This window comes from Micrasema longulum, unplaced genomic scaffold, assembly GCF_059751315.1.
Source record: "Micrasema longulum isolate JH-2025_06_02 unplaced genomic scaffold, ASM5975131v1 h1tg001512l, whole genome shotgun sequence".
Classification (NCBI taxonomy): domain Eukaryota; kingdom Metazoa; phylum Arthropoda; class Insecta; order Trichoptera; family Brachycentridae; genus Micrasema; species Micrasema longulum.
The window spans coordinates 13,166-85,254 of record NW_028278696.1 but is presented as its reverse complement, the minus strand read 5'-3'; the positions used below and the strand labels follow the sequence as shown (position 1 = coordinate 85,254).

The window sequence follows — 72,089 nt, the reverse complement described above, 5'->3', positions numbered from 1 at the left end:
CCCATTTATTTCTTTTTATTGGATTTTTGGTAACACTAAAATAATATTAAATTCAATACATTTTTAAAAATCGTATTCCTATATAAGTACACCCCTTTGTTGGTGAGACGACCGGAGTTTGACGTTTGCAAAAAGAATGCCATATTTGAAAAAATATTTATTTTATGTTTTAGAATTCAACCATAAACAATTGCCTACTTAAATTCAATATTTGAATATGAAAAATTTTTTAATTTTGGAATTTCATCACAAACAAGCACCAAGGCGAGCCGACGCGACGTTCGGGCTAGAGATAATGTAGAACTTGGTTCGGGCAGGACAACGTCCACAACGTCTGTCGGGTCAGCTAGTCTATCTATCTATCTATATCTATCTATCTTATATATATATATATATATATATATATATATATAAATGAATCGCCGTGTTGTGTCATAAACCTACTTAAATGAAATATTTTAATATTAACAATTTTTAGTTTTAGAGTTAAATCACCAAAAAGTACCTAGGTACCTATTAGGTCTTTTTCTAAGTTAATAGCAGGCAAACCACCGTTCGGGCAGGACAACGTCTGTCGGGTCCGCTAGTATAGGTATATAAATAAGAAGACGAAGGCATTGCTTTACATATTTTCTAATATAAAACAATATCAAATGATTTTCAGGACCCGTATTATATATAATGGGAAGTTAAATAAATTATCTTCAATTGTCTATAAAATTGAAATCAATTTTCAATGCGAAAAATTTAATATTTATCTAAAAATTTGTTCAATAAATTACAGGTACCAATGAAATTTTTATAAATACGTATTTTCGTGTAGAAAATTCAATTTTATCTTATTGAGTGTATTTTATTTAATTGAGAATATATCAAATTAATACTAGTCTGTTAACCCTTTGCGGGAGCCAAGGATAGAGGTAAAAATGTGTCCAGGGTACGTGTTCTGATGGGAAGTAAAGATTTATCTTCAATTTTATCGACAGTAGTATCGAAGTGAAATTAAGTTGTTTGTATGAAAAATAGAATGTGTTTACATTTTTTTTCTAAACCTGTTTAATTACCGGTTACTGAGGAAGATATTCAGAATTTTCTTACAAATATACACACTTTCATACATAAATATCGATATGAGTTTATATCGTCTCCGTATTTACCGATAAAGATGGCTGTTCATAATCGCGGCCCCGGTGTGAAATAACTCACATATCAATCTGTTATATGAAAAGGCATTTGATGTAAATGATCACTGTTGGTGAATATTTGGACGTTTTTTCGTAGTTTCAGCCATGTTGAAGTTATCAGCTATGAGGATCAGTTTTGCGTAGAGTTGTCACCCGTTTGGCTGTGTAAAATTATAACTCCTTTACAAACTTCAATAGTATAATTATGATAGCAAGTAAGTTCTTTTTTTCAAATGTTTTTGTGGTTTGATTAAAATGCGGATTGTTCGTTTATTTTTATAAAAACATATTATATTGTATTGAAAAATAACAACTTTTTATATTGCTATTTCGCCAATTTCCCCGATGGAGATGGTAGAAATTTGTACCACTATTTTTTTTTTAAATACAAAAAAGTTTTTCAAGCTGTAAATAAGATAATTCAAAAAGAAAAGGTTCAAACACTACTAAATCTTTGTTCAAAAAACAAAGGATTTTCCTTCAGGACCTTGGTAATTTAAATACAAGAATATGTATTATATTTAAGATGTATAAATATTTTCATTCCTTATCAAATTGAAATAAATAATATTAATTATATTTACATGGTAAATAAGTAAGATGGTGTACACAGTACCTAAACATTATTTAAAATCTATTATTTTTAACGGTTTTCATAAAAGTATTGATAAAATTAATACGTTTAAAGTTTTTAGATTTTTTTTCTCTCTTTTGGGCAATGGGCAATTTCAGAATCTTATTGCGGTTGTTTGAATTTATTTTATGAATTAAATAAAAAAAATTAAACAAGGACAACTTTAAAATTAGGGATAAAGTAAATGGGTTATGTGCGGCATCGTTTTAGTTTTAAGTGAAGGAGGAAGTTGGATTTTTCTTTTCTGATGAATGAAGTGAATTACTTTTATTAAGTCATACGTTTCGGCTTTCTAAATTCTGCGGGATGTACAAAGGTACTCTGGTATTAAGCAATTACAACAAAATAATCTGAAAGGCTTCACGTCGTCCCCCAACAAAAGCCATTGTTGACGTCACTGAAATCTGCGCACAAAGAATCCGCTGGAGGTTTTCTTGACAAGGTAGAATCTACCTAACGGGTAGTAAAAATGTCCATTGCGTTGTAACAAAATTCCTTTGTTATGCACTGTTACTTTCATTATATTTTCCCATGGAAAACCAATATAAAAATACCCAGTAACTAAAAAACAAAAAAAGGATGTTTTGTAACAATGGCCGTTTTTTTTTATTTTTATTCATAAAATAAAATAAATAAATAAAAGCAGAGTGAAAGAAGGCTATACTCTCTAAACTTTCTTTCAGTAACACGAAAGATGTCGATATCCGAAGAGATACGGTTGAGTAAAGATATTGCCCTTCCTACTGGCATTACCATTGGCAGGTTGGTTCTGTAAGCAGGAAGATAAAACAGCTTAAGTTGCCTATACTGCCTATGTCAAAGGTAGTTATTAGGAACATAAAGAAAAATACTCTCAATTAAAAATAAAATATGTAGTATGATATCTATAAACGTAAGATTTATGTATAAATTATATTGTGTATATTCAGTTTCAGTGCTGCAGAGCAGCGTTTATTTTGTAATTAAAAGAATACATACAAAAATTTGTTACCCACTAAGTCTAAAGACTTTTCGGTGGGACACATTTTTTTTATGACAGGTTTATATTACATTTATTTTATTTATATTTTACAAATTTATTTATAAACAAGCACTATAAAGTATCCAAAAGATATTTCTTCAGTTCTTTTTTTTTCATTTGAAGATCTTTCATGTTAATGATGGTTTATGGGAGATCATTGAACAATCTTGGAACAACGCAATTTAATGTTCGCTCTCCGAAGTAATTTGTAATTCAGGGAACAAATAGGGAGCCCTTAGTTTTTAATCTAGTGTTGTGAGTGTGGGAAACTCTTTTTATATATTCCGGATCAGCAAAGTGACCCACAATCAATTTGTAGTCACAAAGTTGTTTTATATAATATATGTGTGTGAATATATATATATGTGTGTGTGTATGTATGTATGTGCATGTGTGTTTGTGAATGAATTTCAAGTGTCAAACTCAAAATTATTTTTTTAGTGAGTCCGGGCAGGTTTACAGGCATGGGTCGTTCTCGGTTGTGTCACTTTCAACGGTGTCTCTGTAGTTATGCATTTATAATTTTTTTAATAAATAAAAAAATGTACATAAAAAAGTAATTTGTTCGGTTTATCTGATCATTTTTATTATTTAGTCAGCACATTGAAAAACAAATCCATATTCATATTTGTTTCAAAATTCGACAAAAATACAGAATTTATTCTATTTATTTATTTATCATAGAGCACAATTATGTTTTTTTTGTGTCCCGACTTGTTAGAAAATTACGTGTTAAGTCGAGACTCTTCTATAGGTATATTCAAAAGATGCTTCAAAATTCCTCATTATTATTTCTATTTAAACACACATGTGAAATATAGCGGTTAGGTCTACAGCCCGATTCAAAATTAATTAAATTCTGCATTTGGGTACGGCATAACCCCGCTGTCAGCCAGTGTCCCTAAATTGGACACATCCTTTTAATATTGTGGGATCACCTTATCCCCGGTCATCCTAACGAACGCTCACAGCCCACGCATTCTTCAAATATTTCTTATTATGATTACGTACAACGCTTTTACAACCTTGTATTCATTTTGTATGTAAATTACGAATGTCACAACTCACAACTGACTGTTAGATTTTTATCGCTCTAATCCTAAACATTCCATAAACTAAATTTACCGATCATTCTAGTGTCATTCATTAGCCACACAAAAGAAAATCGTTACTAGTAACTACACACTGTTTACTATTTCATACATTATGTCTATAAATAAAATACAAGTTACCACTTATTAAAATATTTATTACGATTCAAGCTATTATATCAACATGGAAATCCACCCATTAGAAGTTTTATGTACGCAAATGAGCAACAAATCTCCAATTCCACCGTTAAAATCTCCGGTTGCTGTAATCCGATACGTTTATCATCTGAAGCAATTATTATATTGAAAGTACTATATTGGTGAATTAAAATGAATAACTCTCGAGCTCGAGTTTCTCATAGGAAACTGTTGATTCTTTCAAATAATTTAATAAATATCTAGCTAATTAATTTCAAAAGCTTTTAAATATTTGAAAAATAAACATAGAAATGAAGAGATTTGGTGAAGTATCCAAAATAAAATACTATCATTGGATTTTGTTCTACTCATAAATAAAAATTATATATTCGTATAATGTAAGTGCTAAACTGAAAAATGTAGGTACTTAGTAAATCCTAATTATTTTTTTATTATATTACTTTTCTTAGTCGATATAAAAATCCGTAATACTAACATGTTAAAACAATTAATACAATTATGCACCTATATCATTAAACAGCAATCATTGTTAGTATATAAGGAAATTTTGTAAATCTTTATGTTAGTTTAATAATATCCTAACAAGGCAAAACGCTTCACATGTATTAAAAAAAAATAAAGTAGAATTAAATCTAATTAAAGTGTTTTATTTTGCTGGCCTTACCAAATTTTAATATAAAATTCTACCAATAATTATCAACATACACAATAAAAAATGAAAAGAGTGCCAGAAATCATGAACTCACAGAGTAAAAACATGATTTTGGATTCATATTCCATGTCAAATATGTCGGGAACTCAACCCTAGTGTTCGTGCGGCCTCCGTGGTGTAGTGGTCAAGACGCTTGACTCACGCACGGACGGTTCCGGGTTCGATTGCCGGTGAGAACACTAAAAAAATAATTGTGAGATTTCTCGAGCCTGGGTATTCTGTGTTGTAATTCACCACTGCAATTGGGCCTCCTGGCCTGTTGTGGTACTAAAAAAAAAATATATAACAGACAAACGCGCTAACTATTGGAGCAACAGGGGTGGTAGTTTGAACATTATAGTGCGCTCGGAGAACACTTTTTTTACTCCGTATTTACATATTTAATCCAGACAAAAAAAGGAAGATCCCCGCCTTACGACATGGCCAGCAAATTTGTTTACAATAAAGGCGCTTAGTAAAACTTAACTAAAAATATTGTTGAAAAAAAATATTATAACATTTTACATACTCAAAAATTTCTATGTAAATAGTATGTTGAATTCAATTTTATTTGATAATAATAATTATAATTCAATTTAATTTATTAATGTTGCAAACATTTAAACAATGTTTTATTTTATATGCTTGTTTTCATATTGGTTTTATAAAAATTGTAATAGTATTTGTAGATGAAATAGAAAAGGCTCTTAGGCAAATAAATAACAAAACTGAATACCCATGGAAAGATACTATCAATAGGGAAGATAATATTATTTCCGAAATAAAATCAAAATAAACTAGAAATCGCTTTAGGAAAATCTCGGCTCTTCTGTTTAACAAATAGTTGGAAGAGGGACATGTACCTTTGACTGGAGCAACGCAACAATTATTCTTCTCCACAAGAAAGGTGACACCACAAAATTAGAAAACTATCGCCGATCGACCAATAAGTATTTTTCTCATCTGCCTAAGCTTTGCACATGGTTAACAGGATCACGGCAGAGCTGGATTTTTATTAACCACGGAAAAAAACTGAGTTTGTCCGAAATACAGTACGAATGATCATCTCCAGGCCCTTTAAATCGTGGTTGAAAGATACAACGAATACAAAAACCAGCTATATTTGGTTCACAAAATCACTGCTGGCAAGGATAATCAAACCAGTAAATTCAAAAAAAGGATAGTCTCGTTTGGGTGGCATTTAGTTAGTTAAATTCCACATTTAGAAGCTCAATTTCAAACTTCCTAAAGGCTAAAGTATTCGACCAATGTGTCTTACCAGTATGTTGATGACGCGCGCGCGCACCGGAAGAGTGTCGAGCGGCCACTTGGCAAACTAATAATCTCCGGTCCGATTACTACTCCAGTTCTTGGCCTCAGGTCGTAAATCCGAGACCGAAACGATACGTGGCAAGTGACAACGATACCCCGTGGTTCACGATGAGACGAATACAAGGACCATATACCTGGCTGCGAACCCTTCCCTCCGTTGGTTTGCCCCCTAGAGGGAGTTACTCCCGTTGTCAGTGAAAAGTTTCAACCAGAAGCTGCCACCGCACACGCTACGTTGCTTTTGAAGACCGATCGCCCCATATCCTGCTTCAGCTCGGAGACCTGCGATGCACAGCCTCTTCGCTTAGCTCGTAAAATAATTACGTCGAGAGCCTGGTTTATACAGCAGTTTGCAATCGGGAGGAACCTTCGGCCAGATTCTAGACGTAATTAAGATCGGGGTTGCAGGTTGGAGCGCTTGACGATCCTCAGAGCCTGAAGAGGAGTGAAGTTCGGTAGAGTAGAGGTAATGTCTTGACGAATGAAAAGACTTATGATTGAACGCAGTGAATTTTTATGAAGACTATGGAGACGTTACGATCAGGGATGATCGCAGTAAAATCTAATCTCCGAGGCACTCGCGGTCGATTTTTTAGGATCTTGCATATTGGATTCAAAAGCTCGCGCTTTCTCATCTGGTTTGCAGATTTCTCAAAACACGATATTAAATCACCCGAAGGGTGGATCTCTCTGTGAAGGCTATCAGTTTTCATAGATTTGATCTGTCTCTCTGTTTTATAATGACTTTAAATGCTCTTCTTAATGCTTGGCAATCGCGATGGGAATCTTCCTCTTCAGGGAGGGTTACCTTTCTTTTTTTTCCTTCGATCCGTCAGCGCCTAGAATCGTCTTGGGTTATCCCCGATCACTGGACTACGCAGTTTTTATCAGGTCATGGTAAATTTAATCAAAAATTATTTGTTTTTAATATTGTTGACTCTCCTTCGTGCTGCTGCGGATATCCTAACCAATCTTCTGAACACATCCTGTGGTCTTGTCCCTTTCCCCTTCTCTATGATTACCGAATGGAGCTTCTCGCTACTATCCGTGGCCCTGTTATAGGTCCTGTCGGATATACAGATCTGGTGGCTTCTAAAAAGAATTTCAAGGCTTTTAAAAAGTTTTGTAATCATTTCGGCGAATTGATCATGTCCAATCAATTTAATCCCAGTCAGTGAAGAATTCACTTCCCTCTCTTCTCAATCCAATGAAGTACATATTATGTACTTCTGGATTACAATCTTTCAGCACCAAGATGCTAAGGCTACCAGATTTCAGAGAGCTCCTTCGGGCAGCTTTTCTCGTTTGACAACGAGCAAATTTTCCGTGTATGTGGGCACCGCCAAGGAGACTTATGTCCTCAGATGCGGTGTGCGGTATGTGGTGGGTAAGCTGTAAGCTGTCTCTCTGTTTTAACCTAAAATGTATTATAAATAAATTAAATAAAAATACGTAAATATATTGGTTGATTGATTTCCAGCGCGATTTGATTCGTGCAGGAAGATATAAAAAAATGACTTATTAGTCAAAAAATTAAAATTGCTCTGAAAATTCTCAATTAAATTAATTTTAAAAAAAAGAATGATTCTGAATTATATACATATATTAGGAGTGGAGTGCACCGGAGTTTCAAAATTCAAAAACATATTAATATTTAAAAATTACGTACTCACGTTTATTTGTCCATGTATCGCTCTCTCGGTTCCACAACGTTACTTTTCTATCATCACAGCTCACCAACTCATCCCACGTGGATGCTTGAAGGAAATAAACCCCACTGCAATATTTACCAAAGCTCACCAATTGGTCATGCACCCGCCAACTCTCTATCAAACTACGACGTAAACTCACGAAGCCGGTATATTTGACCTAAGGAAGTTCATCTTAGAGAATAACCTCCTGCTACAGATTCGCCACCTCAATCAATGAAAGATTTTGATAAGACAAAAGAAAAAAGAGTCATCGTGACCCGGTACTCTAAGAGACGTCCGTTCAAAGTCAAAGTCAAAAGGTGGCAGAGTTATTTATCTCAGCTCCCATACCGCTTCCTCATTTGGAACAGACGTGGTTTGATATGTTTTCTTTTAATCCTGGAGTTCACCTCCTCAGCTTCCAGACCGCATATATGCACTTTGGAACAGTCCTGGTACTGGGAGACGACTTTCAGCCAAAAGGTTTTCCCGTGGAGGTTTGTCTGAACTGCAAGCAGCAGCTTCCATGCATACTTCGGAACAACTCATGCATTTAGCCAGTCTTCATGAGATTACTATTGGCGGTCTTCTAGTAATGAGTTGCATAAAACTCACTAAGCAATCAATTCGGATGCACGCCCTTTTTCTGGGCTCTTACGTATAAACCTGCTGGGTAGATTTATCAACCGCCACTGTGAATGAAGTGCTAAAGCGTATCTTGACACCACATGTTTCTCCCTTTCCCAAGTTTAGTGTACGGGCATAGATCTTATCAGACAGTGTTAATGGGATCCCGGTGATTCTCAACCCGTGAATTCTGCGAGACTTGAACTGCCCTTATAATTATTTTTTGATTAATTAGCTCATCGCTGTTTTTGCCAAATTTCTAAATTTGAACTTGTGTATAAATATACGTAAAAAACAATTGTGTGTGATCCATATACTCAGTTCAATACAATTTTAATTTGCTGTTCGAAAACAATGAATCTCTTTTTAAAAAATCATGTTTAATCATCATTGAAAATAACGTATATTTTGCCGCAATTGCATACTTTGAAAGAAGAAATATATACTATATGTAAGCTCTTAGTGGTTTTTCAAGTATTAATATTACCAATATGATTTCCTTGAAATAAATTTTAAATAAACGTGATACATATTTTATATAAAGATAATCATCACCATCATTCTATATCCGCTCCCGAGTTGATGCACATGGTGTCCACGAGAGCCTCCATACATATTTATCGGCTGCTAGCTTCTGTTCTTCCTCTCAAGTCAGGTTCGCGTCCCATTGTTCCCACATAAACTGCCGGCAAACTGTCAGCAGTGGACGTTAAAGACGTCGAGAACCTGAAGAAATGAATATTGCAAAAACCCATATAGGCACTGTGTAGCACTCTGTGCCTTGATGCTCAAATTCTTCAAACTGTCAAACTAAATCATCGAAAGGGCCGAGAGTTTCAAATCATGGGAGTATACGTTACAAAAAAGAACTAGAATGCAGCTAGGAGTAGCAGCCGCCACATTTCACAGTACGGAGGCTGTCTGGAGATCGGATATTTACTCAGTGAAAAACAAATGCACAAATATAACGCCTGCATAACACCTATTCTACTCTACGGATGCGAATTGTGGCACCTCACTGGGGTCCAAAACAGCAAATTACCGAGTTTTGTGAATAGGTGTCTCTAAATAGAATCTTGGGTGTGCGGTAGTTTGACTCTGTGAGGAACGCAGTAAAAAGAAAACGGATGAAGCAAATTCCGGTGACAACTGTCATCAAGCGTAGGCTTAACGATTGGCTGGGCCATATACTGCGGATGCCTCCGGAGAGTCTTAACCACGCTTGCCTACTTTATAAGGGATCAGGTTCTCGACATCCTGGACGTTCGCTGCTGACTGTTTATTGGCAGCTTATGTCAGAACTACGAAATGTGAACCTGACTTGGGAGGACGCACAAGAGCTGGCAGCCGATAGAGATGTGCTCTCTATGGACACCATATGCTCCACTTAGGGAGCTGATATCGAACGTGCGTATAAATGATTAAAATAAAATATGCATAAATAACAATTGTGTGTGCTCCATATACTTTGTTTAATTCAATATTAATATGCAGTTCAAAAACACAATAATAATAATAAAAACAACAAAATAACAATTACTTTAGCTACTACAATGAATCTTATTTTAAAACTTCAAAGCTTTTTTTCTCAATTGGTCTGGGTGTTGTAGGGTATTTTTCGTTACCTGCTTCCATATTCCCTCTATCCAACCTGCTAACAAGCCTCAATATAGAGGCTTAGCGGGTTATTCCTTTAATAAAAAAAATAGTAAAAAATAATAAAAAAATCATGTTTAATCATCATTGAAAATTACGTATATTTTGCCGCAATTGCGTACTTTGAAAAAAGTATAATTTATTATATTTTACAGGACCTCGACTCACATGTTTTATACGTGTATGATTCATATCATTAATTGTAGTGCTTTCACACTTATAGATTACGCAGACAGGGTATAGTCTAAGCTTATAACCGAGTTACACAGTTTAAACCCGCGCTGTGCCAGCGGGTACCCTGCAAGACATCGGACCCTCCCTTTGTAAGCTCTTCGTGATTTAGAATTAATATAAACAATATGATTTTCTTAAAATAAATTAGAACTTTCGATCATCTTTTTTAATAAACGTAAAATTTCATATTCCATGTATAGATAAGGCATGTTTTTATCAGCTACTTACATACTACTGTTAGCTTCCTAATAGAATACAAAGGTGAAGACATCCTTATACTAGTAGAAATGGAATTTATAGCAGATCTTGTCAAACAGCCACAAAGCTAAATGTCCAACCTTTTCCTGTCTGGGTAGTCTTATTTCTTATTTACTTTTAAGTACTTAACGTTTAAATGAAAGGTCTCTTTTTGTAATCCAGTGCCTCAAAAATTACCATTGAATAAAAATAACTTTTAACAATATGAATTATTAACTGTTAAGAAAAGATACTGAGATAATGTCTCAAAGCAATCATGCGTGCTCTACCGCTTAGAGACGGCATAATACCTTTGTATTCTAAAGACATTATTTAAATAAAATTGGGTCTTACTTATTAGATTTCCTTATATAAAGGAATAACTACACTTAGTACGAAAAAAGGTTGCTTTTTAAAATATTTGCGACCTAGAATTTTTTATTTATTTATTTAACTTTTTGTAAATAGTGTTGTTTGTACATTGGCGGGCTTATTGCCAAATGGCAATTTCTTCCAACCAACCAATACAATAAAAGTTTTATTTTTATAATTCAAGTTACAGAACATATTCAATAGAAAAAAAAATTAAAAAGCTAAAGATATATAAAAATAAACGTATTTGTTTATAAATTACCTTAAATCAAAACTATTCTTAATAGGAAAAAGGAAAAAAGAGTAAAGAGGAAAAAGGAAAGGAGGAGAGATTAAGAAAGAGAAAGGAGATGTTTCTTTAGACGTGATTTAAACAGAGATAATGTAGTAACATCTTTAATGGTGGATGGGAGATGATTCCACAGACGAGCCGCATGGACACTATATAAGTTAGAGAAGAAAGAGGAATTGTGGATAGGTATCAAGAGAGTGCCCTGAGAATAAAAACGAAGAGGTAAACCATGAACTGATAAGCGTTGAAATTTTTCACGCAGGTATATAGGAGCATTAGGACTATGAAGTACATTGAACAGAAGTAAGAGGGAGTGATAGTCTCTCCGCTTTCTAATTTTGAGCCATTTCAGTTGCCTACGATAGGCAGAAATGTGGTCATATTTCTTAAGTCCAAAAATGTACCTTGCATGTATTCTAAAGTCGTTCAAGTTTATCGAGTTGCTCACAGCTTAAATCAGTCATGGAAACATCAGCGTAATCTAGAATGGGTAGTAGTAATGCTTGTACAAGGGTGCATTTAGTATTGACGGGTAAGAATTTTTGCAACCTTCTAAGTGAGTGTAGACTGAAAAATATTTTGCGGCTGACCAAACTAAGTTTTTTCCTTCCTTTGTTTGTTGTCCATGGCATATGTTTGCTCATATACAAGGTGGCCAGAGAAGTGACGTCCAAAGGTAAAATGTAGGTGTCTCATATTGAGGGGTATCCGAATTATCCCCATGTATGTTCCGCGATTTTGCGTAGTATTGAAGTATAAAATATTTACGTCTGTGTGAGTATACCGAGATTTTAATGAATTAAGTGCAATTCGCAATGCCACGCTTTTTTGCAAGGATATATGATAATCTGGGTCTTAACTCTTAAAAAACTGTGGTAAATAATCCCTATGCGCGCTGTGATGTAACATCGTGTTACCACTAGTAATATACGGAATATTCTAATGTTCAGACATTTGAAGAAAAAAAACAAGGATACATACTGTTTAATAATTACTTTTCCATAATTTATGCAAATTAACATATAATTTAGCCCTGATATAGCAAAATAAATTAAAAGCATAAATAGGCCGCTCATATTACGCGCTTGTGCAACCGAAAACCGACTGAAGACTGAATCTGTTTTATACAACACCCGCCACAGAACAGCGTCTCTGTCTTCCTTGTTATGAATTCTATCTTAGTGCTCTCTTTTATACAGACGTGTTGCTGAATTAGCGGACATTCATTCGTCGCATAGCAAGGATAAATATTTTTTGTATTAACATATTGCATAGTTATACAAATTTTACTTTCCAAATCCGGTGTGAAAATTTCCATTTGAAGATTTAAAAAAATACGAATTCATCATTGAAAAAAAAAAAGATACATATCAAGTCTTGCGTTCCTTGTCAGCTAGTGTAACATCACAGCCATACAAGAGTTAATACCCATAAGTTGGACCAACTCTGTTTTTTGGTGGTCGGAAGATATTGTTATACAATAAATCCGCCAACGTACTGGTGGATTTTTTAAAGCTGGCGCATTTGCAATACTTACACAAACGCATTGTGTAGTATCTGTTAATTAGCTCATAGTATGACATCGCCCGGCATACGCATTATGAAAATAATATCTGTCTCTCTCGCGCTCAGGCGCGCCTATAAGCGTGACATAGACAACAATTGGTTTTTTAGTTGCTATTGTTGCTAATGATATGGTAATAAAATAAATACAAGATGCTTCTGCGTTTGTCTGAATTTTGTTGCGATCCTTAATGGTAAAAATACAATAATATGTATTCGTTGTATAATACGTATTAAGCTATGGATTGAAAAAACACTGGTATATAAATATACATTTTCGTTCAATGAAATAACGTATAGGTCGATTAATGTGCTGACGTTTTCACAAAACTTACACAAAATCATTTCGAATGTAAAGACTATAGATTTCAAAAATCTTGATACTATATTAAATATTTTAAAAATTTTCTTTTGTATTGGAGATGAAAATGTCACTTATTCATTTTTTTTTAACATTCATGCTTTTTATTTAATTATTTGTGTTCATAATATAACAATGATTAATACAGTGTGTTTAAAATGCACAGTACAAATTATATTGGAGAAAATATGTTTACAAACTTATTAATAAACAATAAAGATAGTACATTTGTTCAAATTTAATATAACCTTTTTAAATCAACTTCCTATAGATTTTAAAAACTTTTGTTTGTTATATAGTTCATTAAAACTAAATGAAGTAAAAATTAAAAAATAGAATGTGGTATTGTTGAGTATTCATTTGATTATAAAAATATGACCGTAAGACGCTCCGGGCTTGAAAAGAAATCCGATAGGCGGGGTGAAGGTTGGGTGTAGGGGTGCATCCCAAAGGAGGCACGGTGGCGATGTATTGTGAATTGTGGAGTGACGTAGAAATGGCCTCAGTTGAAATTAAAAACGAAAACTCATAAATACACAATACGGGGGAAGTTGTCACACGATATGACAAGCTACCTGCTGTAATGCGAGTACTAGTCGAGCGATCTCTTTTTAAATTACGAAATGTCATTTGATATCTTTAACATTAATTTATTTGATATTGGTAGCTATATTATGTATTTCGAGTTGTTGTTCTCTATTCTTTGCTTTGGTGGCAGGTGTGCGTGAAGTTCATTTATCACGTGAGAACGAATAAATATGTTTTCAAACTTTTGTATTTTTCTGCCTAACATCATTTTTATACACAATTACATTGTTTTTCTGGGACCATAAATGTATTTTATTTTATAATGGAGCAAACAAATCGATAATTTAAGTGAGATTTTAATTAGTAACGAGAAAATGTTTAAAAAGGCCATAAAAAGTGGATAGTGGAACTAGGAAGAAGTCAAATGGATTGTCTCATTTGCCCAAACCAATATCGAATCAACTGCTCCACAAGTGTATAGCTTATTATTTATTTATTTTACAGAAACAAACAGTCGACAATAATATAACAACATGAAAAAGATTCGGTTTAAAGACAGACCAGCGAAGTTTCTAAATAAAAAGTAAACATATTAAATTGTGGTACAATAAAAGAGTGTGTTTATGCGTATTTGTATGTTAGTATGTGTAGAGGTGTGTTTGTGTGTATTTGTGTGGGATTATGTATAAATGATTGTATAGTGATATTGAGTATATTATAAGTTGTCAAATAATTGTACAAAAATAGGCCAATAGAAATAAAAGTACAGAGAGAGAACTTTGACATATAGTCACTGCAACATTTTAGGTCATGTTAGGTATGTTAGGTTTTTGTTATTTTCATTGTGCGTTTTGTACTTAAAACAATATGGATGTACATATAGGTATACCTAGTTTTTAAAATTGTGAATATTTTGTAAATTATCTCTGTTTATTAAGTTTGTCTTCTTTGTTTATTCTCAAATGTAAGAAAAAAAATAATACCGTTAGGTGTCCTCGGCACGGGTAACCCCAGTGAGGTCACATTTTTAAAAATAAAATCATAGTTTGTAACAGAAAAATATGAATAAAAAAAATTATAAATTAGGTTAATTGAACGTAGTTATGCAAAAAGCAGTCAGCCATAGAAAAATGAAAATGACATAATAGCACTTTTGTAAAAAGTGAAAATAATCAAATCTACACAACAGCTGGAATATTTTTGAAATTAACAAATGATAAAAAATGAAAAGATTAGTTTTTTTTTGTATTACCAACAAGAATCTTATTATTTATTTGACCAGTTCTAATGATTTTTTATGCACCGAAAGATTTTTCTCGTGCTGTGGGTGTTTTCAGCAAATTGAGAAATGCCGTTTTTATGATCGATACCATTTTTAGAAGGTGATTAATACAGTTTTTTGTATTCAAAGGGTCTAGTCGCTTATAACGAAAGATAGAATTGACTTTTCTGCACCCGATAACGTCAATATCTCATTTTTTCGAAAATGTGGAATGGCTGCTGTCTGCATAAATACGTTCAATTATTACAGTATTGAAAAGCACAGAAAACTGAGCCTTGAATATAATTAGAAATATTTTTTGTGTCAAACTTGGAATCCCCCGTCCGTGAAGCAAGCGTTTTAGCATTACATCACGGTCACAGCGACCCCCAATAATGGCGTATTAAGAAAAATGTGGGTATCAAAGAACATTTTTTTTATTATCGTGATAGAAATTTAGATTGGTAATACTGTCTCTCGTAAAATTAACGATGTTTACTTTTTTGCATTTTTCCTGTGTAAAAATACGCAAATTATTAATGGAACGCCTTAAAGCGGCTCTACACGCTGACCAATCCGTTGGCCAGCATGTTGGCGAATACTTATTGGCAAACGTGTCAAAAGCGGCATTTGTTACTAGCAGATCTGGCTTGCACGCTAACACATGCGCTAGCGCGCGACGTGTCTGTTGCTGGTTTTTCAATACAGATCAAAGGGCGCTGGCTGAACGTTTGTCATCGCGTCCACATATTGGCCCAGTTTTTAGTACGCTGCGAAATACGGGAGAGAGCGGCACACCAGACCTTTTGTACATTTTTGACGTCCGCACATTAGCTCGTCTATATACTGAACGACTCCCCAATGTGTGGGCAGTTTAGCGATTTTGGTATCAATATGCGCGCCAGCGTACTAGCCGATGTATTAGCCAGCGTGGATAGTAGCTTTTAGTTATGACAGCACGGCTTCGGGGGCTGTCAATAATGGTGTGTTAAGAAAAATGTGAGTATTACAGAACTACAAGAACTACAAGACTACTCAAAAATGTAGTTTCTTTTGTAACTAACTAACTAACTAACCATCACGCCATTTCCCCGGAGGGGTAGGCAGAGATGATAGAACGCCACACCACTCTGTCCTGGCACACTTCCTTTGCTTCCTTCACATTCATACATCTTCTCATGCACGCACGTCGATTATTCCGACTTTTCACATGACCACTTTCAAGAATTTGTTGAACTTGATCATGCCATGTCTTTCTCGGCCTTCCTCGACTTCTACAACCAGACACATTCGCATCATAAATCTTTTTAGCCGTTCTTTCATCATTCATTCGCTCCACATGACCGAACCATCGCAAAAGACCTTTCTTAATTTTGTCGATAATGCTTAACTCAGCCTTGCATTCTGCTCTAATTTCGACATTAGGGCACCTATCATACATTGTTTTTCCGCACATTCGCCTGAGGGATCGCATTTCAACAGCATTCAGTCTACTTTCGTCCCTTTTTTTCCAACTCCATGCTTCGCTTCCATACATTAGGGTTGGTACCAGAACTCCATTATGAACTGCTAATTTAGCCTCTTGCGATAGACACTTATTCGCTACGACAGACTTTAAGGCACCATTAACTCTGTTACCGGCACTAACCCTCCTTTCAATATCCTTGTCCATATTTCCATCTCTAGTAAACATACTACCCAGATATACAAATTCTTCGACCTGTTTCAAACTATCTCCAATTACTACAATCTTACATTCAGTCATAGTTACATTTCTTTCAAAGACCATGACGTTCGACTTTTGCACATTCATTAGCAAATCACTCTCCTTGCACACTTCGTAAACCTTTGTAACCAAGGATTGCAGTTCCTCTTCGCTGTCAGCTAGGAGGACTGCGTCATCGGCGTACAGAAGGCAACTGACAATTAGATTACTCATTTTCGCTCCCACATCCATACTTTTCAATTCTTTCATACATTTATCCATGTATATGTTGAATAACCACGGTGACATTACACATCCCTGTTTGACTCCTTTAGGGATGTCAAACCAGGAAGTTAATGACCCATTTACCCTTACACACGCTACACTATCTTTGTACAAGGAAGCAATAGCGCGGACAAGGTTGTCACTCACTCCATACTCCGATAGAACCATCCATAATTTTTTCCTATCAACTCGATCAAATGCTTTTTGCAAATCAACAAAAGCGCAAAAAAGCTTCTGGTTTTTCGCCAAAAACTTTTCTGTCATATTGCGTAATGCAAATATTTGATCCATACATCCTCTACCATTCATAAATCCACTCTGTACATCCCATACTTTCTCCTTGGTTTCTTTTGTCGTGATATAATTTTCGATTGCCACTGTCTCCCTGTAAAACAAATATGTTTTTTTTTTTTTTACATCAATGTTTGTTTTTGTAACAATATTCAAAGTAATAAAGGAAAGCTTTACTTTCGAACAACTCTTGCAAGTTGTAGCAAAAATCAGTTCGCTAACGTATAGGGCTCTTCGTGAAACCACGAATTTACTGAGAAAGTTTGACGACAACATTGTTTCCAGAAATGATCCAGTTAATTGACCTCCATGATCCTATAATTTGACGCTATTGGATTATTTACTATGGTAATAAGCTAAGTACATGGTCTATGAAAACAAACCAACAAATCCCAAACCAATTGAAGTGAATATGACAACCAACCATTTTAGAAATGAACCAGAATTTGTTAGAAAAAGTGGGGAAAATTGGACCTACAGAATATGCTAGTTCCGAAGGACACTAATTTACAAGATTTTTTTTCGTTTTTTAAAGTGCATTCTTTCGAATACAAAAAAACAAACTGTCAAACAAGTTTTTTTTTCAATTTTATGTTGTCACGCTTTAAAAAAATAGATAACGGAGTTTCACAGAGCAGCGTCCTGGGACCAATCTTATTTTTAGTCTACATAAATTCTCTTTGCAAAATAAATAATTCCGGAAAAATAATTTCGTTTGCCGACGACACGGTTTTGTTATTTGAGGCTAGTGACTGGAACTCTGTCTTTCAGAAAGTAAACTTTGGTATAAACATTGTTAAACAATGGCTTAATGATAATCTTCTTACACTTAATTTCGATAAAACTAAATATCTGACATTTTGTATAAATAATAGTTCACTACCAAGCAATACGCTTAACCTAGGAATTCACTGTGTAAAACACACCAAATTCTGCAACAGGTAGATTTCATTGTGTTGGTGTTATCATTCATAGGAATTTGCGATGGGAGGCTCAGGTCTAGTCACTAAACTCTAGGTTGAGAAAGCTGTGCCATCTATTCGGCTCTCTAAGAGACATTCTGGATATTGACACTCTCAGAAGTGTGTACTTTGCTCTGTTTCAATCCACGGCAACCTATGGAATAGCTGGCTGAAGGGTTGTGCGGCATCCATTTCTAAGCCGCTCATAATTTTACAGAAGTTATATTGAGAATAATGTTCCGGCGCCCTCCTGCATACCTATCAGAACAGCTGTTCCAATATATGAAGGTGCTGGATATGAGACAACTGTACCTAAAAGAAGTACTTACAAACTCCTGGTCAAACAAGAGATCTCAGCAGAATGTTCGTACGAGATTTTCCTAGAGCATGAGTAATGTCATACTCAAAACCCGTACGACTTTTGCTCAGAGGCATCTCTCATTTATCGCACCAAGAGTGTTAAATATTTTGGAAGAACGTATTAAGCTCTCAAGGACAAAAATTATTTTTAAGAAAGGAGTTAAGGACTGGATTTTCCTTAGTGAGAGGGATTTGAGTAGGAAACTCTTTGATGCTTTTCCAAATGCTCGAGTTTACTGTTTACCATATATATGTTTTTTTATTTTTTTTTCAAATTTTTTTTTATGTTTCTAATCCTATATTTGTGGAGGTATACTCATGTGTCTGTGTCATATAATTGCGCATCCCTTCTCAACACAGGACTTTTAGTCTCATGGAGTTGGGATTTATTGTCTCAAATAATGTACTGACCTTATGTATGTAAGTAAATAAATAAATAAATAAACAAATAAATAAGCTCTGTCTATGTAAACGGAGGCTAGATTTCTAACTCCCCGTGTGCATTGTAGCTAAAAGGCAATAACAATATTTGGCTGGTTTACATAGCGCCATTTTAGTGAGAAATCACCTCAAGGGTGCTTTACAATTGTATATTTTAACTCACATTCTAACTAAGCCAAAGTGACATATTTTAATTTCTGATTTAAAATTGAGGGTATGATGAACTAAAGAAGTGAGATTTTAGTTGGGATCTTAACTGACCTAACTGAATTGCCTTCAAACTGTCGATAATTCGTGAGTTTGAAGGCAATTGGTTCCAGGCAGAGGGGCCAGCAAAGGCAAAAGCACGATCTCCGAATCTAGTGTTTGGGGAGCGTTGGATTTTGACAAATTTTCCTCTGCCTGAATCAAATGTTGACCTAAGATTAGATTTTCTTCTACATGAATTTTCCCTAAAACAAAGGTCAGAAGGTAAATTGGACCTAATTCATGTAGAGATTTGAATACTGTCCAGCAAAGCTTGTATTTCATTCTCTCTGGGCTTTTTAACCAGTGCAAATTTCGAAAACGTTGTGAGATGTGAGAATATTTTTTTACTCCCGCAATAAGCCTTGCTGCTGCATTGAAAACAGATCGAGTCCAGGATTGCCCACAGCTTTATTAGAGAACTTAATTTCGAGTTCCTTAACGCGCAACAAGATTGAACCAACTTTTTTATATTGAGACATCTAATTCGAGAAACAATTAAAACGCAGCAATCCTGAGAATGCTTCATTTTTATAATAAAGTCTTTGTCGATATTTATTTATTTTGTTCACGTATAAATGTAAAACGGCCCATTGCTAGAACCTCCATTGAAAATCGTAATTATATTTAGTTAATAAATTATTTTCCAATATATTTGCATAAACTTTACTCAATAAAATATAAATGTACCTTAAATATGCAAACCATACTAGATATTATTTTTTTTTGTCATAAATTTACAGTTTATATGTAGTTCATAGTTTGTAAAGAAATACGTATGTCTATAAGTAAAAACTAAAAATGACACATAAAATAGTTATGAAACATAAAAATATTTTTCCGTAAAGCTGTTAAAGTCTCAAAAAGAAAATAAAAAAATAAAAAACTCAAAAATCATTATTATTTATTTTACATTATTTTGTTTATTGATTTACGCTCAAATCATCAAACTATGGAATTTCTTCAAGAAATATCTACAAAAAAATCAGTATTGTCAAAATATAAGGGAAATTAAGCGTACAAACATATGTATAATCATTTTTCCACCGAAGGGAAATTTTATGATTTTCTAACATAATGGATAATATTAACCGTCGTAATATGAATCCAATAGTTCCCGGTTTAAGATGTATAATATACAGATGCTTGTATTTAAAGTGAGGCATCTTATTTTTAATCATAAATATTTAATGTTTATGGCTTTTAAGGACTCTTACCATCCCTCTCTTTTCCACGAAATACTCGGGGATGGTCGTGTCTTGAGTCACATGTTTGTTGCATCGGTATGTTTTTGTGCATTCTCTTTCTAGCGCGCTGATTATTCGTATCAACCGTTTCATTCTAACAGCCGAGCCGCGCGCTTGCGTCGATTCTCGAATAATAACTTCCATTTCCAGTCGCGTCAAAGCTCTGGTGGGGGATTCATGCGCCGAGAGCTTTTTAAAAGTAAAAGATCGTAACTTCGTAAGAATCGTTTCTCAAGTTTTAATTGATTCGGAAAGTCTTAAAACGGTTTTTAGAAATAACTTTGAAAGAGAACAGTAGTTGTTTTTATAGGACCATTCGTGTATGAAGTTGTGTAAAGAAAAGTTATGTTTATTCTCGTTGGAATGAATCGCTGACAGTGATTAAAGATATTGGGACGCTGAACATTAAAAAAAGTTAAGCGTGTGAAAAGGATTAATTTGTGGTTGGAAGAAACTTATTCTGCTTATAATTGGTAAGAGTAATATTAATTACACTACAGGAATTTATAATAAATATTATTATAAGAATGTACAACTTTATTTTACACCACAATTTAGACCAGAAGGTATTTATAAATAATATTGTTGCGAAATTGACTAAAAATAATTTATCAATACCCTTTTAGAAAGATATTACATAATTATTTTTTAATTTAAAAGCGATAATTTTTGCATAGTTTAATTACACAATAATACCTTATAAGGTTCTAGTATTAAATAAAACAAATTAAAAAATAAAAATAAAGAAAAGGTTTTATTTTTTATTTTTGTGTTTAAATATTTTAAAATTATAACTTTTTTATTATAATAAGTAGAAGTTAATAAAATAAACGCAAACTAAGAAATCATCTTGTCAGCCGGTTTTTTTTTCCTTTCAAGAGAATGTTGTAAAAAGAAGTAATATGTATAAACTTTAAAAAACAATGCAAACACCATTAAAAACTTAATGATGTACATAAAAAAATTACAAGAAATTGTTTGAAAATTTTATAAAATAAATATAAAAATTGAACCAGTACGAAAACGAGAAATTAGTATCAATAAAAAGCACTTTTGCATATCAGCCAATCACTTTTTTATTCTAAAATCTAAGATCAATTATTATTCTTCCGTTTGAGACGCGTTAAGTTATTTTATCGAAAAAATAATATAATATAATTTAGAGTTCTTTGGCCGTATTATTTGATCAATTTAATTTCTTAATGTTCATGCCAAATGCCAACGTAAAATAATATTTTTAATACCTAGGTGATTTAGAATATGGACGCTTTGGTAAACATTGCATGAATAATTGTAATTTATTTATCTTAAACTTTGAATTATATTATGTTTCACATGTGTTACCTATCGGATAATAAAAAAAAAAACAAAAAAAAATGTTTCCTAAGAATTTTCCTACAGATCAATTTCAAAATACCCTTCGAAATTATGAAATAACCTATATTAGATATTATTAATTTATCTAAGGACACGTAGAGCGAAAGAACCGCTAAAAGGATTTAGGATGCAAATGTTGATGGATTCAGAAAACGAGGAAGACCGAGAATAAACTAATAGAAACAAAACAATGTTTTTTTTGTCAATAAACGAGTTACTCTTATAAATCTTTTAATTTCTTAATTTCAAAGCTTTTAGGTATAGCATAATATTTAAAATTAACATCTTGCACCTGTATTTAAAAATATTTGAAATAAATAAAGACTGTTGACTTAATGCATTATGTCAGTATAGCCTCGATATCTTCGTCAATATCGACGCCAATAAAATCCCAAATTATTTTTTATAGTTTACGAAATCTATACATCATTGTACTTTTTATAAAAAAACTTTTTTTACACGGTACTGCTTGGAAAGTGTCCCTGGAAAGGGTTCCTGGGTATGATCATTAGAGGCAGATGAAAACTATAAACCATTGCGTGTCGCGTCGGTTAAATCTTCCGCAATCATCCAGTTTAAAAAATATTATTCTTAGGTTTATTGCGAAACGTGTTGTAAAGAAATAAAAATATGTACCTAGGTACAAATTATAATTTATGTTTCACACGTGTGCACACAGTGCAAATAAAAAATAAGAATTGCTGGGCGAGATTGTTTCAAAGTAACAATAAGAAAGGTTTTCATTAGAGGGGCGAAGATAAATCAAAGCGGTTCGCGTTCCGCGGTTCTCCATCGCTGATTATGATTTATGGCTTTGCTGGGAACGATGTTCCCGGCAACCGGCAACATGTTTACACCGGCGGTGAGCGCTGACGCTGGCTGACTCGCCCGAGCAACTTACACGACATGCTACCAGTGCGCGGTGTCCAGTGCGCACCGCGCAGTCGCCTTGCCGCTGACGGTGATACCGTGGTCATCGCAAAGTTCGCCCTTCTTAAGATATATTGCAATGTGGAAGTTCAGTGCAACAGGAAATTGGACGCGCGGTAAAAATAAGAGCACTTAAATGTGTGGCGAAGTGTTTAGAAAATGGACGGAAAAATGAATATATATATATACGAGTATATATATAACTAGCGGACCCAACAGACGTTGTCCTGCCCAAACGTTGGCCTACATGTTATTAGCTTGGAAAAATACTTTTCATTGATAAGTAATAAGTAGGTACTTAATTACTTATTTATGATTGAATTCCAAAACAAAAAATAATTAATTTTCCAATATCTAATTCTTTTTGCAAGTGTCAAACTCGGCTCTTCTCACCAACAGGGGTGCACTTAATTCACGAATGCGATTTTCAAAAATGAATTTATTGTCATTTAATATTATTTTAGTATTACCGAAAATCCAGTAAAAAGAAAAACATGGGAATAAATTATAAGGAACGTGAGGGAAGAATCTGATTGGTATCCATAAAAAGCGAATGTTGTTTGTAAACATTCAAAATCAACCTTTTTTTAAACACAAAAAAACAACAACCTTCAATTTTTTTTGTATGTTCATTCTCGCCGAATACAACCCTGGTAGGTCGATGGAAAAAAGATTTATGCTTCTAACTTTTTTTTACTGATTTGATTGAAAAAATAATAATAATCTTCATTTTGATAAAAGTTCCGAAGGAAAAAAAAGAACAGAGTTACACGATCAATAGAAACAATATTTTTTTTATTTTTGAAATAGTTACGTTTCTAATTTTTTTTCTTATTTATTTATTTATACAAATATGTACATTTTACACACTTGTTTTACACATTGTACTATATTATAACTGTACGATTTATTATACTTAAGAAACCAAGGTAAAAAAATAAACAAAATGCAGTAAATTAGAAATAGCGTAAATAATAAATTCTAGATTTATTGGTATTGGTGCAATGTATATTGAATTAAAATTATAATTACTAAACTAGCAGTTAACAATAAAGTTCTAGTGCCAAAACTAATGTATGGGAGCGAAGTATGGAATTGGAAAACATATGATGAAAGTAGTTTAAATGCTGTCCAAATGCGATCCCTCAGACGAATGTGTGGTAAAACGATGTATGATAGGTTCACAAATGTCGAGATCTGTGAACAGTGTAAGGCTGAGATATGCACTATCGACAGAATCAAGAAAAGGGTGCTGCGTTGGTTTGGACATGTATAGCGAATGGATAAGGAAAGAACGGCTAAAAGGATCTACAATGCGAATGTTGATGGATGCAGAAAACGAGGAAGGCCGAGAAAGACATGGCATTATCAAGTCCATCAAGTCCATCAAATACTTGAAGATGGACATGTCAAGAGTAGGAATAATCGGCGTGCGTGCATTAGAAAGATGTATGAATGGAGAGAAAGGGAGGTCTGCAAAGATAGAGTGATATAGCGTTCTATCCTCTCTGCCTACCCCTACGGGGAAACGGCGTGATGGTTTGTTTGTTTGTTTGTTTTGTTTATATTGAATGCCCTGGGTATATATATTACAAACTGTCTCGTGCTCAATGCTCGGGGGTTATTTATTTTATTTCATTATTTTTTTTTATTCGGAAAACATACAGCCATACCTAATAAGTACTAAAAACAAAGATTTTTAACCATAAAACACCAATTAAGTTTTCATTAATTATATACACATTAAATGTGACAGAAAATAGATAAATAAAAAAATAAGTGAGAAAATAATAGTTTTCCATGGAGGTTATTATTGGTAACAAATGAAAATACCAAATGCACACTCCGAGCCATCCATGCACACATATATGGACGCTTACATAAACACACATGCATACGAACATCTACATGCCTCTACTTATAAAACATACACAAACACATACGAGTTCATTACATGCGTTACATATACATACATAGCATAAACCACTCAAGATGTACACTCAGCAACTATCCCAAATAATAAACCCCATGAAGAAATTTTATGTACAAATGCAACGTGCAGTTAAAAACATATATGTTAATACTGAGTTTATTTATTTATTTTAGTTGGGAAATCAACAGTTTTACATACATATTTATAGTAAACATACAGATATAGTGTATAAACTCAGAACTAATAACAGATTTCCACAAAGTATACAAAGTTAGTAAAGAAAATATATTACATATCAAATAAATACATACAAGTTTAAACATATAAAAATGTTATTTTGATGTACTCGTAAATATTTATCATTAATAAAAGATTTGTTAAAATATTTATTTTAAGAACATTAAGTTAATTGAGCGGGATTAGGACAAGAATGCTTGAAGAAAGGAAATGGAGGGGAAGGGAGATGTACATATTTATTATTATAATGTCTACTAAGTTACATAATGCATTTTTAGTGTAAATTTTAAATCTGACAGAGTGATGTTTGTGTAATCTATATTTTAAAATTTTGTATTGTACACTGAAAAAGTCCTACGAAAAAAAGCATTTTTAACATACGATGTTTAACTTTCATTATGATTTTTACAGGTACGTCTAATAAATGAATTTGAGGATAAATGAATTTATACATAAAATGACATGATAATGGCACTGTAAAAGCTATCAATAATAATCAAAAATAAGATTAGTACAAAAGCGCTACTTCCACCCTCCAAATTAAACATACTTCTAGAATTATATTTTTACACAATATTTTCAAAAATGCGACCTGACCATACTTTGTTTGTTACTGAACTTGTTCTGGAAGGCACTCGTTTAGAAATAAATTTAAAGCATGCAGAATATTTCGTTCCGTTTCATATACAGCCGCGCACTTTGGGGCGTTATTCCGGGAAGATTTCTTATTAAGATCTCGTGAAAAACTGGGGTTACGCGTTACGCATCGCGGATGTTTGAACGGTAGGTAATAAAATACAAAGTAATAAGCAGCGTCGTCTTTTCCGCAATCATTTTTAATACAAAGGCCGTAGATTTGCAATTGTAAACACGCAAAAACAAAGGAAAGACCATTGGAAATAATAAATGGGTGGTTTTATAATAAGGATATCTATGTATGTTGGAAGCAAATGATAGTATAATGGTGTAATAAACCATCGAGGTATATAATTTATGGTTCCTCAACCTGCGGCCAATTAACATATATTTTACAGAACGGAGTTAAGTCTGTTGCGAGCGTTCGCCGGTTACTTTTGAACTTTTGTCTCCTCGCAATAACTAAAACGCATATATGAACTCTTAGATACTGCACAAATCGATCAGAAAAAGATAGAAAAAGCAATGGTATAACCTTTCACCGGTAAGTAATGTTTTTATCTGAATTAATGCTTGTTGAAAATAGCTATTTTAATGTTTAAAAAAAGTTTTATTAATGTGTCACCAGTATTGAGCTATCTTCTGTCTCTGTCCTGCTCAGTTAGTCGGGCGTATAGTGAAACAATAAACAAAGGTGCCGCCGCGTATGCGTTAGGGAGTGACATACTGAATAGAACTTACAGTAGACCGGTGTAAACAGTCTGTGCTTTTTACCGTACTTAAGTTAACTCCTATTCAGTGTGTCTCTCCCCACATCCACATTCGCGTCACCTTTGTTTATCGTTTCACTATACCCCCAACTAACTGCGCAAGACGGAGACAAGAGATAGCTGGTAACATATTTTAAGACTTTCTGATAGAAGAATCCTAACTGACCTAATATTACTTTTTAAGGTGATCAATTCATTGATTGACTGTCCAGATTTGCTGGAGTTGGTGTGTTTCCGTGTACCTGGTCGACATACCCGCCACAGATCTCCTTTTTGTTTTGCAAGTTCTAGAACCAACTATCACATGCACTCGCCTATCCCTAGGCTCCATAGATATGGCAATCAGTATGAGGACAAGGTTGATATATTTGGTTCTGGACTTGATAGTTATAAAACGAGTCTGATTTTTTTTTTTCTCTCGCAATATTATTCCTTAACTTTTCTTTATATTTAAAAATGTTTTTCCTTCTTTTGTTTTTTCATATTTATGTATTTATTTCGTTAATATTTTTGGTTGCTTATGTGTATTTACCTACTTGTTACTATTGTTATAGTTATGCAATTTTATAATTTTTTGTTATGTTTTTAAATACGTATTTTTTTTTTTCATATTTATGTTTGATATATGTTAAAGGCAATTTATGCCGTTTATGTCAAATAAATAAATAAAAATTAATAATACTTTTTCTCACATTAAAATAGCTGTTTTAAAAAAGTATTGATTTAGATTACTTACTGGTGAAAGGTAATACCAACGCTTTTCCAGATCTATTTGTGCAGTATTTTAGCGTAGATACAGGCATTTTAGTAATTGCGAGGAGAAAAGTAGCCGGTGAACGCTCGCTACAGACTTAAGTCGGTTTTATCAAACATACGCCAATTGGTTGCAGGTCGAGAAAACATATTTCGAACGCTCATGTTTACTCAATGAAATTTGGTGTTTTCTTTTTGAATTCGTTTTTGTAGTCTGTACACTCTGTACCTTGATAACATAATTACATATTTCGTAGTTATGCCATTATTTTAGGTTTAATGCGTATGCGTACTTGTTTTTTATTTTAAAAAGATATGTTTCTCTTTAAAAAACAAACGATTTCTCACCCGAGCCCCGGCCTATTCCCATTAGTTCGCGGCTTGTTCTTTGAATATCCTTCTTGATGCGAAGGGCGGTAATTCCTCATAAAATTCATCGTCAACAAAGTCATAAAAATAAAAGTAGGTATATTGATGGCACGTCGTCGCGGGCATAAAAAATAATATTCTTGCCTTTGTTTGACATTTTCGACTACACCGCAATAACATAATTTTATTTTCTTTTTTTTTTGTCAGAATGTCTTTGTAACAATCAGACAAGTTGTTTTCAGGCAATAATTTTGTATCCCCTCTAGATTGGGGTCAGCGCAGCGCTCAAAAGCTAGAATAATGAAATGGAGTTTCTGCGAATTTGTTTTAAATTTGTTAGATATACAAATTCTAAGAATACAATAAACAGCATGTTGGACTCTCCTGACTTGCTAATTATAATTCAATTCCGAATAACCATTAAGACTATTACACAAAATGAGCCATTTCATGTAGAAATTGCTGCAACAAATTATGTTATTAATTCACCGATTCCAAGGTTGCATGGTCTAGACCTTTAACAGGCTTCCCTTTCTTGCAAGTGATCAAGTTCCCGTGGTTATGATCGTCTACGGCCCAGGACGCGACTAAGGTTCGTATTGCATCGACTTCGTGGCTTGCTTCCCCATCCCGTTTAGTTTGCCGTCTACTACGCTATGATACATTCCCACTTATCCTATCTATAATGTATTTGGGGTTTTGCCAGCAAAAAGCAGATCTCGGAGATACAAGTTCTTCAGAACAGAGCTCTGAGAAACATGCTTGGACTGAAATGTCATGTCAAGGATATCTACCGACAGACAATAAAAAGGTTCCTTCTTTTCAAGGCGATGCCACTGCATGACATCACCAAGTTTATTTTATATATCATAAACTTTTATGCTTACACAAGTTTAAAATATACATTTTATCACGACATTCACAACCATGTTACTAAATTTCGCTCAACGAAGTCCGGAAAAAAGTCTGGAAAATATTGGCCATTCCGAATTTAATAAACTGCCAGATGAGCTTAAACGAAAAGTCGAACAGCAAAACCAAAAGTGTCGCAATTCAAAAATATTACTTAAATCTTTTTGATAGTGATAGCTATAAATGTAATTTATATTGTATTACAAAAGTAAAGTACTGTGTTGTGTGTTTTTTATATTATGTTTTCTTACTACTTTGGAGTTTGTTAACTATGAATGATATTATGTATTGTCACAAAAATCTTTTATTTTTATGTACGGTCCTAAATGAAATTTTTTTATGACTCCTGGGAGTATAATTTCTACTAAATGTATTATATGTTTTATGAATAATAAAAAAATGATAAAAAGTTAACTAGAGAGGACGCATAGAAGTTGACCGCTAACAAAGAAACCTGGAGGGACTTTGTCGATACCATATTATTCTCCACGAAAGTAGCGGACATTGATTGTATGTTAAGTAAGGAAATACTCACAATTTTAAATACTTAGAGACATACTGTGTATAAAGGTTTTACTTGGGTAATTTACGGGAATTAAATCATTACTAATGAAGTATAATGAAGTATAATGCAGTATTAAAACTACCACGGCCAAACATAATTATACTTACATAGGACGGAAGCTTTTCAATAATTTACCACAAAATCTACGTCAAGAAATAAATTACGGAAAATTTAAGGATAAATTAAAGAAAAGCTTCTTGACATAATTAACATTAACTGTATTTTTAAAAAAGAGATGTATGTTTAATATGTGCCCGTGTTTACACATTTTGTGTTTTTATTTAATATTTTTTTAGTGTTATATTTTCTCAATTTTTAAAATTGTTTAATTTTTTATTTATTTTATTATTTTGTTTTGCATTTTATGTTTGATTTTTATGTTATTTTGTAAACTCTCCAAACACAAGAGCTAGACTCTTTTTTGGCAAGTTCAACTTTAAGTGTTCCATTTTTCTACTTAATGTATTGTTTATTTGTGCTAATAAAGGTTTTTAAAAAAAAAAAAAATATGCAGCATAATTGAATTTCTCTGTGTCCAGGTGGATGAAGAATACAATTCCGTGTGTGATATAGAACCGGAACCCTAGATGTAACGGCAAATAAATCTACCTCCTAGTGTAGTGGTTAGAGTGTTCGCCTACCATGCTTGAGTACCACGCCTACGTGCTTTGATTCCTTGCAGGGTGAACGTAAAATATGCACTTTAAAACTTTATTGAAATACATTCTTTAAATTTATTTTAATTTAAATTTTTCAATTTATTTATTTAATACGTTTTTGTGCATTACAAAAATATTATTCAAGGCGTACCTACCAAACACTAGGAAAAAAAATAGGTCTACTATTTAAATGTGATATACGGTAAAATAAAAATAGCCAGTAATTAGAGAAAAAGGAAGCTATCCTCTCTGAACTTTCATTCAGTAACGCGAAAGATGTCGATCACCGAAGAGTTACGGTAGAGTTAAGACATTGCTGTCCCTACTGGCATTACCATTGGCAGGTTGGTTCTGCAAGCAGGAAGATAAAACAGCTTTAGCTGTCTATGTCTAAGGTAGTTATTAGGAACATTAAGAAAAATACTCTTCATTTTACTCCTGTTGAGGACGAGGTGTTAAGAATATCTCGTCCCAGGAGGAGGAAAATTTAGTAAGTGGACTGTATTGTTGGGGACGGAAGGTTGCGCAACTTCACTAACCTGCTGATGATGAGGCGTGACGTGTACTGGAACCCTGTTGAAGCTGGCACAGCTTGTATGGATCTGGCGGTCTAAAGGACGCAGGACAGCTCGCTTGAAGAAAGATTAGTTAAGCACTTCACTCGGTTGATGTTAGATTCTGTACTGATGATAAAATGTTTATTCCGGCACTCACACCGTAGAATTATTGTTACATGGAGTCCGCTAGGAAATGGGAAGGACGAGTAGGTAGGTTTATATTAGGTTGAGAATTGACCCGAACTACACTTAAGCTGATCGTAATACCACGGATTAATCAGAAAAAATACATAAGAAAATATGCATTTCTTCTTTTCTCCAAATTACTGTAGATTCTTGGACTGATACCTGAAGCGTAAGAATGACCACCTTACCTTCGCGCAAAATATGATCAAACTGCACTGCTTTTAGTTTGAAAATGCAGTTCCCTATGCGCCACTGGGTGCGAAACGGTGAATGATGATCATGAAAACAAAATTCGATTTAATGACGTATTATGTAACTTAGGAGTTCCACGGAGTAAATATAATATTGTATTTTATTAACCCATAAATGTATACGTTGTTTTACATGATTAATGATGTTCTGAGAAAAATAATCTGTTTTGTTACCACCTGTCCTGAGGTAGCGAGATTCCAGAAGAAGAAATACATATTTTTCCAGAAAACACAATAAGAAAATAAACAATACCTCGGAGATTAATGATCGCACTTCTATCAGAACGCAAACTACCAGTGCTATTCCATTGAAGATTAATTAACCTTGTTTGCGAGAATTGTCAGAAACGGATATAAAGCGTAAAGAACAAACCTACGTTCTATTTATTTTCTCATTAATCCGTTTATAATCGAAATCTGGTTAATTTCGAAAAGGGTTTCCATTGATAGGCGTCGCGCGTCGCACAAACTCCTCACTTTGATGTTGGCAAGGCTATTGCCTTCAATCTGTAATGTTGTTCAACAAAAGCATTCATCTCGGGAAACAGTTGGTCGGGTTAAAGAGACCGAACCCTGCAGTAAAACAATCCAGGAAGGGTTTATTGTAACTTACCCCGCGCTCTCTCGCCATACTGCTACGCACCACCTCGAATACTAAACCGCGAGCTTTCCAAATTAGAGCTGAGAGGGGTTGTTTTTAACGGGACCTAATAACACAAATTTCCGAGGTACAAATTAAACCCGAGACCTTGTTCAAAAAGCAATTAGATTCCAAGTGTTAGAAATACGTATTTTTCGCACAAATTTGTTTTAGATTCATTTTACCAAATATCGTAGTGCGTAACTGAAGTAAAAATACATGGGTTTTAAAATCAGTCCAATATATTTTGGAAATGTTCATTAAATAATGTTTCTGTAATTTCATGATTAAAAGTTGAAATAAAGGATTAAATTATCTATAAAATAAACTTCAATCAAAAGTAACAACGTTCTGCTTCGTGCTGCCGCGGATATCCTAATCAATCTTCTGAACACATCCTGTGGTCTTTTCTCCGCCTCTCTATGATTACTGAATCGAGCTTCTCGCTACTATCCGTGGCCCTCTTATAGACCCTGTTGGATATACAGATCTGATGGCTTCCAAAACGAATTTCAAGACTGTTAAAAAGTTTTGTAATTATTTCGGCGAATTGACCATGTCCAATCAATTTAATCCCAGTCACTGAAGAATTCACTTCCCTTCACTTTTCTTAAATATAGGTTTTAGCTCTTTAAATTCACTCACATCAACAGATGAAAGAACTTAAGGAATATAGATGTTCAAATATAGGCAGAATGTTGAATGTTACACAGTTTATAATGTGGCCACTTAAATCAGCCAATGAGAGGTCATAAGCTCTGTAGATGCCTAGACTTCTATATTACCTCCTCTAAAATGTTCTTCATCTCTGTAGTAATTTGTTAATGTTAACAGCCCCCCGGGAAGTTGAATCCAGTTATTGTCTGCAAAAATTTGGACAAACTCAAAATATTGTTGATAAAACCACCTGGTCCATGAAGAAGTATAGAAATTGAAAAATTAAAAAAATTTCAGGCGTTGCCTAGTATGTACGTGAAATAATTCAATTAGATGAATCTCACCATCATAAATGAATGTTTCAGCTCTTTAACTTCACTAATTAGTGGTTAAAAACAAAGTTGTTTTATTTATTTTACTAAAACAATTATTATTTAGAAGATAGATAACGAAAAAATTCAGTAAATAAATAAATTAAAATTGATGACAGATAAAAATAAAGGAAGTAGTGATCATTTTCAATTCTTTAGTTTAAGGTATACAAAACGTTTAGTCAGACATGGGAAGAGAATCATAAAATAAAATCAATTCAAAATAGTTTTTACAACCATGTCTTCAATTATGATAATAACCTATTCATCTCGCCATTATTTTTTATGAACCAATACAATAATCTGTTCAATAGGAAATGAATCGTCTTATATCGCGGTTATGTTATTGTGATTCCTGCCATATTCCATTAAGTAAGATGTTAGTAATACCTGATATTTTTTTATCGATGAATTAAAATGCTATGCAAATGAAATTAAGGAATCGGATGTTACCTTTCGCATTAATATTCATGTGTAAAAATGTCAGCGCCACACACAACACAGCGGCAGAATACGTAATCACTTCGTGAGCTCACAATACACATGGCTTCCTGTCAACTATGCAAAACGATTTTATTTTAGATCGGTATATCGATATTGCCCGAATCAAGGCGGATGAGGAATACAGTTATGTGTTTGAAATATTGAGTTTTGAGAACAGAAACCTCGGAAAAATGTTATCGGCGTGAGATGGTTCGACTATTTTATTAACTATTAACATTGAAGTCCGAGAACAAAAGCAGCAGCTTCTCATAACGTGCGTTTAAAGGGTGAAGAGGTAAACATAGTTTGTACACGTTCTGCGGATGACTCAGGAGAGCCTTAATCCGAGTTGCGTCTTCTTCACATTTACTGCGGGGCTAAGGGACGTGGAATTGACGTGCGAGAAGGCGAGAGACGATAAAGAGACGATGATGTCCACATGCTTCATTACACAAAAAGGAAAATAAAAAATGGTTTTACTTTACATGGTATGTTAAATTAGAACGCAGCAATCTTCGGAGACAAACCGTACAAGCCGAGGCAATACCTTCAGCTGATTTAGTCATAAACTGCGGATGAATGGTGATGATGGAGAACTATAATCACGCTTGCCTACTTTCCAAGACATCTGGTTGACGCGGTCATGGACATCTACTGATGACAAACCATCAGCAGTTCACTTAACCGAACTATGGGAAGTGGACCTGACCTAACTGAGGAAGACGGTCGATAGTTGGTCGCTAAATCGAGGTCTGAGATGATTTTGTAAATACCATCCATCCAAGGAGCGAACAAGTTTTTGAGCAATAGAACCAGAATTAGTCCACCATATAATAAATATGCTATTATTTTTACCCGGGAGTAGTCATCTAGTCGAAAACACATGTCCAGAGATATTGTTCTATTTCACGCCCTAAACTGCATTTTTCGGAGACGGACAAAACATTTGTATTCTGATTTATTCATACACAACAATCTCTGTGAATTCGGCTTAGAGGGTCTTCATTATATCTTCGATGAACAAAATGACTCGCCTTCAGTCTGTATTAAATACCGCAGCGAGACTTATTTTCGGGATCTCCAAGTTCAGTCATATCAGTCCACTACTTCGGGAATTACAGTGGTTACGTTTTCCACATAGGGTGGAATACAAACTCTGTTGGCTTACGTATAAGTCACTCTACAACTCTGCTCCCGAGTATCTAACGGAACTATGCATTTTCGAATAAATAGCTGACAGGCGTCTTGCGCTTAGATCAGCTACGTCTACACGGCGAGAGTTATTATACCTCTACCCAAACAGCACACTAAATTCGGTGAAAGCGCATTTGCGGTTGCAGGCCCTATGGCACGGAATGCTCTCCCAGCAAAGGAGCGAGGCTGTAAGGGTGAAGTGACGTTTCCCAAAAAAACTTAAAATCCACGTGTTCTTTATAGCATTTGAATAAATTCGTAGCATGTGATAACAAAATAAATTGTTTTACTTAATTTACAAATTTAAAGGTTTCATTTAAATTTATTTACCCATATACTCACTTTGAAAAGCGCCTTTGAGGTATTATATTACGAAAATGGTGCTGTATAAGTTATCCATAATAGTCATAATAATAATCTACTGCCGAGATTGTGAATCCGCGACGCCAGTCTCACAGTTGGCCAACCGACAGCACTACGGCGCCTGTCATAATATTTTTCTTGAAAATAATGTAAGTTGTTTTTTGTTTATTTTTTATATTCAACATCGCGCAATGAGAGCGCTTAATTAAGCCATAGCAAAGGAAGTATGAACTACACATTATAATGTTTAGGACAATGACCAGTTGAAAACAGTCGTTATTGACCGAAATGAATGGCAAGAAAATACGGGTGTTTGCTGCAAACCAATCCTGAGGAAAAATAATTATCAAAACCATCTTCTTCTCTGGTCTCAATCCTGGGATTGGCTGCCAGCAATTACATTCATTCTTCTCCTCCATTCCTCCCTGTCTTTTAAAGTCAACATATGATGAGCAGCGCACGTCCTCTAATAGGTCCTCCGGGTACTCTCGGCGTGGGCGTCCCCCAGAATTTGTCCCCTCGGTCATCCCCTCCAATATGAATGATGGCTGATGGCCGATCCATCTCGCTCGCCTTTCGGACAAGGTCCTGAGCAGGTGCCTTCCACCTTCGATTCTTTGGAGAACCTCCTCATTTGTAATGTGGTCTCTCCAGGAAATTCCTAGTAGTCTTCTATAGGACCACATCTCAAAAGCCTCTAGTCTCCTTTTATCTCTTTCGGATAGGCACCATGTCTCGCAGCCATACATCAAGATATTCCATACATAGGTCTTGATTAGGAGTATTCTTAGTTTTAGGTCTATATTATTTGATTAAATTATTTTTGACCTTTTATTAAATGCAAGTCTAGCTTGATGTATACGGCTGTCGACCTCGCTCTTAGACCGACCATCCCACGTTATTTTGCTCCCGAGGTAGACAAACTCCTTGGTGTTCTTTAGTGATATTCCCGACATCACTACTCTCATCTGGTGTTGCATTCGGCCTACAGTCAGTAGCTTTGTTTTGTATTTATTTATCTTCATACTGTAGTTATTTTAAAGAATGCTTTCCATAGTTGTTAAGGCCTCTTGCACTTCTTCTTTACTTTCAGCAACCATAGCAATATCGTCAGCAAACCTTATCATATTCACCTTTTGGCCGTGTATCTTTACAACTTCTTTGTGATTCATCGTCTCTCTCAAGTCGTCAATCGCAATTAAATGAAAAGAACTGGTGATAGTGAGCATCCCTGTCTTACCCCATAAGACGTATATAAAGTCCCATAAAAAATTATATACTCGTATATAAAAATAAAAAAGATACTTTCTTAGATTATACAGCATCCTAATTGTATTTATTGGGTGTTAGGGGTTAAACATTATCAATCTCAATTGCTCAAAGGTATCATATTATTTTTATTTTATACTCTATAAGACTACAATTGAATTGTCAAAAATAAATAGGTGGGTATTTAATAACAGGGTAGTAGAGTTTCACAGGATAAGTTTTACTAAACACCCCTCGAGCAAACAATCGTAAATCGGATTTGTATAGGAATAGGTGGGTTATTCAGTAATCAGAACACCAAGATATATACATTAAAATAACTCCTAAAGCTTTCCCATACATCATCTCTGCATGCGGGCCGTTTGTTAAAAATAATTATTGGGTATACTTTACAATAAATATTTAAATTTCAGTTCTCACCAATCTTATATTTACATAATTACAGATTAAGAACATGAGCTGATTTTATGATGAGAGTATGTAGAAAAGTGCTCACAATATACATATTTGTTCATAATTTTTATTTTTGTATTTAGTATAAAGTAATACCATAATAATACTTTAATAACTATAAACTTATACACTTACTGTAATTTAATTTTAATTCATTAATTTTAGTTGATTTTGTTAAAATCTTTTTGTACAAAACTAATAATTCTCTTATTTCTTTCTTCTTTCTCTTCTCTTTCCTTCTCTCTTTTTCCTTTTTTTGTTAACCTAAGTTTTACTTTTTATTTTGGACTGCAATAATATTTTTTTTCTTCAAATTATTCTTCATCATAATTCCCTTTCTACACCTAATGGTGCATAGGGCATTGCATTGGTACACCAGCGTACCTAGATATATATTTTTTTTGTTATATGAGGGTAATATGATTAGTCTAGGTAGCAGTCCAGGGACTGTACAATATTCTAGTGTGTAAACATCCTTTCAAATAAATACTTTACCTCTCACATGGTAGGCAAACGCGCTGACCATTACACCACGAGGCCGACTCAAATTATTACGATGTTTGTTCTTACCTGTATTATTTATGTAAATGTCCCTTGGATGTGTTGTAAAATTCAGTAATGAAGAGAATAATATATTCACATAAAAACACCTCGGAAATGAATGCGGGAACAATTTTTATTTCAAGTAATGATTGATTCAGTTAAATTAAATTCTTCTTTACAGACTTATCCAAAAACTATGACGCAAAGAAAAGAACATTGGTACACCAAATGCAACGTATTTCGATTGTCTGTTACGTGAAGGTAAGAAGATGCCAGTCCAAAGACAATGAACTGTTCCATTCGCAGTCCTAGGGGACTCTGTCAGCTGGGCATAGAGGAAAATGAACTAAGCAATGAGCGGAGAGGAGGATAGAAAGAGGCTAACACGTCGTCCCCACCCCTCGGATTCCCTAAATGTATCCGTTCTCTTTTATTCAAAAATAAATATCTATGTTTATTGTGTATACAATGAGATGTTGGAGTGTTAAACGAACCCGAGACCTCAAGCGTTCTAATAAAAAGTCGGATATACTGATCTCCACCGATTTTTTTTTGTATTTTTCAGGACACTATTTTTATTACGTATTTGGTTTCTAAAATTTAAAAAATGTATATTTGTATTATATTTATATAAACACTTTAATATTTAATTCCCTAGAGCAGGTCAGGGCAAGCTTTTCTAATCACGGGCCGCATAAGGAGTTAAAAACAAACGGCGGGCCGCAAGTAAAATACTGTTAATGGATACTATATAATATGTTTTCAATGTCCTGGATGAACACGTTAAGTTCTCCAAACCGAAATCCATTTTCAAGAAAAGAGTACAAGTTTGGATTTTGTCTAAGGGAAGAGACCATTGCAGGAGACTGCTGCGAGACATTACATATATTTATATATTATTAATCGTGTTGTTCAGACGTCGATTAAAATTGATGTTTATGTAACTGTTTTTATTTTGGTATTTTGTAATAATATGTGTGCTTCCACATTCTTTTATGTTATATCCAAACACAGCGCAGAGCTCTTGGCCTCATGGATTAAGGGATACGTTATTACTTCTTATATTATGGATCTTTGTATGAATAAATAAATAAAGACATTATTTATTGGCCTAAAAAATAATTTCAATATAAAAATAAGCGTTTCTATAATAATCAACAATTTAATGAAAAGAATGGAAAATCTTTTAATCTTACTTTAATTTTAGTAGTTAATTTTGTAGTAAGTGTAGGAGCAAGAGTCGTGGAGTCGAATTAAGGGATGTTTTTACTCTCAGGCATACTTCCTATATAATAATATTAACTCTTCATATCACCGTGGTGTATCTTTTTAAGAAGTCTTAATTCTTCCCCTCCCTGTGACCGCTTACTTTATAGATCTATTTATTATAGATATAAATGACGAGTGATACTTTAATCTATTGATACTTTAATCTATTGATACTTTAATCTATTGATACTTTAATCTATTGATACTTTAATATATTGATACTTTAATCTATTGATACTTTAATCTATTGATACTTTAATCTATTGATACTTTCATCCACGAATTTGAAATATTCAGTGACTGGTTTCATCGCTTTCGCGACATCTTCGAGACTGGTATCTTTGTCAAGGGGTTCAGTGTATTTATACGAAACAGATGTAAGTATTGAGAATTCAAAATTATATGAAAGTAAATTATATAAAATTATTTTTATCTGAAGGATCATTAACAAATTTTGTTGATATAATGCTATTTTAATGTGTTTTGGTATTGTATGAATGATATTTTTATTTTTAGTGTCCCGTCCTTCGTGAGTGTGATTTTTGTCAATTATGACTTTTTTAAAACAAAGAGTAAAATGTCATTAGTAAAAATTTATTAGAATGGCTATAGTAATGAAGAATGCTCGTGTGTTATCTGTTTCATTAAAGTATCACTCGTCTTTTATTTCTATAATAAACTACAATGAACTTGCATCAAAAATGTAAACTTAAATGTTTTAAAGATCTATGTTGAGAAGTCATGTTTTTATTAAAGGCTGGAAAAATGATATTTTCCAGAAATACGATTATAGCTAGAATAGTCCGAATCTAGATTTGTCCATAAATTATGTTTATTTTTCTACGAAGCAAATAAATTTTAAAATGTCCAAATCCAAATTAGTTTTTTTCGTAAATGACGCGATTGTAACGCATTGTTTTTTTCAGTGCATTCTGTGATAATTTTCTGAATTATTTTATATTTCTCTGAATGCCGCGACGTCGCGCTAAAAATAAATCACAGCGTGTTAACATTCTCTATTGTTATAATCATTGTTTCGGTTTGAATTGTGTAAATGCTAATTTTAAGCGTAATATTTACATAGTACCGTACACAGAAATATGCAAGTTACGTGTCTAGCGTCCGAAATCATGGTCAGGAAAGTAAAAAAAAAAATGTTCCCATATTCATTTGTATTAGGTGTTAACAGACGTTGCGTCTGTTTTTTTCAAGAAAACAAGAGGACATGGCAAAGAAAATTACAAAAAAATATGTCAATAATTTACAGCATCTTCACCGTACATTGCGCAAAAATCGCGAGCAGCTTTACTCCCTCGATTAAACGCTAACAATAGGAAGAGTTGAAAATGCTCACTTTCATCTACTTAACATTTCACTTTTATAGGATTGTAATCAAATAAAATTATACACGAAGCTCATCCACAAAATACGGTCAAAAAGACTCCTCAGGCCATGGAATGTTTTCGTTTCAAATTTGGGCTGCTGGCGTGAAGGGAGAATCCTAACGGTCAGTTTATTTGGTCGCGCCTGTTGGTCGGTCATTTTGTTTAGTCGCAGTAAATGGAGAGCACGTCGCGCGCTCCCGCCACCTCCCGTCTGTCAAAATCGCGTGACCACCGGGCGCGAATTTTTGGATCAGTTTGCACAGGAAAGAGAAGCTTTTTAAAACTTTATCGTGACAAGAGGCGAGACGTGAGTGTGTCACTGCACCCCAGAATCCAAAAGACAATCACTTTAGTGGCGTCATTCATCTTCCCCATCTACCAAGAAGTTCAAAACGATCCATTCGGCCGGAAAAGTTATAGCATCAGTTTTCTGAGATCGTAAGGGGGTCTTTTTGAATTTTTCGGACTATCATTAATGCAGATGCTTACTGCAATACCCTAAAATTACTAAAAAGGGCCATACATAACCGCAGAAGAGGAATGCTAACCCGGGGAGTAAGCCTTCTGCATGACAATACCAGGCCCCACACCGCGCGAGCTACACAGGAGCTGTTGACACTGTTCGGACAGGATATTATCACCCACCGTTATTCGAAACGTTTTTCCAACGATCATGATCGGGAGGTCGAAGAAGCAACGAAGAAGCATCTGAAATACCTGGCGGTGGATTTTGATGACACTGACATACAAAAACTGGTGCCCCGACTACAAAAATGTCTCGAACTCGACGGCGATTACGCTGAAAAGTTATATTTCTGAATTATCCTGTAAATTTCAATTAAATACAATAATTATTCGACCCTACATAAATGTTATAACCTTATTTTGTGATTAATTCTCGTATGTGAGTTAAAAGTAAACACAATATTGCATAGAGCAGAAAATTTTATACCGAATGACGTACACCCTTTACCATTTTGTTTTACTTTAGTTGATAATTTTTAAATTTAGAAAAACGGACACAATTTACGTTAACGCCCAATATTTTGGCCCTATTTGGTACGCGGTAATTCATCACTCGGATTGTGACTTCTTTTGAAATACGCTCAATATCAATCAATCATCTTATTTATATATGTAGTTGGATGATTTATGTACCACCATTTTCGTACAAATATTCGCATCTTAAGAGCGCTGTAGAGTAAATACACATTTCAACACGTCATACAGCTACAGAGCGAATGGACGGTTCGATTTCGTTTTTCGTTTCTAATAAGAGATCGATTATAATAACGGATAGGAGCTAGATTGCAGCACGTCTTACAGCTGCAGAGCGCATGGACGGTTCGGATTATAGTTCCTAGTTTCCAATTCAGATCGATATCAATAACAGATAGAACAATTTCTTTTTCTTTTCATTTTATTTGATATCCAACTAGTACAAACATTTTAATATACGAGTATGAATGTCCTAATATCAACTTAAATCTAATTATTAGTACACTATATATTTCGGAATGTTATTAAATATTTATATGAAACCTCTTACCGACTTTTCTATGCCTACCGGTTTCGAGACGTACCCGTCTCTTCGTCAGGACATCAAGTAAACCAACATCCAAAACTCACTATACACCTTCACCATGGATGTTGCATAAAAATATAAAACCAACAAGACATGCTTTTCTTAACGACACGTTCGTTCTAATAAGTGCACGTGCTTATTGAAATGCATGTCATGTTGGTTTTAAATTTTTGTGCAATATCTGTGGTGAAGGTGTATGTGGGTTTTGCATGTTGGTTTTATTAGTCTACTGACGATTTCCGAGTTTCCAAATTCCGGTCCAAAGAAGCATATTTTTTTCTTTTCGGTATTCATGTATTGCCAGAGAGATGGTACAAATGTATAGCAAGTAAGGGGCGATACTTTGAAAAAACATTTTTTTGTATTTCTCTTAAAATTTTCAATCGTTTTAAACAGTTGCGCATCTAGTAATAATAATAATCGGACCCAAAGCCTTCCGTGTGTAAGGCAAACGTCTTATTTATTACGCCAGGGAGTCAGGGGTGGAAACCGCCATAATGTACCTTCACATGTAAAATGTGATTATGGTTTGTTTGCTGATGATTTGAAAATATATCGCAAAATTGAATTTAAATCTGATCATACACTATTGCAAAACAACTAAGATACACTGAGTGACTGGTGTTATCAAAATGACATGTTTTTAAACGTTGATAAATTTTATGCTTTACAGTTTTTTAAAAATCAAATAAAAAATAATATTTGTATTTTATAGATAATAAAACATTTAAGTTTTTAAGTGAAAATTCTTGATGGAAGTTCAATGTAATTTATTATATAAATAAAACACGAGTGATACTTTAATCCACAAATTTGGAATATCCAGTGACCGGTTTCATCGCTTTCGCGACATTTTCGAGACTGGTATCTTTATTAAAAAGTTAAATGTATTTATACATAACAGAAGTAAGGATACATAATTCAAAGTTATATGTAAGTAAATTAAATAAAGTTATTTTTATCTTAAGGATCGTGTTTTATTCATGGTTATTTTATTATTAATTCGTACAATTTTATTTATTTTCAATTTATTAATTTATTTTGCTCATTTTATTTGAATATGTATTTAATTAGTGTTTACATGTAATTGATGAAAAATTAGTAGCGCCTTTTTTTATTGTTTCAATATTTATACATATTATGTATTATTTTTCATTGTTTGTAAACCAAATAAATAAATAAAAATAAACGTTTGTCTAATATACTCATACGAATAAGACTTGATATTTTTTAATTGGGTTGTGGAATCGGTTCGTAGTCCCGATTTCTATTTTCTAATAGCGAGATATTTACAACTCGTTAAAAATAGCCAATAAAATTGAAATATTTAAGGGTAAATTATAAGAACGCTAATATTTATTTTTAAAAAATGTTAACAATATTTAAATACATTTTAATATTTTTATATTCAATTTATATCCCGACTTGCTAGAATTTAGATACGTGCTATGCCGGGACTTCAAAATATGTTTTTTATGATTGTTTTTTTACGTTTATCAGTATAAAACAAATGGTAGGAATGGAAAGTGACTGTATTTTTGGCTTGTAAAATCAATCAAACTCGTATTTAGTAACGACTTAGTTACAGATTTAGGAAATCTTCTTAAATTTAATAAACACAAATATATTCAATTAATAGTCTAACACGAAGTTTTCCCGATGTAATTTTTAAATCCTCGTGTTTTTTGTAACTTTCAATTGGAGTGCCCTTGTATCAACGAAAGCTCTCACGATAATGCTAGTTACAAACACTTTACACACATTCATCTTGACTGATAATGGACATTTCACGTCACTCTGCACTCCGAATCAGAAGTATTCACAGTATTATCGTATCGACAATCCGTTACTTACCTACTTCCGATTTGTTCCTCCTTCTCGTCCTGATCAGGAGTCTAATGGAGTTTTCGTGTTGAGCAGCTAGAATATTGCTGAGCGTATAAGCCTCCCGGAGGATTTCCAATTTTTATGTTTCCTCTGATACCGCGTATGGATTTACGGAAACGTCCGATTTCCACCGACCGAATGCCGTAAACCATTTCAATTCCGAAATATAATATTGTTGGGGTTGTAAACTTGTGAGAATATTTACATACATGTTATTACTACTCACATTTAAAGGTGCTACTCGAGTTTTATTTGGATCGATGAAACTGAATCGGCTAAGTACCATTATTTATTCAACCCTTTGAACGTTTCCATTTTTCGGAGAGCTTTCTATTTTATTACGTGTTTCTGAAATACACAAAAATAATATAAAAGTACATGGTTGAATAAAAAGGCTGAATTATGTAAAACTGTTACCCATTGGATATTTTGATTCCATAACATTTTAAAAATATAACCCGTGTGTTTTGTGGGCGTAAAACATGAAATAACAATAAATATAATATTATTTTCTACACCCTTTAGCTGCTTGAGGTATTTTCAAGGATGTTTAAAAACTTGGAGATGTACAAATAAACAAATGAAATAAGTCAAAATCATAGTATCAATGATGTACAAAAGGGAATTATCACTCAGGAGGAATTACGGATTTTAAGTACCGTACGTGTGCATTGTGCATATAAAAGATTTTTCACAGACTCTTTTAGTAAATGTTATTAAATATTTGTACATACACCACTTACCGACTTATATATGTCTACCGGTTTCGAGACGTCCCCGTCTCTTCGTCAGGACAACAATTAAACTAACTTGCAAACCAACATGCAAAACTCACTATACACCATAGTTGTTGCACAAAAATAAAAAAAACAATACGACATGCATTTTAATAAGCACTGATTAAATTATGAAAATATTTTACGTTGTTTGGGAAATAATTGAAAAAAGGTAGAGGGGATGCAGGGAGGGGGTGATTTTAATAGGTTTGGGGTGACCATTACAGTGGAAAATCGTATAAAGGACTATATTGAATAACTCTTCTTTGTGATCCGATAAAAATATCAGTAATAGTACAAATCCTCATACCTACTTAATATATTTATTAACTGATAATTTTATTTAATGGAAAAACAAGGTTAGTAACATATAAAACAGGATTTTGTCTTCTTTACCTATTTATTGAGTAATTTTTAATGTATTATTTATTATTTAATCACGATAATATTTTTATTTTTTATATTTCAATGAAAAAGTTAATGGCCACGGGAAATAGGATATAAAAAAATTATACTATTATTTTTTTTTTGATTGGACAATTTTCAAAGCAAACGCATGAAATTATGATGTATTATAACGACCCCACTCAGAAGGTTGACCTTTATCACCAACCACGTTTTTATTTTTTTCTTACTCACAGATCATAGTGTCTCATTTTAATATCCATTTTAATTTGCCTTGAAATAAATAACATGTTTATAAAAGTTTGAAGTTCCAAAATGATCAAAGTTACCCCATTCCACAGTGCTCTAAGAATCATAGATTTTTAGTAAAAACAACCTACACATCATACTTGATTACGTCACAAGTTGTTTGTTTTATCGTTTCTCAAATGACTAGACTTTAATAATTTATATCTCCCTTATTTCTAACAGATTTCAATAAAAATCGTACCAATAGTCTTGTGATTTTTAAAATGTATTTACGAGCTAATAAAAAATCCATGATAATTGCTCATTCGTTGTACTCAAAGGATACACTTGTCCTTTCGTTAGGTTGAATCTACCGGTTAAATTTGTCGAACTATACAATACAATTGTTTTAACTGAAAAAAAAACCTGTATTAGAACTTTGTATTTAAAAAATAAATACAACTTAAGGATAAATGCAATTTATAATTTAATGTCTTCACTCAATAAGTATTATCATTTTAACACCTAAGTTATGGTTCCATGGTAATATTGAGGATTCATGGACCTAAGGTCCCAGGTTCAAATCCTACTCCGCTACAACTCAATTTCTATTTTTTCAGCACAAGTAAATATTTAGATAAATAATTATAAGAAGTCAAATGTTCAATTTATAGATTTTTTATTTATTAAAATGTTTTCTTTGTATTTAACAATAGGTATACATAAGTTACAAATACAAAATACACTATTTTGTGAAGACAAAAAAAATCCGCAAAGGCACGGCCAGTGGGATTTCATTCAAAATTACACTCGTTTACATATTCATGAACTCTTTAGGCTATACCCGTGTTAAGCCATAATAATTAACAGGAATAAAATATACGTAGTAAAATAAATTAAATTAAGGTAACATGTGATGTAAAAGAATAACAAATCAAAAAAATGAAATATAAATGCTAAATAATTAAACAATAAATAATAATATTCCATGGAAAAAAACTTTTAAAAAATTAGATATAAATATTAAAATATAAATTATACAACTTTAGTTACATACATATAAAAAGAATACTTGAAATCAATAGAAAATAATAACAAAACATATTTGAACTGATAATTGAGATATGGTTTGCATACTAAGAAACTAAGGAAATAAATACAGTACCAAAGTATTAAAAAAAATAATACGACAATAAATGTATCACTAACTTTGTAGTTCATTGTTTTATGTTGTGGCGGGTCGACAACGACGGCACGAGCCGAACATTGCCGAACGCCGACGTAGAGCGTACGAACGGGCCAAACCGGCTAGGAGAAAACTACCGGATTCCGACCTCACCGCACGCGTCTTCGAGGCACAAAATTACCGCCAATTTAGATTTACCAACTTCATTTTATTTTGCCTAATATAGTTATTAGAATCCTTCTTTCAATGTGTTAGCTTCAGTAGTTTAGTTTCGTGAATAAATCTTTGTGTAAAACGTAAGTACCCTGTTTTACTTGCTCTCATTCTGTGCACCCACATAACTTTGTACATCACAAAATTAGGCCACCAACTAGGTGCCTACATAAAGGTGGTAACAACACGACCAAAAGTGGTATACCCCGACGTTTGAACACGAAAACACAACATTAAACAATCAATCACGGTGACCCCATTCAAATTCCATAAAAATTGCGCAAAATTTCAGACAGAAATATCTTCGCTTGACAAAATTGTACAACAATTACTTTTTTTCGGTCGGTACATGAAAAATTTAAAATTTCATTTTTAATTTGATTGCACTTTTAAATTATTTGTAATTAATCAAGGTTAATCTATTTCAAGGTTAACTTATTGTAAGGTTAATTAATTATAATATATAATAGAATTAGATTTTTCAAAGACCGAGCGAATCGAGTGAATTTTTCTGTCGGTAACAATCTTCAATGTAAATGTAACTAATGTAAATGTAATTAATGTAACTAGTGAATTGATTAAACTGTGATTAATTTCTTAACAATATTACTCGGCCGGGATTAATTCAAACAGGTGATTCATAATTTAACTAAAATTATTATAAACAAACATAATATAATACGTTCGAGCGACTCGCTCACCAAAAATCGCACGCCGAGTAATACATTCCTACAACACATATAAATTTTATTTTTTTTTATTTTTCTTGAGTCGAACACACAAACAATTCACACGAACATTTACATAGGGTGCCAGATTGAGTAGAGGTACTTACAGGGTACCGGAACATAATTATTTTTGACAAATATTATATGGCGAGACAAGCGTGACGTAGGCATCCGAAAGTTTTCTCCTTGTGAACGCACTGCGGGAGTAAGTTTTTTTTTTACCAGCGAAATCTATCGGAAATATTTTTCAGCTGGCGCAGTCGTGCACAATACTTGCAATTTGTAAAATTTTATTTTTGTAAACAACTTGAAACTATCAAACAAACAGATATTCGGGCGGCTAAGCCGACGAATGTTTAACTTAGTACGTGGACATTAGTATCCATACTTTTTTTCTATATACATTATATCGTGTGACTGTACTATATATGTTTATATTTTTAACCTAGGCTATGCATGTTATTATGTGTTACAGATTTGAAGTTTTACCATAAACATTTTTAAACTTGATATATTGTACAACGGACAATCAAAAGGAATATTAATATTGAGGGGACCACTCAGGCTTGGAGAATACAAATACCTAATAGTTGGAAAATGTGTTCCGCCGTATGGTAAAATAATTATTTAAATTTTCTGTTTTTAATTTTCTTTTCTATAACTTGCACAGTACATACATAACAAATAGTGACTCTGACATTTAAAAAATAAATATTTTTGTTTGAAATTTAAATTTAAATTTAAATTTAAATCTAATAATTTAAACTTAACTTTTTAATACAACTACACTCATTATTGAATACTTTTATTTCAATATGTTAACTTATACTGTAATCATTATTACATACATTTTTCTGAATTTTTTTTTTAAAAACGAATATTTTTAAACTGTAAACAATGGCTAACAAGGACAACACTGACTTGACAAATATCAACACAGCAAACAACATGTTCCACACGGATAGGATTAGCGTTAAACTACCACAGCTATGGGTGAACAACATCGAACTTTGGTTTAAACAGATAGAAGCACAATTCGAGTTGGCAAACATAGTTTCAGAAGACGCACGTTATAGTCACTTAGTGTCAAAACTTGAACAAACGCACATAGAACAAGTTTCAGATATTTTACTCATGGAACCGAACCGAGCAAAATATACGAGGCTGAAGGAAGCTATAATCCAACGCATGGGCTGTCCACAGGACAGAAGGAGAGAAAAACTGTTTTCTTCCTTACAGCTTGGGGATCGAAACCCATCCAGCCTACTTAGAGAGATGCGGACGCTAGCAATAGGTTTACAAATAGACGAAACGACGTTGCAATACTTGTGGATACAACAACTGCCCAAGACGATCCAAGCGCATTTAGCCATAAGCGAAGATGACTGGGATAGGCAAGCGACGATAGCAGATCGCCTAATACAGGTGTACACACAGGATAATGTAGCGGTAGTAGGTACCAACAATAAAAATAACATTTGTAGTTTAGAACAGTCCGTACAAGCTCTAACCCATAAGGTAGAGAGTTTATTTCACACAATCAACAAACAGCATAGTCACAACAACAATAACAATAGATTCAAACACACAACAAGTAACAGCAGTAACAATTTCAATAACAACAAATACAACAACAATTTCAACAAAACAAGCTATAGGGCCAACGGAAATAACAAGAAAACTATTCTTTGTTACTTCCACACAAAATTTGGCGATCAAGCTAAGAAATGCGTCACACCATGTGAATTTAAACCGCATCTAGCTTCAAAAAACTAGATGGTCGAATCATAGCGGAGGCGGCTGATTCAACCAACACAACACGTCTCTTTGTTAAAGATCGTGATACCGGTGTGTCATACCTCGTTGACTCCGGATCGGAAATATCATTAATTCCTAGATCTTTACACAAACGCCATGGAGAAAAGTCTAAGCTAATTCTCTATGCAGCGAACGGGACTACGATCCAGAATTTCGGAGTTACCACGGTAACACTGAATCTGGGATGTAAACAAATGTTTACATGGAAGTTTATAATAGCGGATACGACACGCCCTATTATAGGAGCAGATTTTCTCCACAACTTCCACCTGTTAGTAGATGTTAGGAACAAACGGTTAGTAGACAATACAAACGGCAAGATAGTCAGAGCATTTGACATCTCCACAAACAACAACATAACATGTTCCATATCATTAACAGACAAAACCAACATTTACCACTCACTCATATTGAAGTATCCACAACTAGTAGATATCAATAAACCATACGCAGGGCTGGATAAACACAACACAATCCACCATATAGATACCCGTGGCAAACCCGTTATGTGTAAGACTCGTCGGCTGTCCCCAGAACTACTGAGGCAGGCGAAGCAAGAGTTCGATCACATGGTGGCTCAAGGTATTTGTAGACCCTCCAAGAGTGAGTGGGCCTCTCCATTGCATATGGTGAAGAAGAGCGATGGTACTTATCGCCCTTGTGGCGATTACCGTAGCTTAAACGCACAGACGGTACCTGATCGTTATTCCTTGCCACATATCCACGATATATGCAATGACTTATTTAACTGTAAAATTTTTTCCAAAATTGACTTACAACGAGCATATCACCAAATTCCAATTAATGAAACTGACATTAAAAAGACAGCTATAACCACACCATTCGGGTTATTTGAATTTGTAAGAATGCCATTCGGACTATCATGCGCTGCACAAACATTCCAACGTCACATCAACGAAGTCACAAGAGGTCTAGAAGGAGTACACGCATATATCGACGATATATTGATCGCTTCACCAGACGAAGAAACACATGTGGAACACTTAAAAGCTTTGTTCCAGCGACTTCAAGATCATGGAATGGTGGTAAACCCATCTAAATGCGAGTTTGCCAAGAAAACACTGTTATTTCTTGGTTATGAAATTTCGGCGGAAGGCATCGGACCCTCGCCAACAAAAGTGGAAGCCATCACGAACCTCAACAAGCCAGAAACCATTAAGCAGTTGAGAAGATTCTTGGCCATGGGAAACTTCTACCGAAGATTCATACCACGAGCAGCACACAAATTGATACGACTACACGATTACCTCAAGGGAGCAAAAAAGAATGACAACAGAAAAGTAGAGTGGAACGAAGTCACTACACACGATTTCGAAGAGGTCAAGAACTCGCTGATCAACGCCACTAAGCTTAGCTACCCAGAGGAAAGCAGCAAGATGTCAGTGTGGACAGACGCCTCAGATTACGCAATCGGAGGCGTGCTACAACAAACCACAGACGGCATCAACTACAAACCGATAAGTTTCTTCTCAAAAAAGTTGAACAAGGCTCAGTGTTCATATAGTACGTACGACAGGGAACTACTAGCCATTTTTGAGACTGTAAGGTACTTTCAACATTATCTGGAGGGCAGAGAATTCTGTATATACACGGACCATAAACCACTACAATTCGTGTTTAGAAGGAAAAGTCACGACAAAGAAAGCCCCAGACAACTCAGATATCTAGACTACATCTCACAGTTCAGCACGGACATCAAATACATAAAAGGAGAAGACAACGTCGTCGCCGATACCTTATCAAGAATCGACATGATCGAACAAGAGGCAAACATATCGTTCGAAAAGATCCATAAAGAACAAAGGCAGGACAACGAACTACTCGCACTCTTGGACGACAAGAACACTGCTCTGAACCTGATCAAAACCAACATGCAGGGACAAGAAATCGTCTTCGATCTCAACAAAGGCAACATGCGACCGTACATCCCAAAAACGCTACAGAGATCTTTCTTCAACCAAGTGCATAACCTCAACCATGCAGGAGCCGACGCCACGACCAAGACCATCAGTCAAAGAGGCGTCTGGAAAAATATGAAAGCAGACTGCGCAGCTTGGACGAAGGCCTGCATACCCTGTCAGAAGAGCAAAGTCAACAAACACACGAGGACACCGATCATCAAGATCGACATGCCGAGACAGAAATTCTGCGTGGTCCATGTCGACCTCATCGGACCTTTTCCACCATCAGAGGGACTGAGGTACTGCCTCACATGTATCGACCGATACACTCGATGGGCGGAAGTAATCCCTATCGCAGATATCCAGACCCACACAATCATCAGAGCCATCTGGGACAACTGGATTGCGAGATACGGCGTACCGGAGAAAATTATAACTGATCAGGGTAGGCAATTCATGTCTACGGACTTTAACTTGTTTTGTTCCAGATCAGGCATAGCACACTCCAACACGACGCCTTACCATCCACAAAGTAATGGCATGATCGAGCGATTTCATAGAACGCTGAAGACGGCCATTAAAGCTCACCACCCTGTTCCGTGGACAAAATCGATCAGCACCATACTACTCGGACTGAGGGCCACACTGCGCACGAATGCAGAGCACTCAGTAGCAGAGATGCTGTATGGGTGCAAACTAAAGTTACCAGCAGACATCCTGGAGCAGACGAACGACTACATTGACCCGGACTCCTACACTAGGCAACTGGTAAATTTCATGCAAAACGTCAAACCAAGGCCAGTCGAGCACCACAATAAAGGTAACGTTTTCATCCACCCGGAACTAAAGAGAGCCACACACTTGTTTCTGAGGGACGACAGAGTGTACAAACCCCTGATGCCGAACTACAAGGGGCCCTACAAGGTCATCACCAGGGCGGAAAAGACGGTAACACTGGACGTGGATGGCGAACATAAAAAGGTTTCGCTGGACAGGTGCAAGCCGGCGTTCCAGACAGCGGAAGAACGAGCCAGTCCAGCAGAAACGGAAACACCAACAGAACAACCGGCATACACAACGCGTAGCGGCAGGAGGGTGATACAGCGTCAGTTTTGAAAAACAGATTTCAAAACTTGGAAGGGGGCTGTGTGGCGGGTCGACAACGACGGCACGAGCCGAACATTGCCGAACGCCGACGTAGAGCGTACGAACGGGCCAAACCGGCTAGGAGAAAACTACCGGATTCCGACCTCACCGCACGCGTCTTCGAGGCACAAAATTACCGCCAATTTAGATTTACCAACTTCATTTTATTTTGCCTAATATAGTTATTAGAATCCTTCTTTCAATGTGTTAGCTTCAGTAGTTTAGTTTCGTGAATAAATCTTTGTGTAAAACGTAAGTACCCTGTTTTACTTGCTCTCATTCTGTGCACCCACATAACTTTGTACATCACAAAATTAGGCCACCAACTAGGTGCCTACATAAAGGTGGTAACAACACGACCAAAATGTTAACGGAATAAATAAAATTACTTTGTTTTATTAACCATTTTTTTTTATTGTCACAACCGATTAGTTTCGACAATTCACGTTGCCTTCTTCAGGGTTTAATAATAACTAAATATACATACATAAAAAACAGTGAACAGTGGTTGTCGAGAAAAGGGGGTAATTGTGTTTATGGTGTGGTAGGAGTAGGGGAGGAGGTTATTGTGTTTAGAGTAGGGTTAGGCTTTACAGGGAAAATATCAAAATAGAACTTAACTCAACAAACGAAAGAATTGAAAAAATAATATGTCCAACCATAGACAAAATAATGAATGTAAAGTAGCCACTTAAACCAGCCAATGACAGGTCATACGCCCTGTAAATGCATATACTTCCATATTCCCTTCTTTAGGGTATTCTCCATCCCTGTTGTTATTTGTTAAAAACAGGGCTTTGACTTAAATTTAATTCATAATATATCGTATTTAAATTTTGTTCGGCTTTTTTTATTTAGAAAATTTCAAAATTATTTAATTGATGAGTTTTATTACTTGTAATATTTCTATTCCATATTCAAAATAAAATGAATGATTTTTTGTTAAAATACGTTATTTAAAAAAATTATGTTATTGAGACATCTCGTGTGTCTTCTTATTCAAATTTTAAATGACCGCGATGTTTTTCCTATTCAAAATGCTCTACAATCGTGGCAAGTTAGTTTGTATACCCCCGATTTATCTAATTTGTTGGTTATAGTTTTAGTGAAAATAAATCATTGAAAAAAACATCACAATATTAAGTTATTTATTTAATGAACTTATTTATTTATTATAAATAAACAAACAGTCGACAATGATATAGTAACATTAAAAAGAAATACAGTTTTAAGACAGACCAGTAACGTTTCTAAATAAGAATCAAACGTATTGTTAAATTGTGTTACAACAAAAGGGTGTGTTTATGTGTATTTGTATGAGAGTAAGTGTAGATGTGTGTTTATGTGTATTAGTGTAGGAGTAAGTGTTCAGGTGTGTGTAAGTGTGAGCATCATTGAATAGTAAGTGGAATCGTATCGCAGCCAGAAATAAGGGTCTTAATTTATTTTTATATAAATTAAGGGGTATGTAAAATACATCAATAGATGAATAAAAGTATTATAGTTAGAGCAAGAACGATAGAGGAGAGAGTGTTTTTTTTTGTACCACAGAAGGCCAGGAGGCCTAATTACAGTGGTGAATAACATCACAAAACACCCAGGCTTGAGAAAATCACATTTTTATTTTTGTGTTCTCACCGGGAATCGAACCCGGAACCTTCCGTGCGTGAGTCAAGTGTCTTGACCGCGACACCACGGAGGCCGCGTTGTGCATAGTTATTGCTACAGACTGGCAGATGGAACAAATGCTATTAAAAGTGAACTGACATTAATTGATAAATACATAAAATTTCAAATATCTGCCTTGTAATAACATACAAAATGATAAATCAAACTTCTATAACTAACTTATACAAAAAAATATTCATTTAAAAATGTGAATTGAGCAGATGATAAAATAAAATAATACGGACCAAAATGGACACCAAGTCGTTGGAACAATAGGCATAATCCCCCAGTCTACACACGTGCGTTTCTAGAAATTCTCCAGCAGCCTAGTGGACTACATGGTGACGATATCTACCTACTGTCTACAAAAGATTCTCTTCGGACATCTATCTCCCTTTGTTAACCATGGAGTTGATACAGTGCTTTATTTATTTAGTTTTTTATTGTTTAGTTCTTGGCATGAACACTTGACAAACTTACTACTATGCTTTATTTTTTATAAATTTATTGATATCATTCTAACTTTGCTAGAATTCCACTCGTCCATGCGCTTTGTAGCTGCACGATGATTGGTTATCTAGCTTTCATATACCAACTTAAAAATACCTAAATTTTATAAATGGGGTATAGAATTCCAATCGTCTATGCGCTCAGTAGCTGCAAGACGTGTTGTAATCTTACTCCTTTTTATTATTCATATCATTTTTTTTTTTTAGTATCATTAATACACTAAATTTATTTGTCAATTTTTAAAATGTGTAAATGGGGGCTAAATTTCTAACTGTCTATGCGCTCTGTAGCTGCAAGACGTCCTGTAATCTAGCTCCTATCTGTTATATTTTTTTATTGATCTTAATTGAAAACGAGGAACTAGAATCCCAACCGTCCATGCGCTCTGTAGCTGCAAGACGTACTGGGATATTTATTAATTGTACAGCGCCCTTGAGGTGATTTTCATAAAAATGGCGCCATATAAACTATCCAACTATATATATATATAAATACTTATTTCTTGTCATATTGTATAATAAGCAAATAAAAGAATAATTGGTAAGCAGGTTGGCAAATTTTCACTGTGTATCTTATATTCAAAACAAAGAATAAGATAATAACATTGTAATGCTAATGTGCAAAATGTTTGTTCATTTGTATGTGTTCATTACACCTGGAATAATAATAATTTTGTAATACTTTTTTGTCTGCTTTGTGCATTGAAATTTGAAACATAATGCAAGTACCTATTTATTGGGTCATTCATCTGTAAAGCTAGGGTTTCCTAGGACAGCAGTGCCCGTATTTTAACGGCCGTAGTGAACGGTGATTTATTTATTTATTTATTTACGGACAAAGTCCATTATAAACATTACAATTAAAAGAAATTTTTACAAAGGAATAAAAAAATATAAGGAACAGAAATAAGCAGCAAAGACAGATGATAGATTTTTTAGATTAAGTAAAAAGCATAGGCTAACTATACAGATTCTTTAGCTGATTTGTAAAGAAAGACATCCTTACACCATAATAATCAAGATCTTGATGATGCGGTGGATAACCGTCGTAACGGTGACTAGAGTGTGGTTTCCTAGGAAAACGGTGTTATCAACACCATTTAACACCGTTTCAATAGGAAACCACTCTCTAGTCGACGTTACGACCGCTGTCTACCGCATCACCGTTCACTACGGCCGTTAAAATACGGGCACCGCTGTCCTAGGAAACCCTAGCTTAAGCCAGATGTTAGAAACTTGGAAATCGAAACTAAACAAACGGTTGACCGTTACAAAAAACGATCCTTCATAGAATATGAGTATTGTCTTTCATACTAGTAGATTTAGCCTCTCTACCGGCATTTTTTGGTGAAACCGCATTTAAAGTATAATAATAAAAACACTGTATTCAGTTTTAGTCAATTTGAATTTCTTCCTGTTCGTAAGGATGAAGAATACAGTTCTGTCTGAAGTAGAACCAGAATCCTGGATGAGTGTTTTCAACCCGAGCGCTGCTCTCGGGTAAAAGTCCCGAATGAGGACATCGAGCGAAGATAAGTTTGCCTATCATTCCTGAGGTCCCGGGTTCGATTCCCAGCAGGGTGCAATATTTCATTATTCCTGTACATTTGCGTAACACGTTATCCAACTATGTTTTATTAAATTTACCAATTCAGTGCCCTATGGCCCACTTGGCGCGGAAAAGAGATTGATGATTTATTCATGGAAGCAAGGGTTGTCACTCGAGAATTTGTTAAATTATTTTCTTTAGTTTTAGTCTTTGTTTATGCAGAAAGCTCACAATTTTGAAAAAAAACAGATTTTATTTGTAAGAGCTGTGAATATTAACAACATATGAAAGAATTGAAGGAATATAGATGTTAACATATGGGCAGAATGGTAAATGTTACATAGTGTGTAAAATGGCCACTTAAACCACTCAATGGCAATTCATAAGCCCTGTAGATGCCTTGACTTCTACAAATGCAACAAATTGAAGATATTTCATTGCTGAAAAATCCATTTTTTTGTTGAAACCTTGTATATTATAAGCAAGGTAAATAGAGCAATAAATTTAAAAAATATATATATATAAAAATCGTTCATTTGTTCGGAAACCACACCAATTTATTATAATAACTTATAATGACTCACGTGTTCACAGATTATTCGCGGTAATTACAAAGATAATTGCTCAGGTCCTGGCATCGGCGTGTGGTAGAGGTAAAGGTAAAGGCATAAAGAAGTAATAGAGCCTACTATGGCGATTTGGTTGGTAGATGCATTGTGTTCTAGCGTTCTCGTGAGATGGCTTGCCAACAGGTTTCCATAAATGAACTGATTGCGATTGAAAATAATTATTTGTAATGAAGATTTATTGTGGATGAAAACCAAAAGCAATTATTTTCAATACTATTTGATTGCGCATTTGTGTTGGCTTAGTAATAATATATTATAGAATGTTAGATGATTTATTAAGCGTGATTTTAACGCTGTTTAAAATAGTATATACTATCATTATGGCTTTATTTATTTATTTTCAGTTCGCAAACAGTAAAAGATATCACAATAAAAATACAGTTTATAAAATAAAAAATAATAGCACCAAACATCTTTCACCAATTATATGTGAACACCAATAGTCACAAACCAAAAATAAAAAAATTCAGAAAGACCAAAATGTAGTTTTCATTATATGTTGTTAAAACAGTTTATTTAAATTTATAGAAGATTTATTTTAATAAAGATTAATTTAAAATAGATGCGATTCATACAATCGAACAGAATTTCACTAGAATATTAATAAAGTCTCGTAATAATAAGTTTAAATTTTTTTTAGCTAAAAACGCATACGCTACTATAATTCAAAAAATCCAAAAACATACGCACCAGGGGCGAATCGTCAAAATAAGCGATTATGCACAGCTTACCATTATATTTGACTTTCGATTATAATGTTTTATGGTAAATATGTTTATGCCAAAATAAATAAAATTAATGTTATTAATTGAAGACCTGTAATAAAATAGGGCTTAAATACCAAAAAATAAAAAATGACGTTGAGTATGAGGAAATGTTCTATATGCCTACGCCAATAACACAAATTAGAATTTATGTACCAGAAAAAAATATTTTATATCAATCTGAAGTCATGTATATGGGATGGAGCCTAAGTACAATACCCATTAACGCATATAAGGGCCTACCTGATTAATCGCAGCGCTAAGCATTTCATACAAAATGGCTGGACGCGAGACTTGTGATCCGGATACGCCTTTTACAACAAAGCGGAAAAGAAGTGGTTTTAATAAGTTAAGTGAAAATAAAAAGTTAAAAGCCCAAGGGAGACAATATTGTTCTACTAAAAATGTGATTGTACCAGCAATAAGTCCTCCGAATACTTCGGTAAGCCGATTTGTTTTTAAAAATCTGTTTTGACAATTTTTTGATAAGTTTTAACTAGCGTTCAGAATCTAGGGGTGTGCAAACGATGTCTGAGGTGCACAGGGGTCAAAGCACGTAGCCTGGGAGGAGAAATCGAGTGAACACGATCACCAAATAGTGAGTGATATTTTCTGCCATTTTTGAAATGAAGAACCGGCTGTCAAAAATTTTATGTTTGTATGGGGAATTCCAAATAATTGTCGGCGAATTTCGTTTTCGAATTGCACGGCGTCTGATTTTTCAATTATTTTAGTATGGAAAAATATCGGCTTAAAATACAATCTTTGAGTGAATTACTAAAGTTTTAAGAATAGCGGAGTATTTTATGTTCATTTGCATGATACTTTGCCTTATTTATTATGAGATTTTAAAAGGATTTTTCTATATTTATAGCTGTAATAAGTGCTAAATTGACCCCGTTATACCAAATTTTATTTAAACGTTTTAACTAAAATTCATGTATAATTTAGTATGTATTTCATATATAATTTAGAAGGTTAAATAGCTTTATAGCTTAATTTACAAGAAACATTGGGCATTTTCCGAATTACTCCTGCGAAATTATCAGATAGGTGGGTGAATATTTATTTTTTGGCAAGAAAACGATAAAAATACGGCTTTTCGAAATGTCAAAAGTGAAATACATATTTACCCAGGTAAATAATTTGTAGTATTGCTTGTATGTTAACCTTAGAAAGTGGCATTTAGGGTTATTTTTGACAGTCCTCCGTAAAGTTGACTTTTTTTTTCAGTTCACTTGCAAGTGCCAGAATGACTGTAAAAGTCTTCTTTATGATCAAAAACTGCAGTTGCATAAATAATTTTACGAAGCAGGTGACTGGTTGAAGCAAAGTGCCTATTTAATGGGATTATTCCATATTTCAAACATTAAAAGACGGAGAAATGGGAAATACAAAAACCCATCAGAAAGCAAAAGGCAGTGTACTGTTTATTACACTGTCCCTAATGACAATGGTCAAGTAGTCAATGTCTGTCGTGCCACTTTTATTGATATATTTGGAGTAAGTATTAAGGTATTCGAGTCCTACTAATAGAGAAAAAAACACGGAGAGACTATCCTCACCGAAAAAGGGTAATAAGAAAAAATATCGAAAATTCGATCTTGAAGACGAAAACCAAGTCATCGGGCATGTTAAATTGTTTCCACGACAAGAAAGCCACTATTCACGAGCTAAGACAAGTAATATATTAATTAAATTTAAAAATAAATAAATTAATTGGCGATATAAAAACCTATAAACTACGCCAGTTAGATTACCCAAGCCGGATCACGGACGAAAAAAAAAAGATTTACTCAACATGATCGAGTATATGCCTTCTGAAGAAAACAAAAATTTCTACAAAAATCTTTTCCAGTAAAGAGTTATGATAGATATCTTTTTCCATTGATTAATAATTATTATTTTTAATTTACATACCTACATTATAAATGATGTATTTTTTTGTTCAAACTTATAAGTTTTACGCATCCTTGAATTAAAAATCAGACATTTTAATGGATGTTGGTGATAGGCCCTATTTTATGTTTTTACGCTAGGCACTTAGGCCTGACTAATGAAATAGCAGTTGGTCTTAAGGCCTTCTCAATTACTTTGTTATTTTATACCCTTTTAAAATAATATTTAACTATATAATTTTCACTAAACTTATTTCTTACACATTTGTACACATTTTAAAGAATTAAAAAATATATGCTGTATACCAAAAAAACTGAGTATATCTTTAAACCCTTGTAACTTTTTTTCACTTTTCTGGTGCTTAGGCCCAATTTTATTACAGGTCTTCAATTATAAATTACTGCTTATTCTCTATACAAAAAAAGACACTTTATTTTACATCTTTAACCCAAGTCAGCTTTTTTAGTACATACACAAGCTTGCAGATTAAATATATTATTTGAAGATTCTCTATTTCGAAACTAGTATTTCGATCATTTTTTCCGAAGGACTATTTTCCTTTCATAGGATACCGTCGACATATTATGTATCACATGGGACATGTGGCGTTTGCAGTGGCCATTTTTGGCATTATCCATTTTAAAAGGAATCGGCCAGTGACAGTTACTTATGAATTTCATTGTGGTATTTGTTAAAAAAACTTTTGTACAAGTATTGTATTAAAATAGTGTAGAATAAAGCTGCGTTTATTGGTGCTTAATAATATTTTTTGTTGATTTTCACAGAACCACATAAAAATTGTCATTTATTACTACTTACATATTATGATTTACATATGAGATTTTTCTGTTTTTCCAAATAAAAATATAAAAAAATAAAAAAACTATTAAAAAAACGTATTATTGTACGTAGACGTGTGATGTTTTATTTTTATATTGCATTGGAAATTCTTTCAATGTATAAGTCCAATTCAAGTTTTTCACGACTATATAATACTTTTTGAAGACATACACTAATGAAGAGATTAAAAATATGTTCGATTATGTAAAAATATTTGAAAAATATCATACGAGAGAGTTAAATGAAATAATATTGATATCAAATTACCACCCGCGTATGGAAAAAACGACTTGATTTACTAGGTCCACGTGTAGTATTAAGTAAACATGATAAAAATAAAATAGGAATCAATTCATTAGTTACGTGAACCGAACGAAGAAGCTTGTTTGCTTTGAAACCGGTTGGTGAAAAAAAAAAAATAGTGGTTAAAAACAAAGTTGTTTTATTTATTTTATAATAATGATTTCGTTTGTAAGGCGTTAGGAGAGATAAAAAATCTAAGAAAAAATCAAGATACAATCGGAAAAAGAAGGAATTCTGTTGAGGAAATTACCGTTAGGAGAATAATTATAAACAAAAATGTTTCAAAAACGAAATTTCAACAAGTTTCTTTACTTAAGTTTCTGATAGAATGTAAAAACATTAGTTTTTTCTTGCGCGGCTTATCTGATTAAAGATTTGTATATATTTGTGTAATCGTAGTGTGAAACGGTAAATACAGTATTGCGTGATTAGATATTTCGATTGTAGAACTTTTTGAACAATGATCTGTGGTTTTGAGCAAAAGCCGAAAGCTTTAATAAATAACGTATTGTCCTTCCTCTTCACTGTTACCATTGTCACCCACAGAAGTGACTATTCGCAGTTATTTAGAACAACATCGCGACAATGGGTTCTGCGGAGGTCTTCATTCTGTGCGAGATACAGAGACGCGTCAATAATGGATTATTGTTCGGGCCTAACTTGTTCGATTGTAAAATGGAAGCTCTTTTCTCCCTTCGCTCCCCGTTGGCATTGTCAGGGTCGAGATCGGCGCTACAAGGGACATCTTACGCCCTTGTACCACAAATCCGAAAAAAAAATCAGTGTTTCTTTAACCGTAATTGTAAATATGTATATTTAAATTAGTTTTTCAATAATTTAGATTTTTTACTCTGCTCGATTTTACCAAGCAAAAAACAACAAAAATAAATAATTTGGTGATGTGAAAAAATCTACGGACTCGCGCATCAGAGAACCGAGGTTTGAACCCCACTATTAATGATAATAATATTGGGCTGATTTATAAAGCACCATTTTTGTAAAAAAATCACCGCATGGGCGCTTTACAATTGTATACCTAAACTTACATTCTAACTAAACTAAAGTGATATATTATATTTCTAGATTTAAAATTGAGGGTATGATAGTCTAAAGAAGTGAGATTTTAGTTGAGATCTGAACTGACAAGGACTGTCGATGATTCGTAAGTTAAAGGCAATTGGTCCCAGGCAGAGAGGCCGGCAGCGGCAAAAGCACGATATCCAAATCTAGTGTTTGAGGAGCGCCGGATTTCGACAAGTTTTCCTCTTCCTGAATCAAATGCTGACCTAAAAGTCAATTTTTTATTTGATTTCTATTTTCTAATGGTAAGTTATTTACAACTCGTTGAAAATGGCCAACAAAATTGAAATATTTGGGTAAATTATAAGGACGCTAATATTTCTTTATAATTGTAGAATTATATTTTTTCAACTTATCAAAAGTACAAGGTGATAAATTTAGGATGTATTGTTGCTATCTACTTTTAATAATACTAATAAATTTTCTGAATCGTTAATTAAATAATTATTAAATCTTACAATGCACACAATAATTTGTGATTTAGGTACTATGAATTAATTATTTAATTACTTTATGATTTTCTTATTTTATTAAAGCCTTTATATATTTTATTACCTTTTTTGATTTTAAGACTTATTTTGAAATGTTTCAAACTACTACTGAATGTGTTAAATAAATTTTAGGTTGAATTTTTGATTTTTAATCTGGGTTAAAAGAAATGTATGTTTTTTAGAAAATAATTAAGCCAAATACGTCCATTTAAATGTTTTGCAAAAGGCAATTTTGCCGTATATGATAATAAAATAAATAACTTTTGAACAACGCTTTTTAAGTTTCAAAAAATTATTTTTATTATTATTTTTTATTTTAAAGTGGTCTGTACTGCTTATAAAAATACATGTAAAATGTTTTGAGAAACATTGAACTATTTCAATAATGCACAAGATGCTTAAACCAAACCTTTGAAAAAAATGACATGCGATCATGAGTGAGAAGAAATATGACGATGGAGTGAGAGGGGGCTAGGGGTGTGTGGGAAAAGGGACTTTGGGGTTTTTGGTTGGGTCAGGTATATTTAGTTAGTGTGCCCCCCTACTACGGCCTGGTGTGGTTCTTCACTAGTGAAACTGAAGTTACTTATATTATACGTAGATTGCGCCATGACTTGTATAAGATCAAAACGATCTTCTGAATTTCTAATATATTTTATCAAACTCGTGGATTTGTGTCAATAAATACAATGAACACATGTACAAATATGCTTTTGAAGGTAAGCGTTATTTAATTTATTACCACAAACAAATTAACACATTTTGTATTATAATAGGCAAACATAACATTTTTTTACTTTCAATTTTAAGATATAAGAGTCTTTATAATATTGACGAGAAAGAAAAAAAAAAATTGTTACTTTTTAGTACAATATATATATTTTTTTCATTTGTAATTATTAATTCCCGCGAAAACGGTCATTGCATTGGCCACGCCCCAAATAAGTCTCGATTTATGATAATTTTGAACATTGTTTGTAACCGTTTAAATTTTTAAAGAATTTTATAGATCAGGTGGGGCAAGAGTAGCTAGGGGGAAAGAGAAACAAAAGCTCATCTGTCAAAATTTATTTAATTAATGGCCCATTTGCTCAGTCGGTAGAGAGATGCGTTGTTGTTTGAGAATCGAAACAAAGATGTAACTATTACGTTCTTATTTTAAAAAAAAGGATTCTTTTATAGTGTTTTTGTTTGGCACTCTTGCTCCAAATTAAAACAAAAGCCTTTTTTCTTGCTCACATAAATGATAGAAGATACAAATTTAATTGGCAGTAACTCTAGTTACTTATATTAAAGAAAATAATACCATGTTATTGCTATAATATTAGGAAATAACCTGCTCTGATACTCTTACCATGGATAATGGGGCAAGGATCAGTCATGCAGATTTTAAGAGTATTAATAATAAATAAAAACAAAATGTTTTTGGTGCAAAAAGTAGCTTAATGTAAAATAATAAAAAATATTCTTTCATTCTGCGGTAAAATAAAAAAATAAAGCAATATTCTGGACATATAAAACGTTTAATTTGAATTTACGTACAAGTGTTACGCTTTTAACCCCCACGAAACGGAAATATGTTATTTTTTGTTTTTTAGATACCAAATCGCAAAATGTATTATCTGGAAGATTAGTTTTTTGAGTCCACTTGGTCTCGCAGAAGACTTTGAGAAAATCCGAGAACCGGAAAAAAAATCATCTCTGTTATAATGCAAACTTAAATATGGTACGTTTGCATTATTTACAAATAAAGTATAATGTTACAACGTGTATGATTTCAATGCACTGTAAATTGCAGTTAAAGTTTGCCTCTAAAGCTCCGTAATAGGCTCATTGTATTTTGGCACCCTAAGCTCATATGGAAATAAAAAAATAATGTTTTAAATATACAGAAAAGTATGCTTATAAGATTTTCCTTTATTTTCAGATCATCGCGACAGAAGGAATTGACGTGTTATTGGATGATAAGTATTGACAATTTAAAATTATGGTATGCAAAGTTTGCCTGTTCGATTTAATATTTTTTATTGCGTCAAATAAATAATAGACATCGCGCCACGCTTGTCGGTGATTAAATGATGTGGTGTTTAAATACGAAATAATATGCTCGTGATAAATGCTGTAAATGCACATTTGTAGAAGTTCTAAATTAAATGTGCGGTAAAGAGAAAGCAAACATGTGTCAGTTCTCAAGAGAAGGTGAATGTTGGACCCCGAGATCTGTGCTGTAAGCGGAGTGTGTTTAATGCTGGAGGTGAAGTGTAATTTGTGCTGAAGCAGAATGAAGCGGGCGCTAGTTTTAGTGCTGCTAATGGCACTTGTAAATAAACTGGTAAACGCTGTGTTGCAGGATGAAACCGAAAATGGTAAGCTGTTCATATACCTAATATTGAAATAATTTTTCGGCCTTCTATTTTGTAGAATTTTGAAATATTCGTATAGAAAATATGATTAAATGTTGTTTTAATGAATAGGATATACTTTTACTATAATTTTCTCATTTTTAGTGACAACAAATTGCGTTTTAATATCATCGCCCATTTCTTAACTTTTTGATATCTATCGTATTTCATATTCGTCCAGTGTCCTTTATTTCAATAAAAAATAATATGTTTATCCACACACAGGCCATGCCTTTGTGAGATTTTTTTTTTGTCAATACAGTTTTTTTTTTAAATTGGTAACTTATGTACTCGTATTTATTAAAATATTTAATTTTATAAGCGGCCCTCTCAAGTGCATGCCTCATGTTAAAGGCTTTCGGGTTTGATTGTCATGATCGGGCCTCTCAGCGTGATATGGTGCAAATAAATATAACGTGTTTTTATTTAATAAAAATTGATTAGTACGTTGTTAACAACTTCTATTGCAATATGTTTGTTTTTGTGTGTGTTGGATTTGTTCCGACGTTTTACGACTCAGTTTAACCTGAAAATGGCTCCTGCAGTTGTGGGCGAAACGTCGGACAAATCCAATGCTCACAAAAAAGAAACACATTGAAAACAGTGGCCGCGAAAACTTTCGCACCTATTAAATTTCTTTTGCATTTTGAATGGATAAATTTAATTCAATTGAAATAATTTATTGGTGGCGTAATATTAACAATATACCAATTTATGGTTAAAAATTGCATCAAGCTTTCGACGTAACTGTATTATTTTTAAAAAAAAGATATCTATTTATTGTTTTCAAAGATAGGATGCACAAATTCAATTTGTATTAAGTTTTAAGGAATTACACAAGTAATTCTGGAACAAAACTCTTAAACAATTACACGAATATGATAATATTATAAGATGCAATCGAGGAGATACACAAAATACTGAAAAATATTATCAAAATTATGATACTTACAAATCTAAAACAATAATTTAAAAAAATTGAAATAAAATTAAAAATAGTCTTGGCGTAGTACGCGTATATAAGTATGTGTATTATCAAAGCAAAAATGAGTTTATCGTTCCATACAACGTTTCTTAGGCACCTAGATGCTGCCAAGGTTTTATACGTTTGTTACCTCACTTCGGAGCTTAGGACGCTGTGGATCGAGATTTTAAAATCCAAATTCATTAAAAAATATATTTTAAACTTTTTGTTTTTCTAAATGAGATAAGTATGTTTTAATCAAGAATTGCCACTGACCACTTTGGTTGCATCGTCTGCGTGGTATGTGATTTTAACGACCTTATCTCCCTAAGTTCTAGATCTACTACTTCCTCCATTTTTGAAAGCGTTTTATTTATTTATTTTGTTTGTGTATGAAAATGTTTTTGGCTCATATATTGTTGTGTTATATTTAGTTATAAAGGTGTTAAACTAGCTTTTTTTCTTTGTTGTTCTTAATATGAGCTTTTTGTAAAAAAATATCAGTATAATTTGTATAACGATTTGAGTTTTTGTAACTCCTAGGAATGTGATTCATATGTATTATACTTTCGTATTATTTGATTTATAAATAAAAAAATATACACTTTTGGTAAATATTTATCACCAGAAGAATTTTTTTATTTAAAAAACATTGCTGTATTTTGACAAATATTTAATTAACAATATGTAAGCTTTGCATTTTACGCCGGTGATCGCGTGTCTGTTACCAGCAACTGGAGCATCACTACAATAGAGTATAGTCTGGTCAATTCATCAGGGCCCTGGGTGGCCACCTAAACATGTTGGACCGTGATAAATGGCGGCATCCACAGCCAGCCGGATACGGGGAAAGTGCTGGAAGTGGAGCCTATTTTATCGTTGTTTTATTGTGCTTTCCCGCACTTTAATTAATCACGCAACAATCCACAGACAACGCTATGATAAAAGTTCGATTGCTTTTGGACATTCAATTGTTCAAAATTGAAATGATTTATATCATATAATGCGGTACCAGGACAAACGTGCCTTTAAATTTTGTCGATTGTTCTAGGAATTTTGTTTAAAATATCTACTATGAAGTTTTCTGGGTTATTGTGCAGTGTATCGTGTGCAATCTTTTCCGACGTTTTGGATCGCATTACAGCGTCCATCATTAGTTGACGTAATTTGTTTGGGTATTTATGTAACGTTATTTACTGAAAATTGATTGAATCTGAAACAAGTGCATACAAAATTGTTGCTTTTTATAATATCAACATAATTTCATCTTAGATAAACTTATTAACAATACATTATTTTATACAAAACACTTTTTAATTATTATTACCGTGCAAAACTTACATAGCGCATTTTTTGTCCACGAGAAAATTTATTTTGTTATCACATGCTACGGATTCATTCAAATAATTTAGAGAGCAGTTGAGTCTTAAGTTTTTTGAAATAACTAATTTGCTGCACGCGTATTTTTTTCAAATTGGTTTTAAATGAAATTATCTTCTCTTATTTCTTCTGGCATTTTTTCATACGAGTATATGCATGCAGATTAAGATCAGCTTGGTGCAAAAATATTATTTTTTATACAAAATGAAAGTCTTAGTTTATTTTATTTCTTATTTGTGCCGTGTCGTAGTCGTTGCTAAATGCAAGTTTGTTAATCTGAAATATATGACGTTTCACACTTTGTTATTTTTAAAAAATATTTTTATTGGGGATATAAACAGTAATACATGTAAAAAATATATATATACAGAAAATCAAGAAAGGACCTCTGCGATGGTTCGGACATGTAGCACAAATGGACAGCGAAAGAACGGCTAAGAATATTTACAATGCAAATGTTGATGGACGCAGAAATAGAGGAAGACCGAGAAAGACATGGCATGACCAAATCCAACAAATACTTAAAGATGGACATGTCAAAAGTCGGAATAATCGGCGCGCGTGCATGAGAAGATGTATGAATGTAGAGGAAGCGAGATCTGTATGCAAAGATAGAGTGTTATATTGTGTTTGCTTTCGAAATAATTCTTTGTATTTTTTCTTTTCTTTTTAATTTACATTTAATTACTATTCATTTTATGTTCGAGAATCTTTTTTAACTAACTGTAATACTACTTGTGAAAACCTGTAATTGGCTTATTTGTTATTTGTTTTGTTATATATATATACATAAGATAATTATAGCTGTTGGTTATCCAAATAAATAAAATTAAATAATTAAATAATAATACATACAAGTGTGTTTGTGTGAGTGTGAGTGGGTGTTATATTAGAATGAGGGTGGACATGCGTGTAAATATTATTGCACTTGTGTCAAAAATATATAAAATATTAAGAATTAGAGATAAAATAAAATTTTATTAAAGAAACTAAGTATAAGATAAAAAAGTGTTTTAAAACGCTATTAAGAATGACAACTTATCAAGATGATTGCGTCGAGTCTTCACTGTTTATATCATCGGGGTGTTTGTAAAACATCCTGACTGATGAAACGTCGGAAAAGAGTGCGAACGACAGACGGCACACTAACCCAGAATATTTCACGGTGAATCTGAACGGAACTGAAAATCTAAGACATTAATTCGTCGGTCTTTTTTTACTTATATGAAATGACGGGCGGCATTCTCACGACGCTTGACTCACGTGCAGAAGTTTCCGGGTTCGATTACCGGTAGAACCCAAAAAATGCAATTTTTCTAAATACTGGGTGTCCACTGCAGTAAACTGTCAACTAAATTTTTATGAGTAATTAATATCATTTTTTTTTGCAACAGAGAGGGAAAACATTTTTGAGAAGGGAAAATATAAAAGGAGAAAAAAAAAGAAAAATTGTTTTTAGGCGTTGCTCAGTAGGTGAATTGGTTCAGCCGGATGAATCTTACCCGCATGATAAAGGTTTCAGCTCTTTTACCTCATAAAAGTCAACATATGGAAGAGTTGAGGAAATGTGGATGTTTAAACATAGGCAGATTGATGAATATTACACAGTGTGTAAAGTGGCCACATAAACCAGCCAACGACAAGAACATAAGTCCTGTAAATGTCTAGATTTCCATATACCCTTCTGAAAAATGTTATCGCTCTCTGTTGTAACAAATCGAGATGTAAACTACATATTTAATTCTCCTAATACGCACCTAAATTGATACAGGGCACATGGATAGGTTTCTTGTCCATTTAGTACATTAAACTCAGAGTGAAGTCTATAAGTTATTATTTACATTTTGTTTATAGAGCCTTTATTCAATAAAATACACACATTATTACGATATTAATTCATTATTAAAAGTAAACGAAGTACTAAAACATATTTTGTCCCGATAAACTATTCAATAATAGTTTGTCATCGGGTGATCGGGACATTAGTTTTAATTAAGAATATAAAAAATACAATGAATATATATCATTTTGTTTTTGATGCTTTGAATAATTAAAAATATTATTATGAAGATAGAAAAGGAAAACTCAACAAAACCAGATAAAATGGTTTAAAACTAGAGAGAAAAATAATACAACTAAAACTAAAGAAAAGCTATTTACTTACATATATGTAAATAGTGTGTGCTCATAAATGTAATAAAAACAAGATAAAAAATAAAACAAAGAAAAATGCAAATTTTAATTAATTTCTTGCGAAAATAATAGAAAAATAAAAGTACCTATTAAAATTAAGATCTAAAAAATGTAAATAAAATAAGAAAGAAATAAAAGAAAAGGTTAAATTAAGAAAATAACAAAAGTGTATTCAATGAGAGATAAAAACACTGAGTAAAGAATGATTTACAAAAAAATAAATCAGTATAGGAACGTTCTGTCTAGTAACCACTTTCGTAATAGAACAACATTTTATTTTTATAATTATTTAATAAAAGTAATCTATACAACATTAAAATCTAGGTATGTATGAATGATGATTTGTTAGAAAATCAATTTTGGTGACCCTGAGATGAGGAATAAATTTGAAATATTTTATTCAGCATAAAATATTCAAAGGTGTCCTGAAAAAACAGATTTAAACAATGTCAACTTTCTGATTAGGTGAGAAAACAGACTCCGACGAAGATTCTTTAGAGGCCTGGAATATATCATCTACTACATTTTCCCCAGCGGATATAAATAACGAAGCGAATATCATTCAAGATCCGGCAAATTTACACCCTGAAGCATATGATCCATACAACCCAAACCACACGTTTCGCCTGGAAGATCCCAAGCAGTACGACGAAGACTCGGATTATGATAATTATGATACACGGGAGCATTTAATACCGATAAGAAATAATGGAAACAAAAGAAGACACGAAGATGCTTTGCTACCGGACGATGATCATCTTCATACTATTTCGGATAACTTACCAATCTTTCTACTGGAACCGAAAGACACATTTGTGATCAAAAATAAGCCAGCAACGCTTCAATGTAGAGCAGTTAACGCGCTAAAGGTAATAAAACATTTTTTTACAACGTTAAAGTAATAAGGGTCTATGAAAAAATGTCGAATAAAAAAAATTTTTTTTACTCTTTATTTGTAAAATGAAATTTTTATTCCATTTTATAACTTTGAATTCCCACGAAAACGGTCATTGCATTGGCCATAAGCTTAGCCACAAGGTTATTTCTTTAAAAATATTTTTTTTCAAATTAATGTGAGATTCTAAACAGCTAGACAGCGTAAAATAGTCCTTTAACTAAATAAATAAAGATAAATAATGAACGAAAAAAAATATTAAAATTCTCATTTAAATGTAGTTAGTCTTCCGATTGATTAAAAATTACCGCTCTATAACCATATCCAAACTAATATTTTAAATGCAAAAATGTGTTTGTTCGTTTGTGTTTCCTTCACGTCTCAACTGAGCGGCCGATCGTCTTTTTTTGCATAGGAATAGCCGGAGAGGTGAGAAGTACAACAGGATACTTATTTTTTATCCTGAATTAAAAAAAGTACAATGAAAAAAATAAGCAATACATTAGCAAAGAGCAACATCATTTAAAAATGAGTCGGAGGGATGGGATGTTAAAATAATCAATTTGAAACTAATTTTTTAATTTTCTATAATTGATTTGATTTATCTATGGTTAGTTTGGTTTGCTTTTTGTTTCGGTTTTTGAGTATAATTTTGGGTTTGTGAACAGAATAGCGATGCAATGTCACTAAGAACTAACGGATCGTCGTATTTATTTCATAGCGATAGTTGGAAGGACCAAGCAATTTTCAATCTTGATAAAATTTATTCCTTTGGGAAAACGCTTATTGATAGATGACCTAAATCATGTCTCCCTGATACCACATAAGCGAAGCTGCGGGTAAAAGCTAGCATTAAATAATAAATTAAATTGTATTTGATTTTTTTTCTACAAAACAAAGTGACTTTTTCAGGTTTTCTTTAAGTGTAACGGAGAGAGGTTTCCGGGATCATACCAAAGTGAATTTGTCGATCCTCAGTCCGGAGTAAGGAACGTAGAGGCGGAATGCAATATCACCAGGAACCGAGTGGAAGAGTACTTTGGGAAGGAACGGTTCCGATGCAACTGTATCGCCTGGACGGGCCGAGGACAGATCAGGAGTCAGCCGGCTTATGTCGAAGTCGCGTGTAAGTTTACTTTCATACTATTGTTTTTTTTTTTTTTTTTGTTTTTTTACAATAAACATAATAATAAAACAGAGTATTAAAAAGCATAATTACATATCAATGAAATACATATTAATAGAAAAATAGTTAACGAAAATCCCACAAAGGCATAGCATGTTCGTGGGTATACAAGAAAATGTTAATGAATTTTTACTCCTACAGTAAATAATGGACAGTTATATTATTTTTGTAAAACATAAGAAAGAAAAAATTAAACATTCTGTAAAAGATAATATGTTTTTTTTTTATTAAAAGTAATTAAAAAAGGAAATAAAAGATATTTAAAAAACACAAAAACATTCCAAAAGGGCTACAAAACAGTTTGGGGCTACAGTTTACACAGAACACAATTAATTGCGGACTCGTGGATCAAAGGTCCGAAGTTCAAACCCCACGCTACCCTAATATGATTCCCAATTTCTAACAGTCAGTTATTTACAACTCCTTAAAAATGGCTCACTTATTTTTAATGTTTGGGTAAATTTTAAGAACTATAAAATTAAATTGCAGAAGTTTCAACAGTTTCTTGTATTTTTGAGTTGTGCTTTGGAATGTATCATTAGGTTTGTCTCTTATAAGAATAAAATAATTCAATCAATTAAGTACCTACACACGCACAAACACACATTTACCCTTTTTTTATTTGCTTGACCCAAGTCAACAAAATCAATAAAAAATCCTCATAGAAATGTGATATCGTAATCTGACAGAAGACATGTAAATGATTAGACTTCTAGATAAACAAAATAAATATGTAAGGATAATTAATTTCAATAACATACATCCTTTTTACTGTTGAATATTTTTATAATTTTCCTGCATGGTTGGAAAAACAGACAATATTGGATTGTTGCGGCATTACCCAAGAAACAATGTATATTACATCCGATGCCAACATGGCTTTTGAAAAAATGCATCAACGTATTAGCTCCATTTTTAACAGATTTATTTAATACATCCATGGAGCGCAGCATTGTTCCGGAACCATAAAAAAAGCAAATGTAACTCCACTTTAAAAAAACTCACAACTTGATGTGGAAGATCTTTCCAGTTTTCGCCTTATTTCAAATCTAACCATCGTATCAAAAATACTAGAAAAAATAGTTTCTCATAGGCTCGTTAACTATATCGAGCAGAATTCTTTATTTTCGGCAAGGTAATCGGCATACCGACGTTTTCATTCCACGGAGACCGGAGTGATAAGAGTACTATCTGATATTATAACGGCAGTAGACTCTGGTAATTTGGTGTTGATGGCTCTTCTGGACATGAGTGCTGCATTCGATACTGAGACCATAATATTTTGCTTGAACGTCTGGAGAAAACTTATGGTATCCGTGATCAGGCACATATGTGGTTCAGTTCATATCTTAATGAGAGAGAATATGCAGTTGTGTTCCAGGGTAAAAGCTCAACCAACTTTCGGGTGTCTACAGGAGTGCCTCAAGGGTCAGTACGGACCACTCCTCTATCTCCTTTACACTAAAAATATAGAGAACATTATCAAAGAATGTGGATTGTGGTCTCACTGCTACGCAGATGATACTCAAATTTATTTTTATTGCAAACCAGGCGAGAGAAGTGTGTTTGTCAATTTAATTGATGGATGCATCGAGAAAATAGGAAACTGGATGGCTGAAAACAGACTAACATTAAACCCATCAAAAACTGAACAACTATGGGTGGCTTCAGCCAGACGACAGAATTTGATCCAAGATACGGCCCTACCCAATGTAGGAAGTACCGTTTTACCCACCGTTAAACTACTGGGAGTTTTACTCAATTCTGACCTTTCTCTTGACGCTCAAATTAGTAGAACGATAAGTTCATGCTTCTACCAGCTGAGACATATTAAATGCATATGCAAAAATTTGCCGATTGATGCTGCCCGTCAATTAATAAATGGGTTTGTAGTAACTAGAGTCGATTATTGTAATGGTATCTATGCAGGTCTACCAATGAACAAAATGACTCGCCTACAATCTGTATTGAATGGCGCAGCGAGACCTATTTTCGGAATCTCTAAGTTCAGTCATATCACCTACTACTTCGGAAATTACACTGGCTACGTTTTCCACAGAGGGTCGAATACAAACTCTGTTGGCTTATGTATAAGTCACTGCACAACTCTGCTCCGGAATATCTAAGAAAACTATGCATTCCAGATGAACTAGTTGACAGGCGTCTCACGCTTAGATCAGCTACGTCTACGGTGAGAGGAAAAGTTAATA

At 33.5% G+C, this 72,089-nt stretch overlaps 1 protein-coding gene across 1 annotated transcript; it reads left to right on the top strand.

The window, feature by feature from the left end:
* Nucleotides 1-20,619: 20,619 nt before the first annotated feature.
* On the top strand, nucleotides 20,620-69,823 carry LOC148275097 (uncharacterized; the record flags this gene model as incomplete). The annotated part of the gene is made up of 4 exons (XM_088236136.1): nucleotides 20,620-20,944; nucleotides 62,787-63,225; nucleotides 68,264-68,667; nucleotides 69,606-69,823. Coding segments are annotated over exons 2-4 (707 nt in total), but the record flags the coding sequence as incomplete, so codon positions are not given.
* Between the last annotated feature and the right edge of the window lie 2,266 nt (nucleotides 69,824-72,089).